The 70651-nt window shown below is 47.0% G+C and overlaps 2 protein-coding genes across 7 annotated transcripts; one reads left to right on the forward strand and one right to left on the reverse strand.

The window, feature by feature from the left end:
- Nucleotides 1–13549: 13549 nt before the first annotated feature.
- Nucleotides 13550–46589, reverse strand: NEK8 (NIMA related kinase 8). 6 transcript variants are annotated; one of them, XM_070735498.1, is made up of 15 exons: nucleotides 46481–46589; nucleotides 45394–45599; nucleotides 32923–33155; nucleotides 30386–30517; nucleotides 28949–29157; nucleotides 26588–26667; nucleotides 26279–26460; nucleotides 24928–25078; nucleotides 23679–23755; nucleotides 21858–21975; nucleotides 21584–21734; nucleotides 20922–21091; nucleotides 17707–17865; nucleotides 17446–17604; nucleotides 13550–15187 (listed from the first exon to the last, which is right to left on the reverse strand). In XM_070735498.1, the coding sequence occupies exons 1-15, from the start codon at nucleotides 46525–46527 to the stop codon at nucleotides 15156–15158; spliced, it is 2106 nt and encodes a 701-aa protein (XP_070591599.1). In that variant the 5' UTR covers nucleotides 46528–46589; the 3' UTR covers nucleotides 13550–15155. The 6 variants fall into 6 exon arrangements, with proteins under 6 accessions (XP_070591599.1, XP_070591602.1, XP_070591603.1 ...); XM_070735501.1 differs by having other exon boundaries at nucleotides 30369–30517; nucleotides 32923–33075; nucleotides 46481–46578; XM_070735499.1 differs by having other exon boundaries at nucleotides 13715–14751.
- A 6391-nt stretch (nucleotides 46590–52980) lies between these two features.
- On the forward strand, nucleotides 52981–61279 carry TLCD1 (TLC domain containing 1). The gene is made up of 4 exons (XM_070735508.1): nucleotides 52981–53209; nucleotides 54034–54116; nucleotides 59140–59222; nucleotides 60557–61279. The coding sequence occupies exons 1-4, from the start codon at nucleotides 53019–53021 to the stop codon at nucleotides 60941–60943; spliced, it is 744 nt and encodes a 247-aa protein (XP_070591609.1). The 5' UTR covers nucleotides 52981–53018; the 3' UTR covers nucleotides 60944–61279.
- Nucleotides 61280–70651: the final 9372 nt, after the last annotated feature.

A 70651-nucleotide genomic window follows, 5' to 3' on the forward strand; every position in this document is an offset into this window, starting at 1 on the left:
TTCTTGGACCCTGCCAGGAAAGCGACTGTCCACCCACATCCGGGGCCTCTGATTCACTTCGGCTTGAAGGAAGATTTCTCTAAGCCAGAGATGCTCCCCCCACCCGCACCCCCCCAAAAGACAACTGGTATTATTATTATTATTATTTATTAGATTTGTATGCCCCCCCTCTCCGAGGACTCGGAGCGGCTCTTGTTATTTTTTTTCCCTTGAAAACGTTTCCACCATGAGAAGCGAAACCTTTTTGAGGGGGGAAAACGAAGAAAGTCCAGTTGTCCTTTCACCCCCCCGCCCCCCCCAGTTTTTAACTTTTCTCCAACTTGAAAACATACACGCATAACCACACATACAGCATCAATGCCTAACAATATGTTTATAAACATATTTATAGATAGATTTAAATAAAATATAAATCTTATTTATAGTAAGATTTAGAAATCAAGATTTAAAAATAGATTATTAGATTTATATATAGAAATCTATTAATTAGATTTATATAGAAAATTGGCATAGAAATGTTTATAGAAACCAAATAAATAAATAATAAACAAACAAATAAACAAACAAAAATATTTTATATGAAATTATATATCTTATTATAAATTATATTTCAATTCATCCCTAATTTTTCCATCTGTCTAAAACAAAGGAAAAAACCCTAAAAAGATTTTTGTATAAAAAAGCTGAAATATAATTTCTATAACTAATTTTAATCTAAAAAAGCGACAGACTAAACAATTTTTCTTCAGTCAACTTATTACTTTTTCCTTGCAAATGTTTCGCTTCTCTTCCATGATGAGAAGTGAAAACTTTTCAAGGGAAGTAAAAATTAAGAAAGTCCAGAAAATTGATCTTTTGGGACAACGGTGAAACCTGGATGGCTGAGAATCTCCACAACCGTACAACTCTAATAAATTGAATTGAATTTTCCTAACTTTTGATCACACTCTCCTATCCCCGTTTTCTCTTCAGAAGTCTCAGGGGTCGCCGTTTCTACTTTCTGGCTCGCGTGGGTCTTATTTTCTGGGAATCTGCAACTGTCATAAGTACACGCCAGTTTCCAAGCGTCTGATTTATGATCACGTGATCGTTGGAGATGCTGTAATGGGTGTAAGTGTGAGAAACGGTCATATGTCACTTTTTTCAATTCCTTTGTGCTTCAAACAGCCGCTGAACAAATGGTCATAAATCGAGGACTACCTGAATTCAAAGTGGCCACTGACGGAGGCAGAATAAACCAGGACTGTTATTTTTGTGTGTGATTTGGTTCACGTATCCTAAAGATCCATCTGCCTTTTTTTCAGAAGTGCCTGGCTGAGAATTTTTTTAAAAAAATTATTTGCTTTGTCAAGTACGTATTGGTGGTATACAAAGATATAATAATATTTATATACATGATACTAGTAAAAGGGAAACATTTGGACAGGGAACGGAAGGCACTCTGGGGCACTTTGATTTATTCACATGTTTGTTTTGTCAAGTACATATTGGTGATATACAAAGCTATAATAATATTTATATACATGATACTAGTGAAAAACATTAGTAAAGGGGATGGAAGGCACACTGGTGCACTTATGCACGCCCCTTACTGACCTCTTAGGAATCGGGAGAGGTCAACAGTGGACAGTCTAAGGGTCAAGTTTTGGGGGTTAGATGATCATACTACAGAGTGTGGTAGTAAGTTCCATACATCAACTACTCAGTTACTAAAGTCGTATTTCCTGCAGTGGAGTTTGGAGCAGTTTTTTAAAGTTTGTATCTGCTGTGTGTTGTTGTGGTTGAAACTGAAGGGCTCGTTGACAAGAAGGACGTTGTAGCAGATGGTTTTATGGGCTATGCAAGGGCTCTTCTAGTAAACTATCTCTACACATGTTCTAGACTCTAGAGCAGTGTTTCCCAACCTTGGCAGCTTAAGGGGTGTACATAAGTGCACTGATGTGCCTTTCGTCCCCTGTCCAATTGTCTTTCCTTTCTCTCACTTGTCATATATATTCTCTTTCTTTTATATATCCTCTCCTCTAAGTTCACTTTACCCTTATACTGTATATATTACTACATGTCTATTTTTCTTCCTATGTATTTGTGTATTGGACAAATAAATAAAAATAAAAATAAAATAAAGATATCTAGACTTCAACATTCAGCATTCGCTGGCTGGGGAATTCTGGGAGTTGAAGTCCAGATATCTTCAAGTTGCCAGGGTTGGGAAACACTGTTCTAAAGTGTTTATGTCCGAAATGCGGTGTGGGTTCCAGACGGCCGTTTGTACCCGGGGATTATTACGAAGCCCCAATTGATTCAAAACCTTTCTTCTGTTTCATTCTGTTATTTTGAGCCTGTTTTTCTAGACTAACCTGATTCTGAATTGTATTTCTCGGTCCTGAGATTTCATTCTGCACAATTTGGGGTCTTCTGCTTCACCCAAGCTGTCAACAATAACATTTGGGAGGAAATGCTAGACGTGAAACCCGCAGAAGCTCTTGTTACCAACGGAACGATCAGGAAGGACGCCTTAATTAAGATCCCCAAGCCAGTTATGAATCCAATTAGCGGCTAGGCCATCCAGCAGAGATTTAACTAAATTGCTGATCGGAACATTAGGTGACATTTTGTCAATTAGCTTCCTGAAATCTCCTGTCACGGGCCTGCAATTTGCCAAGCCTGCAAAAGGTTTGCACTGAATTTAAAATAACCCAGATTTGCACCAAATTAATTAATTAATTCAGTGCAAATCTGGTTTTTAAATTAATTTTAAAATTTTTAAATCAATAAATTTTAATTAGTTAATTAATCCGAGCAAGGCAGAGTCACTGGTGCTCTTGAAGCTTGCTGGGTTTCTTGCAGACATTCCATTACTCAAACTGGGTAACATCATCAGTGCTATAGTATGTTCACAGCGTTCACACCTCCCTCCCAGTGCTGATGATGTTAGCTAGTTTGGCAACGAAACGTCTGCAAGAAGTCTTCGGAGAGGGGCGGCATACAAATCTAAGTAATAAATAAATAAATAAATAAATAAATAAAGAAAACCACCAAGCTCAGAGAGCACCAAGGTTTCAACAACCCTGAGATACAAATATTCTCCTTTATTGTTACAACAGTCACTGGCCGTCTTTGGGGTTCTGTGCCTGCCACCGAAGTGTTACTACCAATTTGTATGGCACAGGTAAGGCCAAACCTGGAATCCTGCATCTAGTTTTGGTCACCAAGATAGAAAACAGATGTGGATGCTCTAGAAAGAGTGCAGAGAAGAGCAGCAAAGAGGATTAGGGGATAAATGGAGGCTAAAACTTATGAAGAACGGTTGGAGGAACTGGCTAGTTTAAGGAAGAGAAGGACCAGGGGAGACAGGATAGCAGCCTTCCAATATCTCAGGGGTTGCCACAAAGAAGGAGGAGTCAGGCTATTCTCCAAAGCACCTGGGGGTAGAACAAGAAGCAATGGGTGGAAAGTAAACAAGGAGAGAAGCAACTTAGAACTAAGGAGGAATTTACTGACAGTTAGAACCAGTGGAACAGCCTGCCTCCAGAAGTTGTGAATGCTCCAACACTAGAAGTTTTAAAGAAAATGTTGGATAACCATCTGTCTGAAGTACTGTAGTGTAGGGTTTCCTGCCTAAGCAGGGGGTTGGACTAGAAGACCTCCAAGGTGGCTTCCGTTGTTGTTGTTGTTGTTATGAAACAACTGTTGGAAACTAACCAAAGACAGAAGCAATCTGGAAAAACCCCAAGTGAAACCTTTTCAATGGGGGAAAAAATCCGTGATCTCAAACCTTCCCTATCTGTCGGTCCAGATGGTCTTTGTGCATACTTCCTAAGAAAACTCTCATCTGCCATAGCTGAACCTCTAAGCATTATCTTCCAAAATTCCTTCATGACCAGCACTCTCCCCAAACTGTGGTCAAAAGCAGTAGTCATCCCCATCTTCAAAAAAGGAGACCCATCACTAGTTGACAACTACAGACCCATATCACTATGCTGTGTACCTTGTAAAATCATGGAATCAATTATAAATCGTTCAATCACTCTCTACTTAGAATCTAACAACCTACTATCAAAAAAACAATTTGGATTCCGTAAGAAACTATCCTGCAACCTACAACTACTCCACTGCAAAAACATCTGGACTACCCACCTTGATCAAGGAAAATTCATCGATGCAATTTATATCGACTTCTGCAAAGCCTTTGACTCAGTGGTTCACGACAAACTTCTCCTAAAACTCAAATCCTACGGCATCTCAGGACTCCTCCACAACTGGATTACCGCATTCTTGTCAAACAGACAACAAGTTGTCAAAATCGGAAGTGCCATTTCCTCCCCTGTCCCTGTCAAAAGCGGCGTTCCCCAAGGCAGCGTACTAGGTCCTACTCTTTTCATCCTATACATCAATGACCTCTGCGATAATATCGTAAGCAACTGTGTACTTTTTGCCGACGATGTGAAACTCTTCAACACCACCGACAACACACTCACTCTTCAAAAAGACCTTGACTTCATTTCAGATTGGTCCAACACCTGGCAACTTCAAATATCAACCAACAAATGCTCTACCCTCCACATCAGCAAAAAGAATCCAAACCACTTATATGAACTGAATAAACAAATCCTCACTACCAACCAACACTCAGTAAAAGACCTCGGAATACTCATTTCAAATGACCTAAGTGCTAAAGCCCACTGCAACAATATCGCCAAAAAAGCCTCCAGAGTTGTTAACCTGATCCTACGCAGCTTCTGCTCCGGCAATCTCACACTACTCACAAGAGCCTACAAAACCTATGCCAGACCCATTCTCGAATACAGCTCATCTGCCTGGAACCCATACCACATCTCAGACATCAACACTCTCGAAAACGTCCAAAGATACTTCACCAGAAGAGCCCTCCACTCCTCCACTCGAAACAGAACACCCTACGAAAATAGACTAACAATCCTGGGCCTTGAAAGCCTAGAACTAAGGCGTCTAAAACACGATCTAAGTATTGCCCAAAGATCATACGCTGCAACGTCCTTCCGGTCAACGACTACTTCAGCTTCAACAGCAACAACACAAGAGCACACAACAGATTCAAACTTAATATCAATCGCTCCAAACTTGACTGCAAAAAATACGACTTTAACAATCGAGTTGTCGAAGCGTGGAACTCATTACCGGACTCAATAGTGTCAACCCCCAATCCCCTACACTTCTCCATTAAACTCTCCACGATTGACCTCTCCCGATTCCTCAGAGGCCAGTAAGGGGCGTATATAAGTGCACTGATGTGCCTATCGTCCCCTGTCCAATTCTCTTTTCTTACCTCTTTTATCTTATATATCCTCTCCTCTATATATATTCTCTTCCTATCCACTTCCCTTCTTTTTACTTCCTATTTTTATATATATATTCATAATGTATATTCTCTCTCATATGTATTGTATATTGGACAAAGAATAAATAAATAAATAAAAAAATAAAAAAAGAAAGTCCAGTTGTCCCCACCCCTCATTTTTAATTTTTCTCAAACTTGAAAACATACACGCGTAACCACACACATAGCATCAATGCCTAACAATATATTTATTATGAATTAGATTTGTACCCCGCCCCTCTCCGAAGACTCGGGGCAGCTCACTCAATTAACCGGTGGAAGAGAAGTTGCCTTCGGAGGAGGAGGGTTTTTTCATCCCTCTGAACTTTTTCCAAAGTCTCTCTGTAGTTTTCTCTCTAATGTGGTGACCACCAAACCTATTTTGGGTCATTGCAGCCGCCTCTGTGCTGGGATTTAGTTTTTCTCACCGTCAACAGTTCAATAACTTTGAATCTGCTGCCAAGATGCCTCGGCTCACAACCACAACTTAGGACTTAAATTCCCAGTTGAAGTTCAAAGTTTTATTGTGAGAGTACAACGTGTGTAATATGAGACTGGCTGAGCCTCCCTTCATGCACACACACCCAACACAACACAACTCACTGTGAAAGACACACTCACACAGAAATCCCTAGCCCAGTGAATCCTACTAACAAACACCCAATCCTGTTGCACCATGTGAATGTCTTTAATAACAACAACAACAGAGTTGGGAGGGACCTTGGAGGTCTTCTAGTCCAGCCCCCTGCTCAGGCAAGAAACCCAACACCACTTCAGACAGATGGTCATCCAACAGCTGCTTAAAAACTTCCAGTGTTGGAGCATTCACAACTTCTGGAGGCAACTTCTGTTCCACTGATCAACCGTTCTGACTGCCAGGAAATTCCTGCTTAGTTCTAAGTTGCTTCTCTCCTTGTTTAGTTTCCCCCCATTGCTTCTTGTTCTACCCCCAGGTGCATTTCCATTCAGGAGCCTTGAGAGCCCCCGATAAAAACTGTTCTTCAGCCTCTTTATGCAGCTGGCCAATGCTTCCATGAAGGGCTGACCAGGGTGTGAGTCGTCCCTGCGGGTTTTCCTCACTCTTCGAAGGCAGTGAGCCCTAGTGGTGTCAGAGGAGAGCCCACAATACTCTGAGCGATGCTCATCACTCTCTGCAATGTCTTTCTATCCGCACCTTCCTGCAATGCGTGAGGATGCTCTCGATTGTGGACTCTAAAAGGAGCGCATCGGTTGTGGTTCCATTTTGGGTTTTTTGCAAGACTCTGAGGAAGTGAGCTGCCCACACAGTTCTAGGCTGCATCAAAAGAGGGAGAGAATCAAGATCACGTGGTTGATACCACTTTATAAGGCCTTGGGAAGGCCACACTTGGAATCTGGCATTCAGCATTGGTTGCCATGATGTAAAAAAGATGTGGAGACTCTAGAAGGAGCGAAGAGCAACAAAGAGGATTAGGAGACTGGAGGCTGAAACATAGGAAGAACGCTTGCAGGAACTGGGCCTGGCTAGTTTGATGAAAAGAAGGACCAGGGGGATCAGGATAGCAATCTTCCAATATCTCAGGGGTTGCCACAAAGAAGAGGGAGTCAACCTATTCTCCAAAGCACCTGAGGGTAGAACAAGAAGCAATGGGTGGAAACTAAACAAGGAGAGAAGCAACTTAGAACTAAGGAGAAAATTCCTGACAGTGAGAACAATTAATCACAATTCAAAGTGTTGGTTATGATCTATAAAGATCTACATGGCATTGGACCAGAATACCTCCGGGACCGCCTTCTGCTGCACCAATCCCAGCGGCTGATAAGGTCCCACAGAGTTGGCCTTCTCTGGGTCTCATCAACTAAACAATGTCATCTGGTGGGACCCAGGGGAAGAGCCTTCTCTGTGGTGGCCCCGACCCTCTGGAATCAACTCCCCTCAGAGATCAGAACTGCCCCTACCCTCCTTGCCTTTCGTAAATTGCTTAAGACCCACCTATATCACCAGGCATGGGGGAATTGAGACATCTCCCCAGGCTTATATATATGGTACGCCTGTGTTGTATGGTTTTAATGATGGGTTTTAAATGCTTTTAAGTATTAGGTTTGTTATATTGTTATTATTGTTGCTGTGAGCTGCCCCGAGGCTACAGAGAGGGGCGGCATACAAATCTAATAAATTATTATTATTATTAATTATTAATCAGTGGAACAGCTTGCCACCAGAGGTTGTGAGTGCTCCAACACTGGAGGTAGTACTCACGCAATCAAAATCCAGACCCTTGGCAACTGACTCACACATATGACGGTCGCGGAGCCCCGGGGTCACATGATCCCCTTTTGTAACCAGCAAAGCCAACGCGGAATCCAGATTCACTTCACAACCGGGTGATGAATTTATCCACTGCTATGAGTCACTTAACAACCGAGGCAAGACAAAAATCACTTTCAACCCATGTCTCACTTAACAACAAAAGTTGGGGGCTCTGTTTCCCGGGGCCTCTCCTGCCCCCCCCTTCCGCCCAGAGAACCCGGCACCCATCTCAGGCCATTTGGTCAAACTGGGGTTTGTGTGTTTGCTTCCTGGCTTGTTCAGTTAGAACCTTTTTCCTGGAAGTCCAAGCCAGCACCCCACATCCTGCCACAAAGCAGGGCCCTCCCGGATCTCCCCTGCCCCCTTCCAGCTGCTTGATAAGCCCCCCCTCCCCATCCCACCCCACATCCTTCCTCCAGGCAGGCAGCGGCTTCAATCGCCCGGCACCATCTTGCCTTTCGGGTACCCCTCCCCAATCCTCCCGCTCGGGACCCCTCCCAGTTGCATCCAAGGCCTTTGGGAGAAAAACCAGCCCTCTTGCTTTGCCAATTGGCTCATTTGAAGGAAGGAGGGGTTTACACCCCCCCCCCCCAAGACAAAGTTATACATTTTAAGCTTTCATCTGGACCAGGGGTCTCCAACCTGAGCAACTTAATTGATGATGTAGTGATGATGATGATGATGATGATGATGATGATGATGATAATAATAATAATAATAATAATAATAATAATAATAATTTATTAGATTTGTATGCCGCCCCTCTCCGAGGACTCGGAGTGGCTCACAACAGCAAAACACAATGGACAAATCTAATGTTAAAAGCAATTAAAAACCCTTCTTATAAAAAACAATCACAATAACAACAATTTGGAGACACCCTCCACCTTGAATTGGTCAAACCAATCAGTCAGAATAGAGTTGGAAGGGACCTTGGAGGTCTTCTAGTCCAACCCCCTGCTTAGGCAGGAAACCCTCCATTACTTCAGACAGATGGTTTTCCAACATCTTCTTAAAAGCTTCCAGTGTTGGCGCATTCACAACTTCTGGAGGCAACTTCTGTTCCACTGATCAACACTGGTAGTTTTTAAGCAGATGTTGGATAACCACCTGTCTGAAGTAGTGTAGGGTTTCCTGCCTAAGCAGGGGGTTGGACTAGAAGACCTCTAAGGTCCCTTCCAATTCTGTTGTTGTTGTTGTTGTTGTTGTTGTTACATCATCAGTTAAGTTGCCCAGGTTGGAGACCCTGGTCCAGCTGAAAGGTTAAAATGTTTAACTTTGTCTTGGGGGGGGGCTGGATAAATCCCTCCTTCCTTCAAACGTTAAACTATTCAATACCACCGACAATGCTGCTACCCTTCAAAAGGACTTTGACCATGTAGCAAAATGGTCAAACAACTGGCAACATCAAATCTCAAACAACAAATGCTCCATCTTACATATTGGCAAAAAGAATCAGAATACAAACTTGTAGGTGACCCTCACTCTGTCAAAGACCTTGGAATACTCATATCCAATGACCTCAGTGCTAGAGCCCGTTGTAACAACATTGCCAAAAAAGCACTAAGAGTTGTTGATCTAACCTAATGCTGCTTCTTCTCTGGCAATATTACACTGCTAACCAGAGCTTACAAAACTTTTGTTAGACCAATTCTGGAATACAGCTTACCCATCTGGAATCCGCACTGTATATCAGACATTAATACAATTGAGAGTCCAGAAATATCTCACAACAAAATACCTTATTCCACCAGACTTGAAATACTGAAATTAGACAATTTACAACTACGTCGCCTCTGATCTGATCTAAAGGTAATTCATAAATTCAATTCAATTCAATTTATTAGATTTATATGCCGCCCTTCTCTGAAGACTTGGGGCAGCTAATCATACACCAAAATGCCCTTCCTGTTAGTGACTACTTCATCTTCAACTGCAGCAATACATGAGCACGTAATAGATTCAAACTCAATGTAAACTCCACTGCAGAAAATATGACTTCAGCAACAGAGGGATCAATGCCTGGAACTCACTACCTGACTCTGTTGTTTCTTCCCCTAACCCCAAAATCCTCAACCTTAAATTATCTACTGTTGACCTCTCCCCTTTTCTGAGAGGTCTGTAAGGGGCGTGCATAAGCGCACTATTCTGCCTGCTGTCCCTGTCCTACTATCTTTTTTTATCCTTACTTTTTACTTAGGGTTATACAAATTACTACAATCCTATACATATTTGACAAGTTAAAGGAAGGAAGGAGGGAGGGAGGGAGGGAGGGAAGGAAGGAAGGAAGGAAGGAAGGAAAGGAAGGAAGGAAGGAAGGAAGAAAGAAAGAAAGAAAGAAAGAAAGAAAGAAAGAAAGAAAGAAAGAAAGAAAGAAAGAAAGAAAGAAAGAAAGAAAGAAAGAAAGAAAGAAAGAAAGAAAGACTTAAAAGTTGCCAAAGTTTGGAGAGTCATAATCTGGACAAATTCCTGCAATGAAATCTTGCAATGACCAGATTGTGTTCAAGATGCTTTACAAAAAGCCAGTTTCTTCACGAGCTGCTCTGGGAATCTTTGATGGCTTCCAATTTCCCACATATTTTTTCTCTCTGTCCCGTCCAATTTGTCCTCCTCCTCCTCCTCCAGTGTTCTGGCGCTCTGCCAGCTTTCCAGGGTTTTCCAACAGGAGACCGGAGGGTTCAGCCAGAGTCTGACAGCTTCCTTTTCTTTCCTGTCCGAGGATGCAGTTCATCTGGAGTCTGTTGCTCCTTCGAAGCAAAAAGGAAAACATTGCTCGAAGACGACATTTCAATCTTTCATCCCGTCTTCAACGTTCCTTTATGGCTTTCCATGAACCGGAAGAGAGCTGGAGGGGCCCTGGGAGGTCATCTAGGCCAGTGTTTCCCAACCTTGGCCACTTGAAGATATCTGGACTTCAACTCCCAGAATTCCCCAGTCAGCGAATGCCCAGCGAATGCTGGCTGGGGAATTCTGGGAGTTGAAGTCCAAATATCTTCAAGTTGCCAAGGTTGGGAAACACTCTTCTAGTCTAACCCAGGGCCTCAATTATTTCCTGTTGCGCCCCCTCTAGGAAGAAGTAAATATTTCACACACCCCAACTCTCCGTCGGGACAATTGTTTGCAATATTCAGCACATTTTCGCTGAAAAAACTCAAGCGGCTTATCAGCATGGTTGGGGTGTAATGTGTTTAAGTGATGCCTTAATTTATTTGGATTCATGCTTCATTTTTAGACACATTAAACCTACCGGTCTTTCCTCGTCTCCCACCATAGTCACCGTGACGAGGAAGCGTACACCGCTTCCTCGTCATATTTCCTCATCTTCGCTTTCGGGAGACTTACGTTTGTCTCATGAGCTCCGTCTCTCTCCTCCTCTCTTTTCATCCCTGTTCAATATTTTTCCATGTTGTCTCTTAAGGGTTTGTTGTGTGCACTCCATATCTCCTACTCTGTGCTATGTATTGTTATTCGGTGCAAAAAAAACCCTACTCCCTGCAGCAAAACAAAGCACATTCTCCAGGGTTATGTGCCCCCCCCTGGCAATCACTCCACACACCCCCAGGGCCCCCGACCCCACTATTTGAGAAACACTGGACTCTAACCCAAGCAGAAGTTCTTAAACTATTTCAGACAAGTGATCATCCAGTTCTTTCATAAAAACCTGCAGGGATGGAGCATCCACGACTTCTGGTGGCAAGCTGTTCCACTGGTTAATTGTTCTGTTTGGAAGTTCCTCCCTAATCCCAGATTGCTGTCTTTCAGGTGTAGCCTTACTCAGGATTTATAGACTATAGAACAGTGTTTCCCAACCTTGGCAATTTGAAGATATTTGGACTTCAACTCTCAGAGTTCCCCAGCCAGTGAATGCCCAGCGAATGCTGGCTGGCGAATTCTGGGAGTTGAAGTCCAAATATCCTCAAATTGCTAAGGTTGGGAAACACTGCTATAGAAGGACCAAGTTGGAAGGGACCTTGGAGGTCTTCTAGTCCAACCTCCTGCTGTCAGGCCCAAGCCATCGTTTTGAGTTGGAGACAGTTTGTGACCCACATGACGGTCAATAAATTGGAACTTGGAAGAAGGACAAGGGTTGGACTCTGATTTATTTCTTGGATGTTATTTGGAGCGCTGACCTTTGACACCTGCTCAGGCAGGAAACACTAAACCTGTGAGCGTGAACTTGTGGCACGTGAGCCATTGCCCTAGGTCACCTCCACTGCTCTTGCGCCTCCCGTTAGCCAGCTGGTCATTGGGTCTGCCACATACGTGGGTGGTAGGGGGCATGCACACATGCGGGAGAGGCACATGCACACTGCATTCTGGGGGTCCAGGCACACTTTCGCTCTGGAAAAGGTTAGCCATCAGTGCCCATTTCGGACAACGGGTTGTCTGGTCTCTTAAAAACTCCCAGTGTTGGTGCATTTACAATTTCTGGAGGCAAGTAGTTCCACGGATTGTCGTATGAATTTCAGCGACTGGTTAGGACCCACAGAGTTGGCCTTCATCAACCAGACAATGTCGCTTGGCAGGGGCCGGGGGGGAGAGCCTTTTCTGTGGCGGCCCCGGCCCTCTGGAATCAGCCCCCCCCCAGAGATTTGCACTGCCCCCACCCTGCTCGCCTTCTGCAAGAGTCTTAAGACTCATGCCACCAGACATGGGACAACTGATGTATCCCCTTGCTAGTAAGATTTATGTATAGTATGATTGGGTTCTATGGCTATTTTAATGATAAGGGTTTTTAGACAGAGTTTTTTTTATTATTGGATTTCTTATATATTGTTCACTGTTGTTGTGAGCCACGGCATACAAATCTAATAAATATTATTATTATTAATAATAATATTATTATTATTATTAATATTATTATTAGTATGTTGCCAGGCTTGGAGTGATTAGATCTTAGGTCTCCTGGCCGATGAAGGTTATGGATGGCTGAGGTCTGAATGTGTATGATTTATTTTTTTAAATATTGGGGAGTTTAGGTTAGATATTTAGCTAATTAATTGGATTTACCATTGTATCTTATTGTTTTTTATTATATGTTGTAAACCACCCTGAGTCTCTGGAGATGGGCAGCATAGAAATCTCTTTCTTTCCCCCCTTCCTTCTTAAATTTATTTATTTATTGGATTTATTTATTGGATTTATATGCCGCCCCCCCTCTCCACGGACTCCACTGGACTTCCTTTTCCATTCATAGAAACCTAGAAGACTGACGGCAGAAAGAGACCTCATGGTCCATCTCGTCTACCTTGATGCTATTTCCTGTATTTTATCTTAGGATGGATCTATGTTTATCCCAGGCATGTTTCAATTCAGTTCCTGTGGATTGACCAACCACGTCTGATGGAAGTTTGTTCCAAGCATCTACTACTCTTTCAGTCAAATAATATTTTCTCAGTTTCTGATCTTTCCAACTAACTTCAGATTGTGTCCCCTTCTTCTTGTGTCCACTTTCCTATTAAAGACACTTCCCTCCTGAACCTTATTTAACCCTTTAACATATTTAGATGTTTCGATCATGTCCCCCCTTTTCCTTCTGTCCTCCAGACTCTACAGATTGAGTCCATGAAGTCTTTCCTGATACGTTTTATGCTTAAGACCTTCCACCATTCTTGTAGCCCGTCTTTGGACCCCTTCAATTTTGTCAATATCTTTTTGTAGGTGAGGTCTCCAGAACTGAACACAGTATTATTCCAAATGTGGTCTCACCAGCGCTCTATATAAGGGGATCACAATCTCCCTCTTCCTGCTTGTTATACCTCTAGCTATGCAGCCAAGCATCCTACTTGCTTAAATAAATGGTGGCTTGTATTGTAGACTCAGCAATTACAAATGTCCTTCTTTAAATAATATTAATTTCATTAATAATAATAATAATAATAATAATAATAATAATAATAATAATAATAATAATAATTTCTTTTATTTAAAAACTGGATACAAGCTGCCCACGTGCTCACAGGGGCTTCCAAGCAATAAAAAATAGAATAGAAAATGTAGAATGTTTTTTTAAAAAATATAGAAAATAAAGACTAAAAACCCCATAAACCCCACCCACCCACCCACCTTCAAATGAGCCCTCTGATGGGCCTCCTCCTACTTGCACACCCCACCCCACCCCTGGCCAAAGGGCGTCTTCAGGGCCTGAGGAAAGGGGGGGGCAGGGTCAGTTGTGTGTGTCTGAATGCAGAAGGTGCGTTTGCCAGAGTTGGAGCAGGAGTGACCAGGACGAGAGATGCTCAGCGGCAGCCAAGATGGAGGATCCAGGTGGAAGCCGGGCCCTCCACCTCCCTCCCCTTGGCGGGGGGGGGGAGATCAGTAGAGAAAGCCCCCCCCCCAGGACTAGAGGGGCTCTGGTTGGGGAAGGGGAGTCAGCAGACTGAGAATTGGGGGCTCTCTTCAGTTTGGGGGAGGCCACAGGACTGGACCCCAAAACTACAGGCAGCCCTTGACTTATAAGGCTTCATTCAGTGGCCGGCACTGAAAAAAAGGGTGGCAGGGTCCCAGAGGGTGTCACGTGATCCCCTTGGGTGACCTTCTGGCCGGCAGAGTCAACAGGGAGAGCCACATTCACTTAGTGACCGTGTGACTAACTTAACAACGGCAGGGATTCGCGTAAGGTCTGCAGCAGGTAGAAAAGGGGCAAAAATCCGCTTAATGTCCATCTTGTTCAAGTGCCGCCTCTCTGTTGGTGGAGGCAGGCAGGGTTCCCTTGGGTCCCATTTGTTGGGGGTCAAGGGAAAGGGAGGGTCTTGCCTTCTCTTTCTGCTCAAGGTCCCCATGGACAATTGTGGGGCCACTGTGGGACACAGAACGCTGGACTCCATGGGCTTTGGCCGGATTCAGCAGGGCTCCTCTTAGATTCTTATGTTTAAGCAATGAAAAGTTTGGGGCTCCGTTGTAGTTGTAAGTTGAGGACTACCTGTAACGGTTCCAGAATTCTCAATCACTGGTGGGGGGCTTGGTGGCGCAGTGGTTAGAGTGCAGCCCTGCAGGCTCCTTCAGCTGATTGCTAGCTGTAGTTCAGCAGTTCAAATCTCCCCACCGGCTCCAGGTGGACTCAGCCTTCTGTCCTTCCCAGTGGGTCAAATGGGGACCCAGATAGCTGGGGGGCAAAAGAGGCGGACTCTCTGCAAACCGCTTAGAGGGGGCTGGAAAAGCACCGTGAAGCCGTAGATAAGTGTAAGTGCTATTGCTATTGTCCCAGGGTCCTTGGTGGGTTCAGATCTCCACATCCCACAGCCACCTGGGGCAGATCCCGAGAAAGAAGACAGGGGGGAGGGGGGTGAATCACCCCCCCACGGAGGAGATCTTACGTAGCTTCTGAGTCATGGCAGGAAGGAGAGTCCGTCACGGCTTCCCTGCCCCACCACTTGCCCTCTTGCCCAAGCAGCCCTTCTCACCCAGGCAGCTTCAGAGGAGGCGGGGTGGGTGGGTGGGCTCAGCTCCAGCCCCCCAGGCGAGGTGGGGAGGGGGTGAGGCTTCTGTGCAAGGGGCTCCTCTCTCCGCTCACTGGGGGCTGGGCTCTTCCGCCACCAGGGCTGAAAGACAGGAAAGACAGAATTCATCCAGTTTCCCCCCCCCTTCCCCCTCCCCACCACATGCGGGGTGGGGGGAGGATAAAGAGGGTGGAGGAGCTGGACAAAGCCCAGAGGAGCCCTTCTCTCTCTCCTTTCTCTCTCTCTCTTTCTTTTTCTCTCTCTTTCTTTTTCTCTCCCTTTCTTTTTCTCTCTCTCTTTTTCTCTCCCTTTCTTTTTCTCTCTCTCTCTTTCTCTCTCTCTTTCTCTCTCTCTCTTTCTTTTTCTCTCTCTTTCTCTCTCTCTCTCTTTCTTTCTCTCTCTCTCTCTCTTTCTTTTTCTCTCTTTCTCTTTCTCTCTCTCCTTTCTCTCTCTCTCTTTCTTTTTCTCTCCCTTTCTTTTTCTCTCTCTCTTTCTCTCTCTCTTTCTTTTTCTCTTTCTCTCTCTCTTTTTCTCTCTTTCTCTTTCTTTTTCTCCATTTCCTTTTCTCTCTCTCTCTCTCTCTCTCCCTTTCTTTCTCTCTCTTCTTTTTCTCCCTTTCTCTCTCTCTTTCTCTCTCTTTCTTTCTCTCTCTCTCTTTCTCTTTCTCTCTCTCTTTTTCTCTCTCTCTTTCTTTTTCTACCTTTCTCTCTCTCTTTCTCTCTCTTTCTCTCTCTCTCTTCTTTTTCTCCCTTTCTCTCTCTCTTTCTCTCTTTCTTTCTCTCTCTCTCTTTCTCTTTCTCTCTCTCTTTTTCTCTCTCTCTTTCTTTTTCTACCTTTCTCTCTCTCTTTCTCTCTCTCTTTCTCCCTTTCTTTCTCTCTCTTTCTCTCTTTCTTTTTCTACCTTTCTCTCTCTCTTTCTCTCTCTTTCTCTCTTTCTCTCTCTCTCTTCTTTTTCTCCCTTTCTCTCTCTCTTTCTTTCTCTCTTTCTTTCTCTCTCTCTCTTTCTCTTTCTCTCTCTCTTTTTCTCTCTCTTATTTTTCTCCCTTTCTCTCTTTCTTTCTCTCTCTCTCTCTTTCTCTCTCTCTTTTTCTTTTTCTCCCTTTCTCTCTCTCTTTTTTTCTCCATTTCCTTTTCTCTCTCTCTCTTTCTCTCTCTCTCTCTTTCTCTCTCTCTTTCTTTCTTTCCTTCCTTCTTTCTCTCCCTCTCGCTTTCTCTCGCACAGAGGCACTTTGTCTGTGGGCTGAACCCACAACCCCCTCCCTCTTGCCTTTCATCTTCAGAGGCTCCCATTCATCGCCTGCAGCCCCCCCCCTTGCGCCCCCCCCCCCCAGGTTCTGGCAGGCGGCCCGGCTGATTCACCCTTTTTCCTGGGGCTGGGATGAGCGAGAGAGAGAGAGAGAGAGAGAGAGAGAGAGAGAGAGAAGCTGTTTCTGGATTTCCTGCCCCAGGAGAGGAGTTCCGGAAACTTCTGGCCTCTCGGTGCCCAGATGTGCTTTGCATCGGACTGGGGGGGAGGCTATTCTGGGACCCCTCCTCTCCTCTCTGCCACACGTGGCCTTGAGGCTTTGGGGGGGGGGGAGCTCCAGCAGCTACGGAGCCCCAACAGGACCGGCTAAACCTTGGCCACTTTCAAGGATGCTGGACTTCAACTCCCAGAATTCCTCAGCCAGCTCAGCAGCTCTGAGATAGAGGCAGCCCCCCCCCCCAACTGAGACAGACAAAGGCAGGAGAGAGGCCTCAGGGACCCTCCCCCAAAGCCTCCTCACAAGCCTCAGCACTGATGGTCTTCCCTAGTTGGGCCATGGGAGGTCTGCAAGAAAACTACCAAGCTCAGAGTGGACCAAGGACCCCAAAGACCTCTTTCCTTCCTTCCTTCCTTCCTTTTCCTTCCTCCCTCCCTTCTTTCCTCCTCTTTCTCTTCACTCCCCTCTAACGCGGACGAGGGTCCCTACTTGGGTCAAGAGAGGCGACCAAAGGCCCAGGATCCTCCTCCTCCTCATTCTCCCCCCTCCCGCTTCTCAAACTGATGAGCTCCCCCAGAATGTCTTCAGGAGAAAACACCCCCCCCCCCAGTGTGGAGACCCCAAAATACAACCCTGAGCAGCACAAAGATTCTCTGCCCTGTTGTTGACCCACCGCGTGTGAGAGCAAACACCTCCCCTTCCCCTGCTGGGAGGGGGGGCTTTGTGGAGGGACCCCAGCCCCCCCTCGCGAATCATCGTGGCCCCAATCCCTTCCCAGCCATCCAGGGAGGGGAGGGGCACCGACGGACGCGGCTTCTCACCAGGCCTGCCAGCTGATGCCCAGGAGGCCCGTCCCCCCCCCCCTTTGGCAGCTGTGCCCACTGCCCGCTTACTCACGCTTGGCTGTCAGCAGGGTGGTGCCATGGCAACAGGAGACCGAGACGACCAGGCTGGGGGGGCCGTCAGCCAGCTGCACCGGACGGGGGCTCCTCGACTCCTCCTCCTTCCTGCCCAGGCGGCCACGGGCGCTCTTCCCCCAGGTGTAGACCTCGCCCTCTGGGGAGGGGGCACAGGGGGTGGGGGGGCAGGGTAAGCCGGCTGCCCCCAAAGGCTGGGAGGGAGCTCAGAACCCAGCCCCCCCACCATGCAATGACTCACCTGCCCCCACTGCCAAGGTGAAGGCGTCCCCACAGCCCACCATGGTCACTCGTGTGGCCTGCAGCCCCTCCACCAGATACGGGGCCCGGCTGGCCCGGCAGGAGATGGGGCCCAGCTGCCCGTGCTGGTTGCTGCCGATGGTGTAGCACTGACCGGAGGCTGCCGGTGGGAAAAGCCAAGAAGGAGGCTGGCAAAGACCTTTAAGACCCACCCCGCCCCACACCTGCCCCCTTGCACCCTATGTGGCAGCCACCGAAGGCAACAAGTAAAACCTTAGAACTACGTCACCTAAAACACGATCTAAGTATTGCCCACAAGATCATATGCTACAACATCCTGCCTGTCAATGACTACTTCAGCTTCAACCGCAACAACACAGGAGCACGCCACAGATTCAAGGTTAATATTAACCCCTCCAAACTAGACTGCAAAAAATATGACTTCAGCAATCGGGTTGTCGAACTCATTACTGGACTCTGTAGTGTCATCCCCAAACGCCCAACATTTCTCCCTTAGACTGTCCATGGTTGACCTCTCCAGGTTCCTAAGAGGTCAGTAAGGGTCGTGCATAAGTGCACTGGTCTGCCTTCCGTCCCCTGTCCAATTGTCTCTCCTTTATCTCCTTTATCTGTTCTTCCTTTCGTATATCTTCTCCTCTATTTTTATCTTTTCTTCTATCCTTTTCTTTATATATATATTACTACATGTCTATTCTCTTCAATACGTATTGTGTATTGGACAAAATAAGTAAATAAATAATAAAAAATTTGGAGCCCAGCTGTTCTCCAAAGCACCCGAGGGCAGGACGAGAAGCAATGGGTGGGAACTAAGCAAGGAGAGAAGCAACTCAGAACTCAGGAGGAATTTCCTGGTAGTTGAACTCAGTCAGTAGAGTCTGGAGGACAGAAGGGAAAGTGGGGACATGATTAAAACATTTAAATATGTGAAAGGGTTAAATAAGGTCCAGGAGGGAAGTGTTTTTAATAGGAAAGTGAACCCAAGAACAAGGGGACACAATCTGAGGTCAATTGGGGGAAAGATCAGGAGCAACATGAGAAAATATTATTTGACGGAAAGAGGAGTAGATGCTTGGAACAAACTTCCAGCAGGCGTGGTCAGTCAATCCACAGGAACTGAATTTAAACATGTCTGGGATAAACATCTATCCATGCTAAGATAAAACACAGTATATGGTATAAGGGCAAACTAGATGGACCAGGAGGTCTTTTTCTGCTGTCAATCTTCTGGGTTTGTATGACAATCAGTCCATGGGACACCTTGCCACCAGAAGTAGTGAATACCCAACGCTGGAAGTTTTTAAGGAGATGTTGGACAACCATCTATCTGAAGTGATGAAAGGCTTCCGGCCTAAGCAGGAGGTTGGACTAGAACAGTGTCTCCCAACCTTGGCAACTTGAAGAGATCTGGACTTCAACTTCAATGCAAATGCTGGCTGGGGAATTCTGGGAGTTGAAGTCCAGATATTTCAAATTGCCAAGGTTGGGAAACAGTGGACTAGAAGACCCCCAAGATCCCTTGTTGTTATTTTATTCACACAAACAAGTGATACACAACAAACAAGATTGATATGCTGGATTTCGTATCACAATGTCAGAAGTCGAACACTTCCCAAGCGCCTAGGACTATGTGATGCATGTAGATCCGAGCACGGTGGCCTTTTGCCTCTGACCTATCGTGATGTTGTCAAGGTTTATTATTTTCAAATGTGGCTGAGGTCTTTTGGCACAGCACCCAACGTGCCTATTACCACTGGGACCCCATGGACTGGTTTATGCCAGAGTCGTTGCCGTTCGATTTTAAGATCCTGATATCGGCTATTGTTATTATTACTGGTCAGATGTCCAAACGTGGAATGGAGAAGATATTGAAACAAAGTACTGATTTAAAACTTGAAATATTTCTATTAGGCCTATGGCCAGAAAAATTCAATAAAGAAGAAATATATTTAATTGTTCACACAGTGACTGCTGCCAGAACTGTGTGGGCACAAAATTGGCAGCTGAATAGAAAACTGACTGAAACTAAGGAAGATGATGGACTGACTTACAATGGAAATTAAGGATGAAGAAAAAGAGTTTTATAAAATTGGGGGGAAATTCTATGAGTGCATTGAAAACAGTACAGAAAGCAGTGCAGCTCCCCCGAGTCTTTGGAGAAGGACGGCATATAAGTCTCATAAATAAATAAATGAATGAACGAACGAACGAACAAACAAACAAACAAACAAACAAATAAAATGGATAAAATAGCGTAAATTTAATGTAGAAGAGATAAAGAAATGAGAAATATCATTGAGAGAACCCGGTTGATAAAAAGAGATAAGGAGGCAGCATTAGATAAATATGTGATACATATTTAAAATTAAACTAGAATTGGTTTGAAAAGGAATTTAAGATTTAAGAATACGATTATTAGAATTGAAAACAAAGAAATTTGTTTAGTCTCACTTTTAAAAAAAAATTAAAATTGCCTCTGGTTTCTTTTTTCTTAGACAAGACTCATTAATTTGTGACTTGAAATGGGATTTCGGATACATCATCATTTTTTCTATAAGAGATTTCATAAAGATATTGTTATTTATGGAAGATAGATGTGCTGGCAGGTATGTTTTTAACGTGCAGAAAAAAATAAAAAAATGTACATGGAAAAGCCAGGAGTGCTTCACTCTGTGGGGTTTGCCCCTTTCTTCGGGGGGGGGGGGAGGGAGGGGGGGGGCTGGTGTCACAGACCCTGGTGGGCTCAACAAGGACCCAGCCTGCTAGCCATGGCCAGTCAAGGAAGGTGCCGGACTACAAAACCCAGCATCCTGGGCTTCTCTCAGAAGGCATGCTGTTAGAGGGCAGGGGGAAAGGTTGGGAACTTTCAGGGCAATGATGACGTAACCTAGTGGGGTCATGAAACGTCTGCCCTGTTTTGTGACCTTTCCTGACTACGGTTCTTAAGCGAACCCAGCTTCTTCGCCACGGACGCCAAAGAGGACCATGTGGCTCTTCACACTTACGACCTGTGGCAGCATCCCCCCAGTCACAAGTGTGAAAAATGGGTGTTAGCTCCCTTTCTTCTGGAACTAAGGGACATGAAAATGAACCGTTGTATGTCGAGCACTGCCCGAGCTCCGAATTTACGTGTCCGGAGAGGCTTCCTGGATTGTTGACCGGAACAGCTGCACAGGGCTCCCCCCTTGGGGCTCTCACCGGTGATGGCCGCAGAGTGGGCAGTTCCGATGTCTGCGCCCACAATGACCTCTTGGCTCAGGGGGGCTGAGTTGGCAGGGCTGAAGGTCAGCACTTCCTCCACCTGGTCAGCTGTTGGGAGGGGGGGCTCCCCTTCCACCACCAGCCTGTCCTGGCAAAGCTTGTTGTACCTGGAAGGGAGGAGGGGAGGGGGGGAAGCGTCAGTGTCCGGCTGCCACTTCTCTCACCTTGAGGACCCGGCCGGACTGTTGGGGTTTGCAACAGGCTGATTCTGTAAACCGCTGAGAGGGGCTGTAAAAGCACTGGACATTCAGCTGCCAGTTCAGCCCCTGGTCCCCCAACCCAGATAAAGGGGGGCAGTTATAGCACTTAGACTTATATACTGCTTCCCAGCCCCCTCTAAGCGGTTTACAGAATCGGCATATTCGCCCCCAACAATCTGGGTCCTCATTTGACCATCCTGGGAAGGACAGAAGGCTGAGTCCACCTGGAGCTGGTGGGGAGATTTGATCTGCTGAACTACAGCTGGCAGTTACCTGAAGGAGCCTGCACTGTGCCACCCCAGCTCTTATCTAGCCCCGGGGGGGGGGATCTGAGTCCCAGGGTGACCAGGAGCCCCTCCCAGACAGGGCCGCCCTGGGACCCCCCCTCCCTGGCCCTACCTGTTGCTGCCACAGGCCAGGATCTGGTGGCTGGAGGTGAGGATCATGGAGGCGTCGATGCCGCACAGCACCTTCTGGGCTTCGTAGCCAGTGGGGAGGGGCACCTGCTGTGGGGAGTTGTGGGGCTCCTGGTTGCCCAGCCCCAGGCGCCCTGGGGAGAGGGAAGGGAGGGGGCTGCTGCTAGAGGGGGGGGGCTCTCCACAGCTCCCCCCACCACACACACCAGGGTCTCTGAGCAGGGAGGAGGAGGCTGAGGGGAGGGGGGGCTCCTCACCATTGTCGCCCCTGCCCCAGGCGAAGGCCTCCCCTTCACTGGAGAGGGCCAGGACGTGGGAGGCGCCACTGGCCACTTGGCTGATCTCGTAGCCCAGCAGGGCCTCCACGATCTTGGGCTGCCGAGAGAAGGTCAGAAGAGCTGGTGCCAAGGCCATTCTGCCCCCCCCCCCTCTATTCTCCCCCCACCCCATCTGCCCCCACCTGAGAAGGGCAGGGGAGGCTGGTCTCTCTCGAGGCAGGAGAAGAAATATGGAAGGGGGCCACTGCATGGAGGGTTTCCACCCCCCAGCCCTGACTAGACACAAGGACAGTTTTTTCCTGAACGCCCTCACTCTGCTAAACAAATAATTCCCTCCACACTGTCAAACTATTCACTAAGTCTGCACTACTGTTACTACTAGTTTTTTCCCATCCTTCCTATCCCCCATTTCCTCCCACTTAGGACTGTCACGTGTTGCTTGTATCCTTAAGATTTATATTAATATTGATTGTTTCCTCATTGCTTATTTGACCCCTATAATCATTAAGTGTTTTCTTTTATGTCCCCTGAGAGCCTCTGCCCCAAAGACAAACTCCTTGTGTGTCCACTCACACTTGGCCAATAAAGAGATTCTGTTCTATTCTGTTCTATGCTATCCCATCCCATCCCATTTCTATTCTATTTCAAATTCTACTCTACTCTATTCTATTCAATATTCTATTCTATTCCATTCCATTTCCAATTCCTATTCTATTCTATTCAAACATATCTTTTCTTTTATGTACACTGAGACCCGCACCAACGACAAATTCTTTGAGTGTCCAGAATAGAATAAGGAACAAAATAAGGAATATAATGGAATAAGAGAATATAGAATTCTAAACATATAGTGATAACTCGTCATACAAACTTTTCGAGATACGAATCCGGGGTTTAAGATTTTTTTGCCTCTTCTTCCGAACTATTTTCACCTTACGAACCTGCCGCGGCCACTGGGATGCCCACCTCCGGACTTCCGTTGCCAGCAGAAGCTCCCATTTTTGTGCTGCTGGGATTCCCCTGAGGCTCCCCTCCATGGGAAACACCACCCCTGGATTTTGCGATGCTGCAGGGGAATCCCACCAGCGCGAAAACGGGCGCTTTGGCTGGCAACGGAAGTCCGGAGGCGGGGCATCCCAGTGGTGGTGGTGGGTTCGTAAGGTGAATATAGTTCGGAAGAAGAGGCAAAAAAATCTTAAATCCTGGGTTCTAAACGTTTGTATGACGAGGGGAGCCTCAGGGGAATCCCAGCAGCGCAAAAACGGGCACTTTGACTGGCAAAAGGGGTGAGTTTTGGGCTTGCACACATTCATCGCTTTTCCATTGATTCCTATGGGGAACTGTTTCATCTTACAAACTTTTCACCTTACGAACCTCGTCTCGGAACCAATTAAGTTCGTAAGACGAGGTATCACTGTATATCCACCCTAAGATAAAACACAGGAAATAGTATAAGGGCAGACGAGATGGACCATGAGGTCTTTTTCTGCTGTCAACCTTCTATGTTTCTATGTTTCTAGAATGGAATGGAAAATATTAAAGAAGAATGGGACTGAGCATCTTTATTGGCCAAGTGTGATTGGACACACAAGGAATCGGTTTCTGGTGCGCGAGCTCTCAATGTACATACAGCAAACAGTGATGAGCCCCCCACTTGTAGTCGTGCGAAGAGGAGCAGCGAGGGAAGAGGGACGGTGAGAATATTGAGGGCAAGGCGGCCTCTTTAGCCAGCTGGACAAAGTGGTGGGCCATCCCAGCAGCCCTCCCCCTCCCCAGGCCCACCCAGAGGCTCGAACCAACCTGGCTGACGTCCACGAAGGCTCCGTGTCCCAAGCAGCCACTGCTGCCACTGCCGAAGGTCAGGACGATCCCTCGGTCTGTCGGGACGAAAAGGTTCAGTATATTGCTGGGACCCACTGACAAAGCCCCCCCCCCAACTCTGGGCTTGCAACCGGCCGAGTCTCAGGCCACAGCAGCTAGGAACAAAGCCAACAGGCCAGCCTGGGTGCGTGTGTGAGAGAGAGATGGGTGTGGTTTGCTGGACATCAAAGGTCAGGGAAAGCGTCAAGCCGGTGTTGTGAGTGGTCCTCAGCTGGTCACAGATTTCGAGGACCAGGAGGCGGAGGGGTCCGGGCATCACAGGCCACCGTTCTTGCCATCTGAGTGAAGGGGAATTGGAGACTGGGGAACCACCAGAGACTGTAGCACCCCCAGTCATGGGACTTAGTGAGTCAGGGGATGAGGAGACCCCCGTTAGATGCCAGAGTCAGGAGAACGTGGTCCAGACAGGAATATCTGAAGAGGAAGGGATCTTGGCGTTCATAGATCTATGGGACACTTGGCCACACCTTGCCAGTATATAAGGGATTTCCTAAGGGAAGGTGGGCGTGGCGAACAACCTTCCTCATCATGGATGCCGGAGAATCGAGGCTGAGAGGACTTTCTGAGTCCCAGTCCTTTCCCTTCCTGCCTGTGTCATGCATTGCACCCTTTTTTGCTCAACTGTGAGTGTGTTCAAGCTGCCAGAAACACTTTCCGGCACTAAGATTTGCAGCCTGGGAGTTCGTATCTCCAGCTCATTAGAGAGAAAGCGGTCAGCAGGAAATCCCTTAGAAATTAACCAGCGGATTGCATAAATTTTGCCTAGGATCAGCATTTGACCAGCTTGTGTGGTTCTTTACTTCTCACCGTGCGGGGCCCAGACAGACGGCCCAGGACAGAGAGGAAGCTGGACAACCAGGGAGAAGACCAACCAGGACCATGTTCAAAAGGAGCTCAGACAAACCACTGGGATTAGATCTGTATTATGTTATGTTTATTTTAAAGCCCAGGGAGGCCTCCTCCCAGCGTGGCCCCTTTAAGACCTGTGGGCTTCAACCCCCAGAATTCCCCAGCCAGCAAAGCTGGAAGTCCAGAGGTCTTAAAGGGGCCATGCTGGGAAGAGGCCCTGCCCTGATGGCACCAGGCTCACCCAGCCAGAGAAGCCCAGGGGGAGAGAACAGCTGCACCCCACCAAGGGTCCCCTCCCCCCCTTGGCCCCTCCCACTACCTGTCAAGCAGACGGTGAAGAGATCCCCGCAGGCCACCTGCTTGATGGTCACTCCGGACTGGCCTTCCAGGAAGCGGCACACAAACTGGGGCTGCAGCTGCTCCGTGGCCCCTGGGAGCGAGGGACCCCCGGCTGTGCCAAAGGGCGGGGGCTGCAGAGGGGGGGGAGACCAGATCAGGCAGGGAGGGTCAGCTTCAAAATCTTCCTCCCCACCCTCCTCCTCTTCTAGCACTGATGACGTTACCTAGCTGGGTCTATAAGGGCTATTGCTATTGGATCGATATATCTATGGAATCATCTGTCTGTCTGTTATCTATCTACTGATCTATCTTTATCTACCCTAACTATCATCTGTCTGTCTATCTGCCTATGACTATCTACCCATCCATCCATCTATTAATCTATCCATTCATCCACCTATCAATCCACCTAGCCGTCCGTCTGTCTGTCTATCTACCTACCTACCTACCTACCTACCTACCCACCCCACCCACCCACCCACCCACCCATCCATCCATCCATCCATCCATCCGATATATAGGTTGGAGTGCAGCACTGTGAGCTGCTTCTGCTAACTGCCAGCTGTAGTTCAGCGGTTCAAATCTCACCACCGGCTCCAGGTTGACTCAGCCTTCCCTCCTTCCGGGGGGGTGTCAAATGAGGACCCAGATTGTTAGGAGCAAAATGATTCTGTAAACTGCTTAGAGAGGGATATAAAAACACTAGGGAGTGGTATATGTCTAAATGCTATTTCTATTTCTTTCTTTCTCTTTCTTTCTTTCTTTCTTTCACCTTCCTTCCTTCCTTCCTTCTACCCTCCCTCCTTCTCATTCCTATCTCCTTCCTTCCTTCCTTCCTTCCTCCCTCCCTCCATTCCTTCTTTCCTTCCTTTGACTCAGCCTTCCGTCCTTCCCAGGTGGGTCAAATGAGGACCCAGATTGTTGGGGGAAAGAGGCTGACTGTGGAAACCTCTTAGAGGGGGCTGGGAAAGCACCAGGAAGTGGGATATAAATCTCAATGCCATTGCTGACCGGGCAGGGGAGGGGGGGGGCATCTCTTCCCCCTTGGACCTGCCTCTCCGACCTCTGCTTGCCACTTGGAGCTGCCAACGGTCTCCCCACAGGGGCTCTGGGTGTCCGATTTGTATGCCGCTCCGAGTCTTCAGAGAGGGGGGGCATACAAATCTAATAAATAATAATTATTATTATTTCCAATAAAGCCAGGGGGCAAGACTGGCTTACGTAGCAGTGTGAGGCGGGGTGTGGGTGTTAGCCTGCACCTCCCTCCCTGCCCCCCCATCACAGCTGAGGGAGCGAATCTGGGGGTGGGTACTGCCCCCCAGTCCTCTCACCTCCCACATCACCAGCCGCCCGGACTTGGTCACTCCGGCCTTCTGTGTGCGACCCGTGGAGACTTGCACCACCTCCGTGTTGAGCCTGGGCAGGCGGAGGGGAGCGCTGATGCCGGAGCCCCAGGTGTAGATGGAGGAGAAGGTGGGGGGCAGGCTGGGCCTGGGGGCCCCCGAGCGACCACCTGCGAGACCCCCGGAGGAGGAGCTCAGAGGGAGGACGGCCTTTGCTCCCTCCCAATCAGAGGCCCCACCAGCCTGGCCCCCCTCCCTCGGGGCAGGATCCCAGGCAGCCCCCCCACCCGCTCTTACCCCTCATTCTGGCCGCCATGTTCACCCCACCGGCTCTGCTCTGGGCCGCGGGAGTCACCGCCGTCCACGACTTCTCCGGCCTGCCAAGAGCAACAGAGTGAGTACAGGGAGTCCTCCACTTACGACCACAATGTATTTTGTTATTTGAATGTATGGGCCGCCCTTCTCCAATGGCCTCCGGTTGGGCCCAAAAATCCCCCCAATGAGCCTCGCCCCGTTTTATGGCCTCTCTCGCCACCGCTGTTAAGCGAATCACCGCCATTGGTAAGATTCTTTGTTTAAGGAACGTGGCTTCCCCCTTGATTTCATTTATTATTTATTTATTGGATCAGATTTCTATGCCGACCTTCTCCTGGGACTCAGGGCGGCCCCCAACGAAGGATACAAGACGTGGAGAAATCTAGTATTTAAATATACTGCTCAAAAAAAAATAAAGGTAACACTCAAATAGCCCATCCTAGCTAGAAAACATAGAAACACAGAAGACTGACGGCGGAAAAAGCCCTCCTGGTCCATCTCGTCTGCCCTTCTTCTATTTCCTGTATTTTATCTTAGGATGGATCGATGTTTATCCCAGGCATGTTTACATTCAGTTCCTGTGGATTCTTCCTTCCTTCCTTCTTACTCTTCCTTTCTTCTCTTTCTTTTTTCTTTCTTTCCTTCCTCCCTTCCTTCCTGCTTTCTCTTTCTTTCCTTCCTTCTCTTTCTTTCCTTCCTTCTTTCCTTCCTTCTTTCCTTCCTTCCTTCTCTTTAGTTCCTTCCTTTCTTCCCTCTTTCTTTCCTTCCTTCTCTTTCTTTCCTTTCTTCCCTCTTTCTTTCCTTCCTTCCCTCTCTTTCTTTCCTTCCTTCCCTCTCTTTCTTTCCTTCCTTCCTTCTCTTTCTTTCCTTCTTTCCTTCCCTTTTTCCTTCCTTCTCTTTCTTTCCTTCCTTCCTTCTTTCCTTCCTTCTCTTTCTTTCCTTCCTTCTTTCCTTCCTCATTCATAGAAACATAGATGATTGGCGGCAGAAAAAGACCTCCTGGTCCATCTAGTCTGCCCTTCTATTTCCTGTATTTTATCTTAGGATGGATCTATGTTTATCCCAGGCAGGTTTCAATTCAGTTCCTGTGGATTCTTCCTTCCTTCCTTCTTACTCTTCCTTCCTTCTCTTTTTTCTTTCTTTCTTTCCTCCCTTCCTTCCTGCTTTCTCTTTCTTTCCTTCCTACTCTTTCTTTCTTTCCTTCCTTCCTTCTTTTTCTTTCCTTCCTTCTCTTTCTTTCCTTTCTTCCCTCTTTCTTTCCTTCCTTCTCTTTCTTTCCTTTCTTCCCTCTCTTTCTTTCCTTCCTACTCTTTCTTTCCTTCCTTTTTTCCTTCCTTCTCTTTCTTTCCTTCCTTCCTTCTTTCCTTCCTTCTCTTTCTTTCCTTCCTTCTCTTTCTTTCCTTTATTCCCTCTTTCTTTCCTTCCTTCTCTTTCTTTCTTTCTTCCCTTTCTTTCCTTCCTTCCTACTCTTTCTTTCCTTCTTTCCTTCCTTCTTTCCTTCTTTCTTTCCTTCCTTCTCTTTCTTTCCTTCCTTCTTTCCTTCCTCATTCATAGAAACATAGATGATTGGCGGCAGAAAAAGACCTCCTGGTCCATGTAGTCTGCCCTTATACTATTTCCTGTATTTTATCTTAGGGTGGATCGATGTTTATCCCAGGCAGGTTTCAATTCAGTTCCTGTGGATTCACCAACCATGTCTGCTGGAAGTTTGTTCCAAGCATCTACTACTGAATGATCTGAATGAATGAAATATCCTCATTGAATCCTTTGTTCTGTCCAAAGTTGAATGTGCACAACAGCAGGTGAAATGGATTGTCAACCAGTGCCGCTTCCAAAGAAGTTTGATTGACTTGGAGTTTTATTGTGTCGTTTAAGGGTTTCCTTTATTTTATTATATAACTCTAAGGCATAGAAGTCCAACTAATAAATAATAAATACATTTTTTTGAGCAGTGTATTTAAATGTACTAAAAATCTCCCTAGTAAAAACATAAACATCTGATTTAAGTTAGTTCTGAAAAGCCCCACACATTTAAGAAACCGACATCCACATTCATCCTAGTTGTTCTTTCTTTGCCGGTCGGAAGGTCGCCAGAGGGACCCTGGGGCGTTGTGACCGTCATAAATACAAGTCAATCATCCAACATTTTGACCGTTTAGACTGTCAAGATGCCACAACAGTCGTAAGTATGAAAAAAAAGGTCCTAAATCCCTTTCCCCCAGTGCCGTTGTAACATCGAACCGTCACTAAATGGACTGTCACTAAGTCAAGGACTCCCTGTATTGGTTAGTGGAGGGGGCAGGAGCTGGGGGCCAGAGGAGCCCCCCCCCCACACACACTTGCCTCCTCATCCGGACGCTGCCCACGTCGGTGTAGAGGTTGAGCAGGGGCCGGACGCACAGGGCCTCGGCCAGGATCTCCTCCAGCTGCGGCCGCTTGGAAGGCTCCAGGTTGAGAAGGCTGAGGATCAACTGGCGCAGCTCCGGGCTGTAGCGGTCCGAGATGGGCGCGAAGGTGCCACTCATGATCTTCAGAACCAAAGCAGGCAGGTTCTGCCGGGGGGGGAGGGGAGGGGGAGCCCCCAGGAGGGCGGGGGAGGGGGGACAACAACAACAACAACACCCCTGTGAGGTGGGCTGGGCTGAGGATGAGGGTCTGGGCCCAGAGACACCCAGCTAAGGCTGAACCGGAACTCCACATCTCCTGGTGATTGGCCTGAAGTCGCCCAGCCAGCTTTCACGGCTAAAATGGGACTAGAACTCCCCGTCTCCCACTGGTACCTTCCCCTCTCTGCCTGCTCTGTGCGGCCCCCCACCGAGGAAGCCCCTCCCTATAACACGGGTCCTTTGCTGTGGGCGAGGGGCCCTCCCACCTCTTCCCGCCTAGGGGCCACAGGAGGGCTGGCCACGGACTGAGCTGCACCCAATGGGACATGCTGCAGTGAGCCGGGATGGCGCAGTGCTTAGAGTGCAACCCTGTAGGCCGCTTCAGCTAACTGTAGTTCAGCGGTTCAAATCTCACACCAGCTCCAGGTGGACTCAGCCTTCCGTCATTCCAAGGTGGGTCAAATGGGGACCCATATTGTTGAGGACAAGAGGCTGACTCTGTAAATCGCTTAGAGGGGCTGTAAAAGCCCTAGGAAGAGGCCTACAAGTCTAATAAACTCTAACTATACAAGTGCTATTTATTTATTAGATTTGTATGCCACCCCTCTCCGTAGACTCAGGGTGGCATACAAATATTGCTATTGTCCTTCCTTCCTTCCTGTCTCTTTCTTTCTTTCTTCCCTCCTGTCTTTTTCTTTCTTTCTTTCTTTCTTTTTCTTTCTTCCTTCCTGTCTCTTCCTTCCTTCCTTCCTGTCTCTTTCTTTTTCTTTTCTTTCTTTCTTTCCTTCTTTCTTTCTTTTTCTTTCTTCCTTCCTTCTTTCCTTCCTTCCCTCCTGTCTCTTTCTTTCCTTTTTTCTTTCTTCCTTCCTTCCTTCTTTCCTTCCCTCCTGTCTCTTTCTTTCTTTCCTTCTTTCTTTCTTTTTCTTTCTTCCTTCCTGTCTCTTCCTTCCTTCTTTCCCAGGTGGGTCAAATGAGGACCCGGATTGTGGGGGGCAAGAGGCTGATTCTGCAAACTGCTTAGAGGGGGCTGGGAAAGCCCTAGGAAGCAGTATATAAGTCTAAATGCTATGGCTATTGGGAGCTGAGTGCAGGGGCTGGGTGGTCTGGGTGGGTTCAGGCAACCCAGGGTCCCCAGGGCAGCAGTTCCCCCCCCCCACCTGTTGCAGGGTCTTACGGCTGCCTCGAAGGCCCTCTTCAGGCTGGCCAGTTCGTAGAGGACGCACCCCAGGGCCCAGATGTCGCTCTTCTGGTTGTAGGGCTTCCCTTCGCACAGCTCTGGGGAGATGTAGCAAGGGGTGCCCACCACCTGAGGAGAGAGATTCCCCCCACCCACCCCCAAGGAATGCCTGTCAGCAAATCTGGACTCCCTCGTGCCCCCCCCCCACCCAGGAAGTCCTCAGCCAATGACTGTTTTGCCTGGTGCAACTGCTGAGTAGAAATTAAGGTCAAAATCACACACAAGGTTTCCGAAAGACCAACACATATTGCCTTACACATCGGTTACGAGGGTCGAAGAGTGTCTCTTTATTGCCCAAGGGTCTGGGTTGTCTTCCAGGCCAGTAACGAATGTCTCAACCCCCAAAGATTGTAAAGAACTGTCTCCAAACTGGGCTGAAGCAAAGGTGCCCACTCCTTTTGGCAAGAGCTAAAGTCTCTCAGAACACAATTGTCCAGAGGTCTCTTTCTTTTTCTCTGTTAAACAGGGGGTCTTTCCCCCTGACCAACCAGTGTTTTAGTGTGTTCTATTAGAACATTTAGGGTTTTTAAATTATATGAATTGGATTTAGATGTACTGTTATGTTTTCTTAGATGTGTTGTGAGCCGCCCCGAGTTCCCCAGAGAGGGGCGGCATACAAATCCAATGAATAAAATAATAAAATAATAAACCACAAACGATAACTCCTGCAAAGAACACTCCCGCAGAACCTGTGATCAAGATCTCCTCCTGCGTCTGTGCAGCTGCTCCTGTCTCCCCCCAATCCTTCTCACACACACATTGAGGTTGGGATCATTCATCACCCCCTCCTCATCTGACCCAGAAGAGGCCCTAGCTGGGGGTTCCACAGGCATTGCAGGGGCCTCCCCCTCTATCTCTCCAGCACCTTCAGCTTCCATCTCTCCTTCTGGGCCACTGTCTGAATCCTCCGATAGCCACATGGGTCTCCGATGCTCAGACGGACACGGCTCATCCGATTCAAAATCTGTTACCAGAGGAGCTGGCCGTGAGGCAACCACAACAACCACCACCACAGAGCCCCCCAATTTCCATGGAGTCTTACCCCGGTGGTCTTTCTTGCCACGGTTATTAAGTCGGGGATGTGGTCATTAAAAGAATCGGGCTTCCCAATTGGATTTTGCTCCTCAGAAGGACACAAAAGGGGAAACACAGGACCCTGGGGGACACAGCAACCGTCATAAGTATGAGTCACTTGACAGTGTCAGAACGTTGATCGTGCAATTACGGGGGTTCTGCCACGGATGTCATAAGCGTGAAAAACAGTCCTCAGTCAGTTTTTCCAGAGTTGTCGTAACTTTGAACTTTGGCCACTAAAAGAGTTGTAAGTCAAGGACTCCTTGTGGAACAAACTGCCTGTTTGTGAGCCAGGGAGCTCAGCACAGTAGGGGGGGGGAGAAGTTGCCCGAGACCCCTCCCCAAAGAGGCAAGGACCAGGACAGGCCCTGCCCCCTTCCTGCCCCTCTCCTGCCACAGCCAGATCCTGGCCCACCCCATTTTCTCCACGGAAAATGACTGTAACCATATGTGCATAATATCCCCACTCGCCACAGTTCCTCCAGCCACTGTTCCAAGTTACAATGGCTCTGAAGGAAGGGACTCGGGGCCGTTTTTCACACTTACGACAGGTTGCAGCCTCCCCCACAGTCGCTTGGTCAAATTCCGATGTTTGGCAAAACCCACTCGTATTTATGACAGTTGTTGCAATGTCTCCGGGGTCACGTGGACCCCCTGTTACGACCTTCGGACAAGTCGCGTGACCAAAGGGAAGCCAGATTTCACATAACCACGGGGTTGTGGATGAAAGAACTGCCGTGACTCGCTTAAACACTGCGGCAAGAAAAGTAACCAAATGGGTTAAAACTCACTTACCAATGGAAACGCAGGGCTGAAGTTTTGGTCATAAGTCAAGGACTACCTGTACTATTACAAGAGGGTCTGGGGGGTAGGGCCAGAAAGAGCCAGGGTGGCGCAGTGAGTAGAGTGCAGTGCTACAGGCCACTGAAGCTGACTGTAGATCTGAAGGTCAGCGGTTCAAATCTCATCACCGGCTCCAGGTTGACTCAGCCTTCCATCCTTCCGAGGGGGGTCAAAGGAGGACCCAGATTGTGGGGGGGGAATAGCCTGGCTCTGTTCAAAAGTGCTATTGCTAACAGGTTGCTATGCCCTTTGTTAAAAGGGCCTTATAAATAAAGGTTTAAAAAAAGAAAAAGAGGGGAAGGAGGGAAGGAGGGAAGGAAGGAAGGAAGGGAAAAAGGAAGAATATAACAAGAGGGAGGGTCTGAGAGAAGTCCTATTGTAGCACTTGGGCCCCCCGGGTGCCCCCCCCCCATGAGTGATGTCAAGTTTCCTGCCCCCCCCCCCGCCCGACCCCTTGCTGACTCTGCCCACCTGAGAGCCGGCTCTCACCCCCCCTTCACCCAGAAACTGCCAGGGGAGACCCCCCGCCCCCTCCCCCTGCCCCAAGGCCGGCTCACGGTGTAGGCTTTGCTCTTGCTGCTGAGGATCTTGGAGATGCCGAAGTCTCCAATCTTGACCGTGGTGTGGTGCTTGTCCAGGAGGATGTTCTGGGTCTTGAGGTCCCGGTGGAGGATCTGCTTGGCGTGGACGTGGTGGAGGGCCAGCAGGATCTGGGCAAAGAAGTGCAGGATGGTCTCCTCGTCCAGGAGGGAGTTGCCCCGTTTGCGGATGAATTCGGCCAAGGTCCCACCTGGGGCAGGAGAGGAGGGGAGGGGGGAGGCACCCTCAGACCGGGAGGGTTTGCTGCGCCCCACTGCAAACCCCCCCTGTCCACCTGCAGGGCCTCTCTCATTGTCGGCCGTTTTCAGACTTGTGGCCTTTGAACTCCCAAAATTCTGCTGGCTGGGGAATTCTGGGAGTTGACGTCCGCAAGCCTGAAAGCGGCCAAAGTTGGACATCTCCACTTTTTAAAAAAAGTTTTTCATTATTTTTTTGTCTTTAAACATCATATTATTTCAGTATAGATCTACACCCAAATGTCACACGTCATTATTATATATCTATTTACAGTATTTTGTATGTTTTCATTATCCCACATCTTGGTCTTCTTCTCACATTGTCCCACGGCCTTTCCTTTTGAAAAAAATATCCAGTTGTCCCATTTGGTCCACACATCATAACAGTCCGAATTATCTTGTCCTTTTAGTTCTATTGTCAACATGTCCACTTCAGCACACCTGGATGTTTCATCTATCAACACATTTTCCGACACAACTTTGTCGTCTTTCCACTAATATTTTTTTTTTTTTAAATGTTTAGTGTTTAGTGCAATTAAAAAAAAAAATTTCTGTAGACCACCAAAATTATCTCTTGGACCCCCAGTGGTGACCACTGGCCTAAGGTCTCTGCCACAGGGGGCTGGACTAGAAGACCTCTAAGGTCCTTCCCAACTCTTTGGGGCGACCTTGGAAGAATGTTGGGAAACTTCAGATCGTGCAGAATTTATTTATTTATTTATTTATTTATTATTTGGATTTGTATGCCGCCCCTCTCCGAAGACTCGGGGCGGCTCACAACAAGTGAAAAACAATCCAATACAATCCAATTAATTAAAATATTATAAGTTTAAGAAAATCCCCTATACTAACATACACACATACAGGCATACCATATATAACTTCAACGTGCCCAGGGGGAGATGTTTAGTTTCCCCATGCCTGACGGCAAAGGTGGGTTTTGAGGAGTTTACGGAAGGCAGGAAGAGTAGGGGCAGTTCTGATCTCCGGGGGGAGTTGGTTCCAGAGGGCCGGTGCTGCCACAGAGAAGGCTCTACCCCTGGGGCCCGCCAACCGGCATTGTTTAGTTGAATGCGGCCGCGAGAGCAGTCATGGGCTTCCCCAGATGTGCCCATGTCTCATCAATACTCCCTGGCCTGCACTGGCTGCTGATCAGTTTCCGGTCACAATTCAAAGTGTTGGTTATGACCCATAAAGCCCTTCATGGCATCGGACCAGAATATCTCCGGGACCGCCTTTTGCCGCACGAATCCCAGCGACCAGTTAGGTCCCACAGAGTTGGCCTTCTCTGGGTCCTGTCGACTAAACAATTCCATCTGGCGGGACCCGGGGGGAGAGCCTTCTCTGTGGTGGCCCCGGCCCTCCGGAGATTCAAACTGCCCCCACCCTCCTTGCCTTCCGCAAAATGCTGAAGACTCACCCCTGTTGCCAGGCATGGGGGGATTAATGCCCCCCCATTTTCTGACTTCTGTATTATGACTAGTTGGACTGAGTGTGTAAGACTGTGTAATGGATGATTTTTATGATAATATATTTTAAATTAGTTTTTTAATTTTTTAACACTAGATTTGTATATTGTATTGCCGTTAATGTTGTGAGCCGCCCCGAGTCTTCGGAGAGGGGCAGCATACAAATCTAATAAATTATTATTACTAAATTAATTATTATTCTTGTCCTTCTGCATTCTGAGACCTAGGGCCGGTTGTTCCCCCCTCTGGGGGAGAAGGGCTGGGTGTGGGGAGATGGCAAGGGGCGCACATTCCAGGCTTCTCAAATCAGAACCATGTGCTGGGCTGCAGAGACCAAGAACCTCATCCAGAAAACCCAACCCTTGGAATTCCAGGCCCCTGGGCCAAGAGGGGAGGGGAATGGCTGCAAAGAGCAACCCCACCCACCCCCCAGGGCCTGGGAATCATCAGAAACACACACACACACACACAGAGAGCGAGAGCCGGGAGCCCTTTGGCCAAAAGGAAGATAGCACCAGCAACAGCATCTACACTTATCAACTGCCTCCCAGGGCTTTTGCAGCCCCCTGTAAGCGGTCTACAGAGTCAGCATCTCTGGCCCCCAACAATGTGGGTCTTCATTTGACCCAACTCAGAAAAAGGGAAGGCCGAATGGACCCACTGAGAAGAAGACCCACCAAGGGTTAAGGCAGCCTCTCAGCCCTCCAGAAAAATAAGAAAGCTGCGCCCCCCCCCCCCCCCACTCCCCACTTCTCCAAGGGCAGAACCGGCCCAGCCTGTTTGGCAGCTCTGCCAGGGGGCTCCGGTGTAAGCAGGCACACAAAACAGGCCTTTGTTGTAGGGAGGGCCTCCCTTCCTCACCCCCCCCTGCCCCCCCCCCCAGGCTCTGAAATCTGACCCACACCACACGTACACACTCACTCACACACACTTGCTTCCGCAACAAGGGTAGGAGGGCTTGCCTGGGCCCAGAAGCCCTGGTGTTAGCAGGAAGCAGCCCATGGGTTGTGTTTGTTTATTTTATGTATTTTTAGAGTTGGAAGGGGCCTTGCAGGTCATCTAGTCCAACCCCCTGTTGATGCAGGAGGCCCTACATGAAGCTAGTCCAGGGGTAGGCAAAGTTGGCACTTCTATGACATGTGGACTTCATCTATAAATGTCTGACTGAGTAATATACAGGGTTTTTAGTTGTACTTTTTAAATATATTAGATTTGTCCTGCACACTTTGTTTTTTATATTTATTCTGTGAGTTGCCCCGAGTTTTCGGAGGAGGGCGGCATACAAATCTAATAAAAATAATAATAACAACAACTACTACCACTACTACTACTACTACTCCCAGAATTCCTGAGCTAGCATGATTGGCTCAAGGATTCTGGGAGCTGAAGTCCACAAGTCATAGAAGAGCCAACTTTGCCTACCCCTGCACTACTTCAGCTTCAACCGCAACAACACAAGAGCACGCAACAAATTCAAACTTAATATTAATCGCTCCAAGCTTGACTGTAAAAAATATGACTTTAACAATCGAGTTGTTGAAGCGTGGAACTCATTACCTGACTCAGTAGTGTCAACCCCTAACCCCCAACATTTCTCCCTTAGACTATCCACGATTGACCTCTCCAGGTTCCTAAGAGGTCAGTAAGGGGCGTGCATAAGTGCACCAGAGTGCCTTTCGTCCCCTGTCCAATTGTCTCTCCTTATCTCATATATCATATATCTTTTCTTCCTTTCATATATCTTCTCTACTTTTATATCTTTTCTTTATATATAATACTTCATGTCTATCCTCTTCAATATATATTGTGTATTGGACAAAATAAATAAATAAAATAAAATAAATAAATAAAATACCCCTGCACTAGTCCAATAGCAGTCCAGTCTTTTATTTTATTTATTGATTTTGTCCAATACACAATGAGGGTTTTAGTGGGTATACACATAGTAAAATACATGATGAAGGTTATAGGGGAGATACTCATAGTAAAATATATCTAAGAAAGAATAGAAGAGACGTTATAGGAATAGAACGTATCAATGAAAGAATAGAAGAAGAGATAGAGGAATGGAAGAAAGGGATAGAAGGCAACTTCTGTTCACTGGTTGATCGCTCTCACCGTCAGAAAGTTCCTCCTTATTTCCAGGTTGAATCTCTCCTTGGACAGCTTCCAACCGTGGCTCCTTGTCTGGCCTTCTGGTGCTTTGGAAAATAATGTCACCCCCTCTCCCCGTGGCAGCCTCTCAAGTATTTGTAGACTGCTATCATGTCCCCCCCGGACGTCCTCTTTGCTAGACTTCTTCAGCACTGGTAGAGCATTTGAAGCAAGAAGGAACATGGCATATTGGGGTTAACTAACATGGCAGATGAGGGATACCGTGTCCGAACCCTGTTTACAAACTGGGCTCCTTCAAGGGTAGAGATCTGTTTATCGCTCACTTTCAACTGGATCTATTTCCTGAGCTTGGTGGCTTTCTTGCTGATGTTTCATTATTCAAACAAGGTAACATCTTGCAGCCACCGCGAGAGCCATTGTGGGGTTACCTGGGTTCGCCCACGTCTCTCCAACACTCCGCAGTCTGCATTGGCTGCCAATCAGTTTCCGGTTACAATTCAAAGTGTTGGTAATGACCTAAAAAGCCCTACATGGCATCGGAACAGAATATCTCCGGGACCGCCTTCTGCCACACGAATCCCAGCGGCCGGTCAGGTCCCACAGAGTTGGCCTTCTCCGGGTCCTGTCGACTAAACAATGTCATCTGGTGGGCCCCAGGCGAAGAGCCTTCTCTATGGTGGCCCCAGCCCTCTGGAATCAACTCACCCCAGAGATCAGAACTGCCCCCACTCTCCTTGCCTTTCGTAAATTGCTTAAGACCCACCTATATCGCCAGGCATCTTAAGCAATTTAAGCAATTTACGAAAGCAATCATACTACAGAGTCTGGTAGTGAGTTCCAGGCATCAACTACTTGGTTACTAAAGTCGTATTTTCTGCAGTCGAGTTTGGAGCGGTTTACTTTGAGTTTGCATCTGTTGTGTGCTCGCGTGTTGTTGTGGTTGAAGCTAAACATTGTAGCAGATGATTTTATGGCTATGCTCAGGTTGTGTTTAAGGTGACGTAGTTCTAAGATTTCTAAACCCAGGATTGTAAATCTAGTTGTGTAGGGGATTCCGTTGCGCGTGGAGGAGTGGAGGGCTCTTCTAAATAAAGTATCTCTGCACGTTTTCTAGGGTGTTTATGTCCGAAATGCATTGCGGTTTCCAGGCTGATGAGCTGTATTCGAGGATTGGTCTGGCCAAAGTTTTGTATGCTCTGGTTAATAGTGTGAGATTACCGGAGCAGAAGCTACGTAGGATTATTAGGTTAACAACTCTTGAAACCTTTCTGGCGATGTTGTTGCAGTGAGGTTTGGCACTCTGGTCATTTGATGTGAGTATCCCAAGGTCTTTTACGGGGTGAGGGTTGTCTGCAAGGTCTTCTCCTTGATTAGATCTGTTTTCTCACTTTTATAGGAAGTCCTCGACTTGCAACCTTTAACTGATTGAAATTACAACGGCAGTGGAAAATGGGACTCACACAAAGAACCACTGCAGGATCCCTATGCTCGTGCCATCAAAATCTGCAGGTTTGGCAACCGGCTTCAATTTATGACAGCTGCAGTGTCCAGGGGTCACCACGTGTGACCTGCCAAACCAGCTTCTGACAGGCAAAGTCAATGGGGAAACTGGATTTGCTGTTTAACGGCTGCATTCTTTGGTTAACAGCCGTGGCAAAAATAAAACCCTCATAAGATCTGCCTTTGCTTGGCCACAGGAATTCCCAAGGACTCCCTTGTACAGAGTTCCTCATGCTTGTGGTCAAGCCTACAATTCTGGCCAATAAATTCAGGCCACTGAACCTGAATAGGGCTGTTGAATAAGCGGTAAGAAATGCTGGATATTTAGCCATCTGCTTGAAATAACAGCTCCATTGTCTTCCTCGTTCCATTCCACACCAATAAAGTTCAGACGGAGCGGAGCAGAACTCCCAGGGACCGGGAGTGTGGCCTCCCAATACGGAGGGCTCTTTTCTCAGCCCTGGAGCCGGGTTCGCCACTGCCTTCCCTGAAGTACTTTTGACCCAGTTTGCTTATTTAATGTGTTTATTAATGCAAAACATTTATACAGCCACCTGTTTTATAACCCAGCCTCAGGCAAGGTTCCCATTGCAAAGTAAAAGCCCATAAAAACTGCAATAAAAGCATAAAACGAAGAGCATTATAAAAGTTTGATTTAATTTGATTTGATTTATTAGATTTCCATTGTTAATGTTGTTAGTTGCAAAGTCATGTCCGACCAGGACCCCCTGGACCATGCTCCCCCAGGCCTTCCTGTCCACTACCATCCTCTGGGGTCCCTCTAAGCTCACGCCGGCTGCTTCAGTGGCTCCCTCCGGCCACCTCGTGGTTCACCGTCCCCTTCTTCTTTCGCCCCCCATCTTTCCCAGCAGTGGTCTCTTCTCTGGAAACATCCAGCACGCCCATGCAGGGGAACCTTTACCTTTTATTATAAATAATATTAATCACACAAAAGCCTGGCACCAGGCCAGACTTCTCCTGTTCAGTTTATCCAGCCTGGTCTCAGCAGTGGCTAGAGGGCCGCACTGGGGGCCACTTCAGCTCACTGCTAGCTGTAGGTCAGCAGTTCAAATCCCCCCACCAGCTCCAGGTTGACTCAGCCTTCCCTCCTTCCCAGGTGGGACAAATGAGGGCCCAGATTGTTGGGGGCAAAAGAGTCTGAGTCTGTAAACCGCTTAGAGAGGGCTGTGAAAGCACTAGGAAGCGGTATATAAGTCTAAGTGCTATTGCTAGAAAGAAAGAAAGAAAGAAAGAAAGAAAGAAAGAAAGAAAGAAAGAAAGAAAGAAAGAAAGAAAGAGCGGGAAGGAAGGAAGGAAACATAGAAGATTGACGGCAGAAAAAGACCTCATGGTCCATCTAGTCTGCCCTTATACTATTTCCTGTATTTTATCTTAGGATGGGTCTATGTTTATCCCAGGCAGGTTTCAATTGAGTTACTGTGGATTGACCAACCACGTCTGCTGGAAGTTTGTTCCAAGGATCTACTACTCTTTCAGTCAAATAATATTTTCTCACGTTGCTTCTGATCTTTCCCCCAACTCACCTCAGATTGTGTCCCCTTGTTCTTGTGTTCACTTTCCTATTAAAAACACTTCCCTCCTGGACCTTATTTAACCCTTTAACATATTTAAATGTTTCGATCATGTGGTTAGAGTGCAGCACGATGCTTTGATGGGTGCCCAAGATGGTTACTGAAGTGCACAGAATCGATAGAGTCGGTGCCGTCCAAGAATTTCTCGACCATTTCGAGATTGAAGGAAAAGCTTTTCTAACTGTATAGTGACAGGAGAGGAAACAGGGGCTTATCCCCATACTCTAGAGATCTCCTTCAGCCAGAAAGTTCAAAACTCAGCAATCGGTGGGAAAAATCTTGGGCACCCGTCACAGCAGGGTTCGTGCCCTTAGACTTCAGGTAGCCGAATTTCGCCAGACCCATTCTCGAATACAGCTCATCTGTTTGGAACCCCTACCGCATCTCGGACATTAACACCCTCGAAACTGTCCAGAGATACTTCATCAAAAGAGCCCTTCACTCCTCCACTCGAAACAGAAGACCTTACAAAACTAGACTTACAATCCTAGGTTTAGAAAGCTTCGAACTACGATGCCTCAAACATCACCTAAGCATAGCCCACAAGATCATTTGCTACAACGTCCTCCCTGTCAAAGAGTACTTCAGCTTCAACCACAACAACACAAGAGCACACAACAGATTCAAATTTAATATTTACCGCTCCAAACTTGACTGTAAAAAATACAACTTTAGTAATAGAGTTGTTGAAGCATGGAACTCATTACTGGACTCTGTAGTATCATCCCCTAACCCCCAACACTTTACCCTCAGACTGTCCACGGTTGACCTCTCCAGATTCCTAACAGGTCACTAAGGGGCGTGCATAGATGCACCAGTGTGCCTTCCGTCCCCTGTCCTATTGTCTCTCCTATATCTCCTATATCTTTTCTTCTATTCCTATATCCTTTCTCTATTCTTTCATTGATATATTTTTATTCCTATATTTTATTCCTATATCTCTTCTATTCTTTCTTTGATATATTTTACTACGAGTGTATCCTCTATAACCTTCATTGTGTATTGGACAAAATGAATAAATGAATGAATCAATGAATGAATGAATGAATGAATGAATGAATGAATAAATAAATAAATAAATAAATAAATAAATAAATAAAATAAAATAAAATAAAATAAAATAAAATAAAATAAAATAAAATAAAATAAAATAAAATAAAATAAAATAAAATAAAATAAAATAAAATAAAATAAAATAAAATAAATAAATAAATAAATAAATAAAATTTCAGGGAAGGGCCTTCCATGGGGCTAAGGCTGCCAGGGAAGAGGCAAAATCCCTAGCTCCCATCAGATGGCAACATTCAATCAATCGATCAGAACAGAGCTGGAAGGGACCTTGGAGGTCTTCTAGTCCAGCCCCCCACTCAAGCAGGAGACCCTCCCCTGCCTCAGACAAGTGGCTGTCCAATCTCTTCTTAAAAACCTCCCGTGAAGCCCCCACAACCTCTGAAGCTGTGGGGTCCAGGGGAAGAGGCTAGGAGTGTGCCCACTTATCTGACCTCGCAGGACTGACAAGTGCCAACCTTGGAACGTTGGGGATTCCAACTCCCAGACCTTCAACTCCCCTTGGTCTCCCATCCCAATGCGATCTGGCTCTGCTTGGGCTGAGCTGATCAGAGGGGCTGCCCAGGGCTGCCACTTTCAAACTCTGAGTAAGTGTGAAATGTTTCTCTCTCCCTCGCACCCAAACCTTTGGCGCACAAAGCTTCCCCCCCTCCCCCAGGATAGCCCATTGGCACCTGCTATTTATTTATTATATTTATATGCCGCTCACTCCAAAGGGACTCAGAGCGGCTAACAGCAATCATAAATACAACAGCAGTAGAAAGCAATAAAAGTTATAACAGTAACATCAACAATGCAATAAAAATCAATATCATAAAAACCCCACACAAACTGCAATCAATCCTAATTCCAGGCCCGCCGGAAAAGCCAGTTCTTAACAGCTTTCCCGAAGATGGTAGGGTGGAGATAGTACGGATCTCTGGGGGCAGTTGATTGCACAGGACGGAGCCGCCACAGAGAAGGCCCTTCCCCGAGGTCCTGACAACTGACATTGTTTGGCGGACGGGACCTGGAGAACGTCAAATCTGTGGGCCTTTACTGGACGCAGCAAGGTATGAAGGAGGCAGAGGTCCTGTAAATAGTCATTTAGGGCTTTAAAGATGATAACCAACACCTTGAATTGCGTTCGGAGACCGACTGGCAACCAATGCAGCTCGCTATGATGGGCGAAGCTTTTTTCAGCCAGCAGTACCTGAACACTCTTGGAAGTGGATCACAAGTTTGCTAACAGACAGGAAGCAGCAGGTGAAGCTAGGAAAAATCACATCAGATACCTGTACAATTAGCACACACACACACACACCCCGAAAGACTGTGCACTCTCTCCACTTCTCTTCTCTCTATACACCAATGGCTGCATCTCAAACAATCCATCTGTTAAACTACTGAAGTTTGCAGACAATACAAGGAGTGACCGGACTCATTTGAGACAATGATAAATCTGCATACAGACGGGAGGTTGAACAACTAGCCTCGTCGTGCGACCAGAACAATCTAGAACTGAACACACTCAAAACCATAGAAATGGTGATAGACTTTAGGAGAAACCCTCCCATCCTTCCACCTCTCACAATACTAGACAACACAGCATCAACAATTGAGACTTCAAATTTCTAGGTTCTATCATATCTCAAGATCTAAAATGGTCACCTAACATCAAAAATGTCATCAAAAAAGCACCACAAAGAATGTTCTTTCTGCGCCAACTCAACTGGACCAGCAGCTCCTTGGGCAGTTTGAGCTTCCTGAGTTGGCGCAGAAAGAACATTCTTTGTGGTGCTTGCATCCTGGACACGAACTGTTTCAGCTCCAACCCTCAAAACGTTGCTACAGAACCCTGCACACCAAGACAACTAGACACAAGAACAGTTTCCTGAACGCCCTCACTCTGCTAAACAAATAATTCCCTCAACACTGTCAAACTATTTACTAAGCCGGCACTACTATTACTACTAGTTTTTGCTCATTGTTCCTATCCCCCATCTCCTCCCACTTAGGACTGTATGACTATAACTTGGTGCCCGTATCTTTATGATTTATATTAATATTGATTGTTTCCTGATTGCTTATTTGAACCTATGGCAATCATTAACTGTTATGCCTAATATTTCTTGACAAATGTATATTTTCTTTTATGGACACTAAGAGCATCTGCACCAAAGACAAATTCCTTGTGTGTCCAATCACACGGCCAATAAAGAATTCCATTCTATTCTATTTTCAAGACCAGGCAGTGCCCAGTGCTGCTCATTGGCACTGCCCATTAGGACCTGTTCTTTCTGGGCTTAGTATTGATGAATAAAAAGCCACACACAACAAGATCTCAAACTTTAAGATCTATATTATGTACAAAAAGTCCCATTCTAAAACGCTATATGCATTTTTTAGTCCATTCTGACAGGGTTTCTGAGATAATTGCCTCGCAGCTGGAGCCAAGCTGCATTCCGTAGCCTCAATTAATTCCCCTTTGAAGTGTTCTCTGATCTTCAAACGGGGCTTACTTTGCTGAGATGCCTTACATGGGTTCAGAGTTGATTTTAAAGTAGTAGTAGTAGTACTCATTCTTCTCCAGATCTCACCCAGCCATAATGAACGTTGCCTACCACATCCCCTTACCCTAAAGCAGTCCCTTATATACTGGAAAGGCGTGGCCAAGTGTCCCATAGATCTATTAACACCAAGAACCTCTTCTTTTCAGTTACTCATGCCTGGACCTAGTTCTCCTGACTCTTGCATCTAATATAGGTCCCGCTCCTCTGATGCCCCATCGTCCTCTGACTTACTCAATCTCATAACTGGGGGTGCTACAGACTCCGGTGGGTCCTCAGTCCCTAACTCCCCTTCACTCTCACTCTTGGACTCAGATGGCAAGAAAAGTGGCCTACTGTGCCAGTACTCCTCTATCTCCTGGTCTTTGAAATCCGTGATCAGCTGAGCCGGAAATGAACCACTCATAGAAACATAGAAGACTGACGGCAGAAAAAGACCTCATGGTCCATCTAGTCTGCCCTTATACTGTACTATTTCCTGTATTTTATCTTACAATGGATATATGTTTATCCCAGGCATGTTTAAATTCAGTTACTGTGGATTTACCAACCACGTCTGCTGGAAGTTTGTTCCAAGGATCTACTACTCTTTCAGTGAAATAATATTTTCACACGTTGCTTTTGATCTTTCCCCCAACTAACTTCAGATTGTGTCCCCTTGTTCTTGTGTTCACTTTCCTACTAAAAACACTTCCCTCCTGAACCTTATTTAACCCTTTAACATATTTAAATGTTTCGATCATGTCCCCCCTTTTCCTTCTGTCCTCCAGACTATACAGATTGAGTTCATTAAGTCTTTCTTGATACGTTTTATGCTTAAGACCTTCCACCATTCTGGTAGCCCGTCTTTGGACCCGTTCAATTTTGTCAATATCTTTTTGTAGGTGAGGTCTCCAGAACTGAACACAGTATTATTCCAAATGTGGTCTCACCAGCACTCTATATAGCGGGATCATAATCTCCCTCTTCCTGCTTGTTATACCTCTAGTTATGCAGCCAAGCATCCTACTTGCTTTTCCTACTGCACGACCACACTGTTCTCCCATTTTGAGACTGTCAGAAATCACTACCCCTCAATCCTTCTCTTCTGAAGTTTTTGCTAACCCAGAACTGCCAGTGCAATACTCAGATTGAGGATACAGAACCAAGGTTCAACTCTTTGGTGGGCAAAAGTCCCTTTCCCTTTCAAGGTCAGGAGGTACCCAGGCCCGCCTCTTGGCACCAGTGTTTCCTCTAATTTTTTGGGGGGGTGGGTGGAAAAGTATAGTGTCTGAGCGGCAGTCCCTTCGGGATTGGGCGGCACAGAAATATTAAATAAATAAACAAACAAACAAAAAACCCACCCTGTTTTGCCTCAGAGAATTTCAAAATAAAATACTGTCCTGTGTGTCTATAACAGTGAGCTCATAATAGGGCAACTCCATCAATATCAAAATGCCACTTAAATAGTTGAGCTAGTTTCAAACTAGATTTTGATTTTCTTTCTCTCTTCCTTACTCCCATTCGTTTTCTTTCTCTCTTCCTTCCTCTCTTTTTTCTATCTGTTTCTCTCTCTTCCTCTCTTCCTCTCTCTCTCCTTCCCTCTCCCTCTTTCCCTCTCGGCTTCTGGGCAGGTGTGGAAAACTCTGAGTTGATGATGATTTTTAAGTGAGCGATTGCTCACTGCTCAGCTTAGAGGGAACTATGCTTGGCACTGCCCATTGAGCCCAGGGTTCAACCCTTTGGTGGACAAAGCTCCTTCGAGGCCCGGAAACTTCTGAGATAGACCCTGGCACCTGCCCATTAGACCTATAGCAGACAAAGCTAGCCTTCCATTTGGAGGCCAGGAGTTGCCCTGTGCCAGCCATCTGACCAAGGGGTTTGTTGACCCTTTGATGGGCAGAGCTCCCCTACCCTTACCTGGGGCATACTCCATGGCGATCATCAGGGCCTTGTCCTCCAGGAAGTTCTCGTAGTATTCAATGATGTGCGGGTGGTGCAGCAGTTTCAGCACCTGGCACTCGTTTTGGGCTGCCAGGCGCTCATCCTTGCTCATCTGCTCCACCGGGATCTGCTTCAGGATGACCAGTTTCTGGTCCAGTCGGCGTAGGCACAAGTGGACGATCCTGCGGGGCAGCCGGGGTGGGTCAAGGGGCAAGAGATGGGCAAAGTGTGGGTGTGTTTTTCTCACACCTAAGCCCCTGCTCACTCCCTGAGCCCCCTTTTGTGGGGCAGCCGGACTTGTCAAGGTGGGCGGGGTGGGCATGGAGAGGATTCTCTCCCACGCCGAGCCCCCTTTTGTAGGGCTGCTGCATGTGTCAAAAGGTGGGGGGCAATGGGGTACATGGGGGGCTTCCCCCTCACTGGGGGCGCAGCTGACACCCCCCCCCCCACTCCCTGAGACCCCTTTTGGGAAGCAGCTGGGCATGCCAAGAGTGCAGGGGGAATAGGGAGGGGGCTTCTCTTTCATGGGGGGACCAGCTGGCTCCCCTCCCACTCCTTGAGCCCCCTTTTACAGTTGGAATATCAAGGGGGTGATGCAGGTTATGGGGGGGGTTTCTTCCATATGGGGAGAGGGGTCATCTTGGGATGGGACCCTCCTTGGGGAGCCCAGCCAGCCCGAGTAATGGCGCCCTGTCTGTGCCTCAGTTTCCCACGTGGGTACAGAGGGTGCAAAGGGGAGGAAGGACCGGGGGGGGAGAGGGGGCTTCCTCTGGGGTCTCAACTTGGGGTTTACGTCAGCAGAGCTGAATGCTGATGGCGGCGCACGATCCACACAGGGGGATCTTGGGAGGGCCCATCTTGGGAGGGCCTTTCTCTTAGAAGGGAGCGGGGAAAAGGGGAGGAGCGGGGGATTAAAAGGCTTGCCGGCTGTGGACGATGGGGCGTGGTAGTCCCACACCTCCACTTTGACGTCGACGCCCCCCCCCAATCATTATTAAGAACCGATTTTGGAGCCGGAGGGCGCTAGAAGGAGGGGGGAGGTCCCGGCCCCTCCCGTGCTCACCCGAACGCCCCCCGCCCGACCACCCGGATCCGCTCGTATTTCTCCATCGGCCGAGGTAGGAGTAGTAGGCCGCAGCCGGCGGACCTCGCGTTGCCATGGCAACCCTGCCAGACACTGCTGCCTACGGGGCCCGGCGAGGGTCAAGCCGCGCCGTTCTCGCGCCGCAAGGCCAGAATAGATGGTAAAATAACAAAATAAAAGAATGGGAAGGGACCTTGGAGGTCATCTATCTACTCCAAGCCCCTCAACTCAAGCAGGAGACCCTATGCCAGGAGTGTCCAACTTTGGGAGTTGAAGCCCACCAATCGTAAAGTTAATAATAACAACAACAGCAGAGTTGGAAGGGACCTTGGAGGTCTTCTAGTCCAACCCCCTGCTTGGGCAAGAGACCCTACACTACTTAAGGCAGATGGTTATCCAACATCTGATTAAAAACGTCCATTGTTGGGGCATTCACAACTTCTGGTGGCAAGCTGTTCCATGGATTAATTGTTCTCACTGTCAGAAATTTTCTCCTTAGTTCTAAGTTGCTTCTCTCCTTGTTTAGTTTCCACCCATTGCTTCTTGTTCTGCCCTCAGGTGCTTTGGAGAATAGCTTGACTCCCTCTTCTTTGGGGCAACCCCTGAGATGTTGGAAGGCTGCAATCATGTCTCCCCTGGTCCTTCTTTTCATTAAACTAGCCATGCCCGGTTCCTGCAACCGTTCTTCATATGTCTTAGCCTCCATTTATCCCCTAATCCTCTTTGTTGCTCTTCTCTGCACTCTTTCTAGAGCCAAAACATCCTTTTTGCATCGTGGTGACCAAAACTGAATGCCGGATTCCAAGTGTGGCCTTCCCAAGGCCTTCTAAAGTGGTATTAACCCTTCACGTGATCCTGATTCTCTCCCTCTGTTGATGCAGCCTAGAACTGTGTTGGCTTTTTTGGCAGCTGGTCCACACGGCTGGCTCCTATTTCAATGGTCCTCCTCTAGGACTCCAAGTTGCCAAGGTTGGAGGCCATTAACCTATCCTATACTATTCTGGTCAAATGGGTGTCCAGTCTCTTAAAACCTCCAGGAATGGAGTATCTACAATCAGTACAAATGGAGGACTACAATAACAACATGCACTGTCTGAGTCTTCCCCACGGGACCCATTGCATCAGCAGACAGGAGCAGTGAACGGCTGAGGCCTTCCCTAATCCATTTGGCAAGGGATGATGGGATCTGAGATCAGACCAGGCTTGTCTCCCCTCCGTTTTTCCAGCAGGGTGGGTGCAAAAATAGTTAAGGTCTCCTGTGGCTCAGGACTTCAGGTCCTATCATCCCCAGCCAATAAGCCCAAATGTCTGTGGGGTGCCCAGGGCTGTTTTCAAGGGAGGCCCCCCTCTGCAGAAGACGAGGGTGGAAGATGGTATTTGCAGTTCTTTCTCCGTTGGCGAGGAGGATTCAGTGTTGGTGGCTGAGTGTCTGGCTCCCCTGTCAGTTTTAGAAACATAGAAACATAGAAGATTGACAGCTTAAAAAGACCTCCTGGTCCATCTAGTCTGCCCTTATAGTTTATCCCAGGCAGGTTTAAATTCAGTCACTGTGGATTTACCAACCACGTCTGCTGGAAGTTCGTTCCAAGCATCTACTACTCTTTCAGTCAAATGGCATTTTCTCATGTTGCTTTTGATCTTTCCCCCAACTAACTTCAGATTGTGTCCCCTTGTTCTTGTGTTCACTTTCCTATTAAAAACACTTCCCTCCTGGACCTTATTTAACCCTTTAACACGTTTAAAGAGGATCTTTCACCCTCCTTCCCACTCGTCACCCCCCAACCATTGCCCCCCTCCTCATCTATGGTGGGGCAAGTGCAAAGAAGGCCCAGGCTAGCGGGAAAATTCTGGGAGTTCAAATCCACAAGTGCTAAAGTTCCAAAGTTGAGCAGGGAATCAGACTAGAGGGAATTGTTTACTCTGTATTCTGCAGACAAAAGGAACTTCTGTATCTGGACCCATGTTGCACAGGCTTTGAGGCTCCATGTGGCTTTCCCTGGACCCTCCCTGGGGAGGGAAAGAGCAAGGGAGGGTCCTCCTGCCGCCTTTGATAAGAGGCTCCTAGCTAAACCAAGAAGGGCAAAGCAGGCCCCACCTCAACTGTTTTAGAAACCGCCCAGATTTGCTTTTTTTTAATTACTTTTGACTATATAAACCTATAAGAGCTTTTTGTGTTTTTGCTTATGAGTAAATTTTAAAATGATAAGAATTTTTGGGAAAACTAGAAGTGACACTTTTTCTTTTTTTTAAAAAAAAAGGGAACATAGAGCATCAGTTATGGAATGGCAGATACTCAGGGAAAAGTAAAAGAAGGTGGAAGAGGAAGTAAAGAGAGAGGAAGAGAAGGAGAAAGGTAGAGTTAAAGGAGCAGGTAGAGAAGGAGTGAAGGGAAAGTAGGTAGGAGGTAGAGATAAGAGAAAGAAGAAGGGGAGTGTGAGAAAAATAAAGAAGAGGGATAAACTGATGCTGGTTATGAAAAAGTGGAAATAAGATATGAAACTTTAAATAATGAAGAAAAAAATGTAACTATGTATGTGGTTTGTAATATTGGAAGGTATATGCATAGAGCCCCCCACTCCTCCACTCGCAACAGAAGCCCCTACGCAATTAGACTTACAATCCTGGGTTTAGAAAGCTTAGAGCTACGTCACCTTAAACACAACCTAAGCACAGCCCATAAAATCATCTGCTACAACGTCCTTCCTTCCAAGGACCACTTCAGCTCCAACCACAACAGCACACAAGCACACAACAAAGTGAACCGCTCCAAACTCGACTGCAGGAAATATGACTTTAGTAACCGGTTTAGTTGATGCCTGGAACTCGCTACCTGACTCAGTTGTGTCAACCCCTAACCCCCATCACTTCTCCCTTAGACTCTCCACGATTGACCTCTCCAGGTTCCTAAGAGGCCAGTAAGGGGCGTACATAAGTGCACTGGTGTGCCTTTCGTCCCCTGTCCAATTGTCTCTCCTTTCTTCCAACATAGAAACATAGAAGACTGACAGCAGAAAAAGACCTCATGGTCCATCTAGTCTGCCCTTATACTATTTCCTGTATTTTATCTTACAATGGATATATGTTTATCCCAGGCATGTTTAAATTCAGTTACTGTGGATTTATCTACCACGTCTGCTGGAAGTTTGTTCCAAGGATCTACTACTCTTTCAGTAAAATAATATTTTCTCATGTTGCTTTTGATCTTTCCCCCAACAAACTTCAGATTGTGCCCCCTTGTTCTTGGGTTCACTTTCCTATTAAAAACACTTCCCTCCTGAACCTTATTTAACCCTTTAACATATTTAAATGTTTCGATCATGTCCCCCCTTTTCCTTCTGTCCTCCAGACTCTACAGATTGAGTTCATTCAGTCTTTCCTGATACGTTTTATGCTTAAGACCTTCCACCATTCTTGTAGCCCGTCTTTGGACCCGTTCAATTTTGTCAATATCTTTTTGTAGGTGAGGTCTCCAGAACTGAACACAGTATTCCAAATGTGGTCTCACCAGCGCTCTATATAAGGGGATCACAATCTCCCTCTTCCTGCTTGTTATACCTCTAGCTATGCAGCCAAGCATCCTACTTGCTTTTCCTACTGCCCGACCATACTGCTCACCCATTTTGAGACTGTCAGAAATCACGACCCCTAATTCCTTCTCTTCTGAACTATCCTATATATTCTCTTCCTTTCATATATCCTCTCCTCTAAGTTCACTTTCACCCTCTTTTATATTATCACATGTCTATCTTTCATCCTATGTATTTGTGTATTGGACAAATGAATAAATGAATAAATAAATAAATAAAATCTTCACCTAACCCCAAAAACGTGACCCTTAGACTCTCCACTGTTGACCTCTCCCGATTCCTAAGAGGTTAGTGATGGGCGTGCATAAGTGCACCAGCGTGCCTTCCGTCCCCTGTCCTAATGTTTCTCTTTTACTAGTATCATGTATATAAATATTATTATATCTTTGTTTTTTATTTTGATTATAGTACAAACAAACAAGCAAACAAAACAAAACATATAAACATACCTATATATACAAATTAAATATTATTATGTCTTTGTATACCACCAATATGTAGTTGATAAAACAAACAAACATGTAAATTTGTTTGGGAGAAAGTGGAAGAAAATAAAAACAATCCTTTTTTGTATTGCTTGACTGAGTTGGGCGGCTCTACAAATTGCAGAAATAAATTCAATTTGCTGGAGAGCCGGAAGCTGGGAAAGGCTGCAGGAGAGAAGGAGGGGGTTAAAAAAAAAGACCTCAGAAAGAAGGAAAGAAAACGGTTACTTGACGTGGCACCTTCCCGTGCGCCCACAGCTGGTAGCAGGAGGAGCTGGAGGGAGTCTGGGTGGGCAGAAGGGACAGGAAGCTGGGTTTTAATTGACACCCTGCCTGCAGCCTCCCCGGGCCTGGCCCCCTTCCGAGGCAGCTGCCAGCGCGGGTCTAAATTCCCTAAACACAGAACTCAGGGCAGCTTCTTCTAGCCTCCCCCCTGAAATGATTGTGTGAAACTCAGACTGTGGGTTTGGGGCAGGACTCCTGGCAAGCAGGAATGAATGGAATGGAATAGGGAAGGGAATGGAATAAATAGAATGGAATAGAATAGAAATTAGAATAGAATAGAAATTGGAATAGACTAGACTAGAGTAGAATAGAATAGAATAGAAAAGAATTCTTTATTGGCGAAGTGTGATTGGACACACAAGGAATCTGTCTTTGGTGCAGATGCTCTCAGTGCACATAAAAGAAAAGAGACATTCATTGAGAATCATAAGGTACAACACTTAATGATAGTCATAAGGTACGTAAGCAAGCAATAGAATTCTTTATTGACCGTGTGATTAGATATACAGTACAAGGAATTTTGTTTCCAGTTCATAAGCTCTCAGTGTATATACAACATGGTCATAGTCAACATAAAAATTAGATACAATACTTATTTATTTATTTATTTATTTATTATTTATTTATTTATTTATTTGCTTGCTTACTTACTTACTTACTTACTTACTTACTTACTTATTGTATTTATGTGCCGCTCAATCCAAAGGAGACTCAGAGCAGCTATATCACTTAGTGATATGGATACTAAATAAGCAATCAACATAAATCATACTAGGATACTAATTAAACAATTTAACTCATAAGATACAAGCAACAAAGTTATAGTCATAAGAATACAAAGTGCTTAGATCAAACATACACATTGCATCTTTTATAGAAGCATCTTTATTATTATTATTATTATTATTATTATTATTATTATTATTATTATTATTTAGATTTGTATGCCGCCCCTCTCTGAAGACTCGGAGGTGCATACCTCTTTTCATTTCTCACTTTTTATTGTTGTAAGACACCTAGAGCACATCCCTCCACCCATTTGACAGACATCCAACAAATTTAAAAAACAAAGAAACAATCGCATTTATTTCCTTGGCACACAGACAAAAGTGCCAGGGTTTATTATGGTCAAAACATCCAAATTCTCCATGGGAACTACAGCTGGGCTTCTGACTACAACTGAGCTCAAAACCTTTTCACCTAACATCTGTTTGCCTATAACTCAAGAATGCAGTGATTCACTTAACAACTGCATCACGAAAGGTCATATAATGGAGTAAAAGAAAAGTGACTCACAATCATTTTCCATCCTTATGACAGTTGTAGCATCCTGATGGACACATAATCCAAAATGTGGACGCTTAGCAACTGACTCATATCTATGATGGTTGCAGGGTCTGGGGGTCACGTGATCCCCTTTGGTGATCTTCCGACTACTACTAACTACTACAGGATTCCCGTAACAACTGTGGCAAGAAAAGATGTATGATGGGGGAGGGGGGAACTCAACTCCTTTCTCACTTGGAAAACTCAACGAACAATTTTCTTGCTTGGCCACAAACTTTTAGGATTTGAAGGAAGTTGGATCTATCTATCTATCTATCTATCTATCTATCTATCTATCTATCTATCCATCCATCCATCCATCCATCCCTCTACCTATCTATCTATCTATCTATCTATCCATCCATCCATCTATCCATCTATTATCTATTCATCTCTCTCTCTCTCTCTATCCATCTATCTATATCTATCCATTTATTATGTATTTATCTGCCTGTCTTTCTTTCTCTCTCTCTCTTTCTTTCTCCTATCTATATCTATCTCTCTACCTACCTATCTCTATCTATCGGTCTGTCTGTTGGGTTTATTTGCCAGTGGGTTTTAAACGTCCCCCTGCCATTCCTCGGGGCAAAAGCCAGTCAGCTTTTCGCGCAGTTCCCCCCGTCCCTCGCTGGATCCCGCGCACCTCGACCGTCCAAGGAACCGTCGGGGGGGAAAACGCCCGGCACTCCGACGGCTGCAACGGCCGCCTCGCGCACCCGCGCTGCCCCCGGGCACGTGCCAGCTGCGCGCGGGCCCCGCCCACCCCACTGGGGCGTGGGCAGCCCCCCCCGTCGTCCCTGGGCGTGTCCGGGGCGGGGCGGGGCGGGGCTGGCGATGGCCCCGTGGCTGCGCTCGGCCGGGCTGGTGGGGGGCTCGTGGCTGGCCTTCGGGGCCCTCCGGTGGGCGCTCAGCCGCTGCCCGCTGCCCGCCCACGTCCGCCGCGACGCTACGCGCACCTGGCGCTGGAGGAACCTGCTCGTCTCCTTCGCCCACTCGGTGGTGGCCGGGCTCTGGGCCGTCGTCGGGTGAGACGCCCCCTCGCAGCGCCCACCCAGCGCCGCGAAGCCCAACGCCCGCCGGGGAACGCGGCCCAGCAACCACCCGCCCACCGGCCTTCGCAGCGGGACGCCCGGCGGGGGCTGCTCGGGGGGGGGGCGGGGGGGCCGGCTCGCGGGGCCAGCGGAGGCCGGCGCAACTCGGCCACCGCACCTGGGCAGGGAGCGAAAGCGCGCGCGGCCGAAACACGGGGCGCACCTGCCTGTCCACGCGTGACTTCGCTACCTGCCCAGGTGCGGTAGCAGGTTTGAGCTGCAGCCCGCAGTTATTGCGCCGAAACACAGGCGCCCCTGTGTCTTTGCGTGGGATTTCGCTACCTGCCCAGGTGCGGTAGCAGAATTGCACCAGATTCCTCAGTTACACAGGGCGCACCTGCATGTCCACGCATGATTTCGCTCCCTCCCCAGGTGTAGTAGCAGAATTGCGCTGGACTCCACTAGCCCTCAGAGCCAGGGGGGGGGGCGAGCACACGTCACCATTCCACCTTCACAGTCCTCTCTGCCCATGGCCCCTTCATATGAGATGGGGGTGGCTGGGATCTGCTGACTGGACGGTTGGCCAGGACACCCCCCCCACCTCAAGGGTCGGGGTGGTGGCAAATGTAGCTCATCTTCCCAGCTGGACTCACTTTCTCAAGTTGGGGAAGGCCGGACTCTGCCCACCTGTTGCCAGGTTGGGAAAACCGGCTGAGCCCAGGAAGAGATGGGGGGTCGTGGTTCATTTCCCCACTCCCCCCTAAAATGGAGGGGCATATTCCTTTCTGCTGACAATCTGGTGATTCTCCCCCACCCAGGATGTGGCGGCTGCCGGGGGCCCTGGATGACCTGGTGGGGGCCACCTCCCCTTCGGCTCACCTGTTGCTGTGCTTTTCCACAGGTAAGGAGAAACTTTGCCCTCTGTCTCCAAGGGGGGGGGGCTTTCCTGGGAACTCTTCCTTTTCACCAGTGAACACAAGACAACTGTTGCTTTTTGCAGATTTTAGTACTTAAAGTACTAAAAACTTTACTTTAAATCATTTATATCATTACATAGAAACATAGAAACAGAAGACTGAGGGCAGAAAAAGACCCCCTGGTCCATCTAGTCTGCCCTTCTGCTATTTCCTGTATTTTATCTTAGGATGGATATGTGTTTATCCCAGGCATGTTTAAATTCAGTTACTGTGGATTGACCAACCACGTCTGCTGGAAGTTTGTTCCAAGGATCTACTACTCTTTCAGTGAAATAATATTTTCTCACGTTGCTTTTGATCTTTCCCCCAACTGACCTCAGATTGTGTCCCCTTGTTCTTGTGTTCACTTTCCTATTAAAAACACTTCCCTCCTGAACCTTATTGAACCCTTTCACATATTTAAATGTTTTGATCATGTCCCCCCTTTTCCTTCTGTCCTCCAGACTCTACAGATTGAGTTCATGAAGTCTTTCATTACTTTTCTAATGTTTTTTTAATACAATTTACCATCCTGGTGAAAAGTTTGTAAGGCGAAACAATGTTCCCCATAGGAATCAATGGAAAAGCGATTAATGCATGCAAGCCCAAGACTCACCCCTTTTGCCAGCTGAAGCGCCCATTTTTGCACTGCTGGATTCCCCCTGCAGCATTGCAAAAACACGGAAGTCCGGAGGTGGGGTTTCCCATGGAGAGGAGCCTCAGGGGCATCCCAGCAGCGCAAAAACGGGCGCTTTGCTGGCAACGGAAGTCCAGAGGTGGGGCAGCTTGGGTTTGTAAGGTGAAAATAGTTTGGAAGAAGAGGCAAAAAATTCTTAAACCCCGGGTTGTATCTCGAAAAATTTGTATGACAAGGGGTTTGTAAGACGAGGTATTACTGTATATATAATTATATATATATATAAAATTATAATAATAACAACAACAAAAAGAAATCCTCCTGGGCTTAAATTATGTGTTGTGTTCCTTTCTTGCATTCTCCCCGGTTATGAAAGCTGATAGTAGTAGTAGTAGTAGTAATAAATAGTAGTAGTAGTAGTAGTAGTATGTGGAGACGGGCGGCATACAAATCCAATAAATAAATTAAATAAATAAATAAATAAATAAATAAATAAATAAATAACAGGTCTTCTAATCCAACCCCCTACACTAGATAATATAATTTGTGTATATAATAGTACTGTATTTGTATATACAGTATATTCAATTTATTCAACTTCTGTGCCACCCAATCCCATAGGATTCAGGGAGGCTTACAACAATAAAAAGCAACACAATAGCACAATCATAAAAAGAAGTCGAACATCAACAGTAAATTAAAAGCACCATTATAACCCTAACAACCCATTATAAAAAACCCCAAAGCCTAATCTAACCAACATATGTACATACGGTAATTCAGGCATGTCTAACGTTTGAGTTCACAGCCCCCGGGCCTGTTGACAGAGTCGACATTTGTGTATACACATAAATAAGTATTTATTTATTATTTATTTATTTATGTATGGGAAGGGAGGGGCTGCAAAGATTCCCCCACCCTGCCCATCTCCTGTAGCTGGGGGGGGGGGATTCTGGGGGGGGGTTTGGCTGCCAAAGGCCCATGTTAGGTCTTCTGCTCTGGGCACCAAATGTTGTGTTAGCTTTTGCAGTGGTTGCTGTGCAGGAGAACACAATAGGGGCATTAAAAGTTTCGGCTTCAGTTGCGTCATTGCTCCCACGCCCCTCCAGAGAGCTGCCCTCCACCCACCAAGCCCCCACCCTCACTTTTTTAACAATGGCCATGTGGATTCCTTGGTATTTGGAGGCCCCTCCCCTGGGGGGGGTGTTTTTAGAACAGCTGGGAGGTCAGGCTGGACCCACGTCTGTGCCAGAGGGAGGGGCAGGGGAGGGGACTTTCTGGTCCTCCCCCAACTGGTGCAGCGGAGTGAAACATGAGGGTGTCCGGCTGGGGGGAGCAACTCATGACCTCTAGCTAGATAGTAGGTGCAGGGACCCCCAGCTTGGCAACTTTAGGACTTGTGGACTTCAGCTCTCAGAACCAAGTTGTTGAAGCGTGGAACTCATTACCGGACTCCATAGTGTCCTCCCCAAACCCCCAACACTTTACCCTTAGATTATCTACGGTTGACCTATCCAGATTCCTAAGAGGTCAGTAAGGGGCGAGTACAAGTGCACTAGAGTGCCTTCCGTCCCCTGTCCTATTGCTCTCCTATATCTCCTATATCTTCTCTTCTATCCCTATATCTCTTCTTCTATTCTTTCTTAGATATTTTATTCCTATATCTTCTCTTCTATTCTTTCTTAGATATATCTTTCTATGAGTATATCCTCTATAACCTTCATTATATATTTACTACATGTATACCTACTGTAACCCTCATTGTGTAATGGACAAAATCAATCAATCAATCAATTCACCAGCCAGCTATACTTCTGGGAGTTGAATTTTGGGAGTGAGTTAGTGAGTTAATTTTTGCGATTTATAAGCTACCCAATTCCTTCTGGGCTCTGGGTGTAAATCCAATTGAAGTCCAGAAGTCTTAAAAGTTGGCTGGGGAATTCTGGGAACTGAAGTCCACAAGTTTTAAAGTTGGCTGGAGAATTCGGGGAATTAAAGCCCACGTCTGAAAGTTGCCGACCTCTGAAGTAGAAGACCCAAGTTCAAGTCCTGCCATGGGGACCGAGCCTGGTGGTGATTTAGGACCCCCTGCCTCTTGCACAACCCAGGAAGAAGGGAACAGTAAATCGTTTCTGAAAAACAGAGAGTCAAGAATACTTCATGCTGTTAAGTAGTAGTAGTCATAGTAGTAGTAGTAGTTATTATTATTATTATTATTATTATTATTATTATTATTATTAACAATACAACACAGCAAACGAAATCACTATGCTGGATTTCGTATTTCATCCCCAGTCGGGCGCTTCCCAAGCACCTAGGACTGCGTGATGTAGCGGCGAATTATGTTTGCCGATCCCAGTAAAGGGGCCTTTTGCAATTGACAGGTGGAGATTTTATCAATTCCAATGGTTTTCAAATGTCCACTGAGATCCTTTGGCCCTGCGTCCAGCGTGCCAAGTACCACTGGGACCACTTTCACTGGCTTATGCCAGAGTCGTTGCAGCTCGATTTTTAGATCTTCGTATTTCACTAATTTCTCTAGCTGCTTCTCCTCAATTCTGCTGTCTCCTGGGATTGCGATGTCGATGATCCATACTTTCTTTTTCTCCACGTTCAGGATGTCTGGTGTGTTATGCTTCAGAATTCGGTCAGTCGGAACTCGGAAGTCGGAAGTCCCACAGTAGTTTTGCTTGCTCATTTTCGAGCTTATGATCCCACAAGTTCTTTGCGGGTATATAGTAGTTTCACTGGTAGAGGGTAGTTTGTTGTTGGTTTTGTTATTATTATTATTGTTCTTGTTGTTGTTGTTATTATTATTATTATTATTATTATTATTATTATTATTATTATTATTATTATTATATTGGTCAGAGGTCCAAACATGGATTGAGAAGCTATTGAAACAAAATATTGAGTTTAACCTGAAATATTGCCTTCTGCAATTGACAGATGGAGATTTTGTCAACTTCGATGGTTTTCAAATGTCCAAATTATTTTCATGTTGTTGTTGTTGTTGTTGTTGTTATTATTATTATTATTATTATTATTATTATTATTATTATTATTATTCTGAAAAAGAGTCAAGAAGATTTCATGGGCTCCTTATCCAGGCGCTGGGCCCGAGTTCAGATTGTGACATAGAGGGAGAGAGGCAGGATGACCCCAGGGGAAGGCGAGGCAACAGGATCTGGCTTGATGGCTGACTGACAGGAGATTTGGGGGTGGAAGGTTGGGCCCCAGCAGGTTCTACTGCTTCTGTGCAGATAGCTGTGCTATTTCTTAAACCAGTTTATACACAGGTAGCCCTCAACTTAACAACCACAATTGAGCCTGGAATTTCCATTCCAAGCATTTTACGTAGGTCCAGGAGGGAAGTGTTTTTAATAGGAAAGTAAACCCAAGAACAAGGGGCCACAATCTGAGGTGAGTTGAGAAAATATAAGAAGCAACATGAGAAAATATTATTTGACTGAAAGAGTCGTAGATGCTTGGAACAAACTTCCAGCAGACGTGGTTGGTGAATCCACAGTCACTGAATTGAAACATGCCTGGGATAAACATAGATGCATCCTAAGATAAAACACAGGAAATAGTAGATGCACCGTGAGGTCTTTTTCTGCCCTCAATCTTCTATTTTTCTAAGTAGAGCAATGGGGAAAAAACCTGCAAAGACTTAGGGCTTGGAAACCATTCTTGGGAAAGAGTAACAATGAAAGAGCCTGCAAGTGTGTAAGAGCTGGGAACATGGTTAGCACCTGGTTAGGGCTGGAAAGAAACTTATTGGGAGCAAGTTAGAGCAATAAAAAAAAACCTGCAAAGACTTAGGGCTTGGAAACTATTCTTTGCAGAGAGAAACAGTGAAAGAGCCTGCAAGGGTCAGAGCTGGGAAGAGGGTTAGCAGCTAATTAGGGTTGGGTGAAAAAGCTACATTCAGAGTATGAGACACACCCAAATCATCAGCCTCTTTTAGGGAGGACAAAGGTGTGTCTTACACTCCAAAAAACACAGTAAAACTTTTGGCACGGTTGTGGTGGTAATGTAAGGACGGCCCATAGCCCGTTCTCCCCATAAGCCAGAATTTGGATGAGGTCCAAGAGCAACTGACCAAGACTTATTTGGAAAAAGCCAATGTAACCTTAGAAATAAATGAATGGAATGTGGAACCTCCGTGTTCAGGAGCAATCTATCAGCCCCTAACAAACTTTGCTGCTTTTTAAAAATTTTGGCTGCCTGTCCTGTGTTCCTCTTTAGCAAAAGGGGACAGTGTCCACCAGTTCCCCCCCCCCCTATTCAAATATGAATGTGGGGTTACCCCTTTGTTTCCTTTCCAGGGTATTTCATCCATGATTCTGTGGACATCATCGTGTGCCGCCAGTCCAGGGCCTCCTGGGAGTATCTGATGCACCACGCCGTGGCAAGTACAGGGGGGGGACCTCTGGGGCGAGGGGAGGGGCTGACCACCTTCCATGCCAGGGAGTCCTCGAGTTACAACCGTCATTGAGGTCAAAAGGCATGATGACCATGCCCGTTTTTTTGCGGGGACCTTTCTTAAGTGAAGGATCCTGTTCATAGTGGGGTGTTTTTATTTTATTATTTTATGTTTTGCAAAAAAAACCTTCCAGGAAATAAAGACCAGTCAATAGCACAAGTTTCATAAATCTGGATCATGTGACTACACACCGAGCCATAAGTGCAGGTGGGCTGCGGAGTGGCCAAAATAAAGTCACGTGACCAGGGGTTAGGGGTCAGTCGTCAGAACTTCAGATCTGGGTCATAAGTCTCCCTTTTTTCTTTTAGTATTATTGTTGTTGTTGTTGTTGTTATTATTATTATTATTATTATTATTATTATTATTATTTAGATTTGTATGCCGCCCTTCTCCAAAGACTTGGGGCGGTTCACAGAATACAAAAAAACCCAGCACGACAACAAATATAATAATTAAAATTAATACTAAAATTCCCATATATATTAAAACCAATCAGCCAATTCATTCCCAACCACACGTTACATTTCATAAGCAGGGGAAGGGGCTTGATCTAACTGTCCTAGACCTGGTGACATAAATGACGAGGAGGGTGGGGGCAGTGTGGATCTTTGGGGGGAGTTGATTCCAGAGGGCTGGGGCCCTCACAGAGAAGGCTTTTCCCATCAGCCCCGCCAGGGGACATTGTCTGGCCGACCTGACCCGGAGAAGGCTGATTCTGTGGGACCTCAATGGTCGCTGGGATTCATGCGGCAGAAGGTGGTCTCAGAGGTCATCTGGTCTGGTGCCATGTATGGCTTTTATGTCCATCATAAGTTCGGACAGTTGCTAAATCAATGGTTGTAATTTGACCACATGTGGGCTGAGTATAGATAAAATTCTATTCTATTCTTTATTCTGTTCTGTTCTTATTCTTGTCCTTATTCCTTTTTAAACAATGCCATCTGGCGGGACCCAGGGGAAGAGCCTTCTCTGTGGTGGCCCCGACCCTCTGGAATCAGCTCCCCCCAGAGATTAGCACTGCCCCCACCCTCCTTGTCTTTCGCAAACTCCTGAAGATCCACCTATGTCACCAGGAATAAATTGGAATCACTCTACAATAAATTAATTTTAATTTATAATAAATTAGAGTAAACTTTGCAATGTTCTTAGTTGAAAAGGTTATAAATGAGGTGGCCCCTCGTTTTGGTGGAGGGGCCTGAATGCTTGTTGGGTGGTGGGGGTACGGGGCGCTGACCCCCAACCTCGGTCTCTCCTTCCAGGCCTCGACCGGTTTGCTGTCCGGGATCTTCCTGAACCGCTTTGTGGCGGCCGGAGTCCTCTCCATGTTCGTGGAGGTCAGCAACATTTTCCTGACCATGCGCATGATGGTGCGTCTGGGCCGGCTGCCCCTCCAGGCCTTCTACGAGGTGAACAAGTACCTCAACCTGGCCGCCTACGTCGCCTTCCGCCTGGCGCCCCAGGCCTACCTGACCTGGTTCTTCGTGCGCCACGTGGAGATGCGCGGCCAGGGGGCCTTCCTGATGGTCAACCTCGTCCTGCTGGACGCCATGATCCTCATGTACTTCTCCCGCCTGCTGCGCTCCGACTTCTCTCTGGGCGGCCGCAAGCTGGACCCGGAGGACGAGAAGAAGTACCTGATCGACTGAAGTGCCTTCCGCCGCCGTGGTGGAGAAGACAGGACGTGGTTGGTCCTCTGTCCGTCTGCGTTGCTGCTTGTGTGCCTTAACCTGCTGAGGACTAGTGACTTAGGTCGGGTGCCCCTTCGAGGATGACCAGGAGACCAGACCCACAGCTGGGTCTGGGTCTCCGCTTAGCCTGGTTCCAAGGGAAGGGTCAAGAGCCCAGCCTGGCCCACCCACCCCTGAGCCGGGCAGGAGATGACCACAAGAAACAGGAAGGGGGAGAGGCCTCCTCTGGATGTTGGATCTGGGGCTTTGGTGAGGGTTTATTTCATGCATTAAATAATCTATTTGTAATCTGAACCCATCTGGTTTTATTTTTTTTAAATTTTCTTATTGAATATTTCTTATTAAAAAGGACCGTGCGGGGCCTCAGAATCTCACAGGGGACACGCGGCTACGTGAGATTTGGGCCATTTCTTCTGCATGGAAGCAAAAATCCCCCCAAAACCTGCCAAAACCTCACATGCGCAGTATCCTCTGGTGAGATTTCCTGCGCATGGCCAGAAGCCAAATCTCGCTCGGACGCCCACCCCCACCCTCTGGTCAGCCGGAGCCGTGCGCGCAGCTCCATTTTTGCTACGGGGTTACTGCCCAGGACCCTGCAACCGTCAGAAGTACACGCCAGTTGCCAAGCGTCTGAATTTTGATCACATGACCGGAGAGATACCACAATGGTCACAAGTGTGAACAATGGTCATACACATCAGTTTTTCAGCGCCATTCTGATGTCCAACACTAAACAAGGGCTTTAAGTCAGAAATAACCAGTCATGCAAATAATTCCCCACAAGTAGGAGGAGGTCTACAGTGTGTGTGTGTGTGTGTGTGTGTGTGAGTGTGTGTTGAAAGTCAACTGAAGGATATAGGAGATAAAATACCGAAACTCTTCAGTCACAGTATCGATGGCTGACGTAAGATCAACACAATGCGTCCAGGAGGCCAGATGAGTCATGATTTTGGGGAGGCATCTGGATTCGAACTCTTCACCCAAGGGGGGGAGTGGAGGGGGCTTTTGTGCCACTCTCTGACCTACAGCAAGCTTCTCTCTCTGTGGGGCAGCCGGTGGGCCCCGAAAGGAAACGTGGAGTTCTTGTTAAAAATGTATTATAGGGTTAAAATACAAATGGATACAAAAACTAAGCCAGGAAAAGGGAGAAAGAAAAGGAAGGAAGGAAGGAAAGGTATATAGGATGGCAGGAATAAGAACGGGAAGGAAGGAAGAAGGAAGGGAAGGAAAGAGGGAGAAAGAAGGAGGGAGAAAAGGAGAAAAGGAAGGAAGGACGGAGAGAGGAAGGGAGGGAAGGAGAGAAAATGGAGGGAGGGAAGAAGGAAGAAGAAAAGGAAGAACAGAGACAAGGGGGGAAGGAAGGAGGAAGGGAATGAAGGAAGGAGAGAAACAGAAGGAGGGAAGAAGGAAGGAAGGAAAGGTACATAGAATGGCAGGAATAAAAAAGGGAAGGAAGGAAGAAGGGAGGGAGGGAAGGAGGGAGAGAAGAAGAGAGGAAGGGAGGGAGGGAAGGAGAGAGAATGAAGCAAGGAGAGGAGGGAGGGAGAGAAAATGGAGGGAGGGGAGGAGGAAGGGAAGGTGGGAGGGACAGAGAGGAGGGAGGGAAGAAGGAAGAAGAAAAGGAAGGAAGAACAGAGACAAGGGGGGAAGGAAGGTGGAAGGGAAGGAAGGAGGGAGGCAGGGAAGGAGGGAGAAAGAAGGAGAGAAAGAAGGAGAAAAGGAAGGAAGGAGGGAGAGAGGAAGGGAGGGAGGGGAGGAGGAAAGGAAGGTGGGAGGGAGAGGAGGGAGGGAAGAAGGAAGAAGAAAAGGAAGGAAGGAGGTAGAGAGGGAGGGAGGGAGGGGAGGAGGAAAGGAAGGAAGGGGGGAGAGAGGGAAGGAGGAAGGGAAGACAAGGACACAGGGAAAGCCAAGAGGGCAGCCAGGAGCCTCCCTTCAGTTGCAGCCCCCCCCCCCTTGGAGGCTTCTGCTTCCCCCCTTGTGGGGACCCTGCCTCGGGAGAGACCCCCCCATGTGCCCCCCCTCTTTGAAAAAGGCCCAAAGACCTTTTTAGGCCCAAATGCTTCTCCTTCCTTTGTCCTCCTTGGCACGGAGGGGAGGCGGCTGGGACTGGCAGTGGGGCCCCGGGGGGGCAGATCCTCTGGAGGGGCCCCTGCCCAGCCTTGGCATCCCCAAGCCCCCCCACCCACTGGCACTGGGCACCCAGCCCTGGAGGCTGAATGGGAGGGCCAAAGAAGCCCCACGCCAAGCCCCACAGCAGGGGGGGGGGCTCTGGCTCTCTTAGGTGGGGGTCTTGGCAGTAGACAAATAGGCTGAGTGCTGGCAGCCAATTCTGTCCCCCCCCCCAGGAGAATGTGGGCTCCAGCAGGAGGGAGGGACTCTCTTTCCTTTCTTCCTTCCTTTCTCTGTGCATGTCTGTTTTTTTATTTCCATCTGTCTTTCTTTCTCTTTCTTTTTTTTTCTTCCTTCAAAATCAACTTTCTTTTTCCTCTTTCTCCTTCCTTCACCTCCCTCCTCTCTTCCTTCCTTCCTTTCTCTCTCTCTCTCTCCGTCCGTCTTTTTTTCTTTCTTTCCATCTGTCTCTTTTTTCTCCTTCCTTCAAAATCAACTTTTTTTCTTTCTTTCTTTCTCCTTCCTTCCTTTCTCTCTCTCCCTCCCCCCTCCTTTCTTCTCTTTCTGCTTCCTTCAAAACTGTCTTTCTTTCTCTTTTCTTCCTTCCTTTTCTTCTTTCTCTCCTTTCTCTATATCGCTATGCAATTTTTAACTGTGTAAGAAAACTCTATTAAAAATTGTAGCCCAGCTGCTGCCTCCCCTTAACATGAGACAGAAATCGCTTTGATTTGTTTTACGGTAATTTGCCCCCCACCCAAAGTCCCTTGTCGAGACCGGCAGAAACATATGGACGAAAGAGCGGCTGAAGGGAACAGTGTGGCTCTTCACGGAGTTCTTCAATGGAACCATTCACGGAATCAATGCTCCAGTCTATGTGGCACCACGTCCACCAGTCCCGACAGGTTCCTTGGAGAGGAGGTGGCCGAGGGGAGCCAGCCCAGAAGGGAGATGAGGGGGGGGGGCCTCGGCCCTTGGAGGCAGGTTCAGGCAGCTGCTTTGGGAAGGGAAGGGAGGGGGGGTTGCTGGCAATCTGCTGCCCCCAGGCTGACTCCATCCGCTTGCAAGGGAAATAATATTCAGGTGAGACGGCGCATCCTAAGCTGCATCAACAGGGGAATACACTCCAAGACCAGGGAAGTCTTAATACCACTCTACTACGCCCTGGTCAGACCACACCTGGAGTACTGTATTCAGTTCTGGTCACCACACTTCAAAAGAGACATTGAAACTCTGGAGAAGGTGCAGAAAAGAGCAACCAAGATGATTAAGGGGTTGGAAACCAAGACGTGCGAAGAGAGACTGCGGGAACTGGGCATGGATAGCACTCTGGACATTTTTAACAGAAGATTGAACTGCCACTTGACTGGTGTACTATAGGGTTCCTGCTTGGGCAGGGGGTTGAACTCAATGGCCTTCATGGTCCCTTTCAACTCTAACAAACAAACAAACAAAGAAACAAACAAACAAACAAACAAACAAACAATAAATCCCCTGGAAGACTGCTTGGAAGGGTTTCCTGGCCACCCCCAAGTGCCCCCACCCCCGGCCCTCTGCACTGCTCAGCTGGGAACATAATTTACGGGGGAGCCCGGGATTTGACCGTCTCAGTCTGAACTCAGAAGCGAGGGGAAAATGCGTCTAAATCTTCCGTCTCTCTTTCTCTCCCTCTGAAAGCTGCCCAGGTATCCAGAATGTAGCATAACATGACTTGGAAGGGACCCAATGAGCACTGAAAGATGTTCAAAGAAAAGGCATAAGCCCCGCCCACAGAGTGGTAGTGAAAATTCTGCCTTGGGGGCCTTCTAGTCCAGTGTTTCCCAACCTTGGCAACTTGAAGATATCTGGATTTCAACTCCCAGAATTCCCCAGCCAGAGTTGAAGTCCAGATATCTTCAAGTTGCCAAGGGTGAGAAACAATGTTCTAGTCCAACCCCACTTGAACAGAAAGCCAGGGGTGTCCAACAATGGAACTTTTTAAAGACTTCTGGACTTTAACAATTAAAAGTCCACAAGTCTTACAATCCCTAAAGTTGGTCATCCTTACCCTTACAGTGATGGTGGACCTTTTTGACACCAGGTGTATTATTATTATTATTATTATTATTATTATTATTATTATTATTATTATTATGTCAGTACAACACAGCAAACGAGATCACTATGCTGGATTTCGTATTTCATCCCCAGTCGGGCGCTTCCCAAGCACCTAGGGCTGCGTGATGTAGCGGCGAATTATCTTTGCCAATCCCAGTAAAGCGGCCTTTTGCAATTGACAGATGGAGATTTTTTAAAAATTATTATTATTATTATTATTGTTGTTGTTGTTGTTGTTGTTGTTGTTATTATTATTATTATTATTATTATTATTATTATTATTATTATTTAGATTTGTATGCCGCCCCTCTCTGGAGACTCAGAGCGGCTTACAACAACAATACATAGTACAAATCTAATGGTTAAAAAAGGACAATTTAAAACCCTTATTATAAAAACAGTCCTGCATCCCAAACAAACCATACATATAATGAAACGGCCCGGGGGAATCAATTTCCCCCATGCCTGATGGCAGAGATGTGTTTTTAGGAGTTTGCGAGATGCAAGGAGGGTGGAGGCAGTTCTGATCTCCGGGGGAGTTGGTTCCAGAGGATCGGGGCCGCCACAGAGAAGGCTCTTCCCCTGGGACCCGCCAACCGACATTGTTTAATCGACGGGACCCAGAGAAGGCCAACTCTGTGGGACCTAACTGGTCGCTGGGTTTCGTGCGGCAGAACGCGGTCCCAGAGATATTCTGGTCCGGTGCCATGAAGGGCTTTATAGGTGATGACCAACACTTTGAATTGTGACCGGAAACTGATCGGCAACCACTGCAGACTGCGGAGTGTTGGTGTAACATGGGCATATTTGGGGAAGCCCACGATTGCTCTCGCAGCTGCATTCTGCACGATCTGAAGTTTCCGACCACTCTTCAAAGGCCGCCCCATGTAGAGAGCATTACAGTAGTCGAACCTCGAGGTGATGAGAGCGTGAGTGACTGTGAGCAGTGACTCCCGGTCCAGGTAGGGCCGCAACTGGTGCACCAGGCGGACCTGGGCAAAAAGTTAGTAAGCACGGTCATTAAGTGAATCCAGATTCCCTGGGCTTGTTGGAAGATCGTAAAGGGGGATCACGTGACCCCTTGCAACCATCATAAGTACGAGTCGTTTGCCAAATGTTTTTAATTTTATTGTGTGACTCCGGGGAAATCAGAAATGGTCGCTAAGTGTGAAAGTGAAGCCACTGAGAGGTCGAGAAGAGATGTATGCATGTCCATGTGCCAGAATGCCAGAAACCCCAAACAAGCTGGCCAGTTCCATGCATGGCTATTTTTTAGGCATTTTGGGCTGGTTTAGGAATAATTTCCAGGCAGTTTTAGGTCATTTGTGTCCCATTTTCAGGTTGGTTTTAGCCCCAGGAATGGCCTAAAATGACCAGAACATGGCCCAGAAAACAGCCTATTTCTCAGGCTGTTTTCAGACTGGCTTTGGCCTGAAAAATGGCCTGCAAACAGCTGCAAAATGGTCTGAAAATGCCCCATAAAAGGCCTTTTTCTGGCCATTTTCAACTGCAGTGAAGACCAGCTGGTGACAGTTCAGGTGCCCACAGAGAGGACTCACAGGTGCCATAGCTTCCCCATCACAGCCTTAGGCCCTTCCCAACAAAGGCTGCCCAGTGATGTTCCCACCCTGCCCTGATACTATTTCCTGTGTTTTATCTGAGGATGGATCTATGTTTATCCCAGGCATGTTTAAATTCAGTTACTGTGGATTGACCAACCACGTCTGATGGAAGTTTGTTCCAAGCATCTACTCCTCTTTCAGTCAAAAAATATTTCCTCACGTTCCTTTTGATCTTTCCCCCAACTAACTTCAGATTGTGTCCCCTTGTTCTTGTGTCCACTTTCCTATGAAAAACACTTCCCTCCTGGACCTTATTTAACCCTTTAACATATTTAAATGTTTTGATCATGTCCCCCCTTTTCCTTCTGTCCTCCAGACTCTACAGATTGAGTCCATGAAGTCTTTCCTGATACGTTTTATGCTTAAGACCTTCTACCATTCTTGTAGCCCGTCTTTGGACCCCTTCAATTTTGTCAATATCTTTTTGTAGGTGAGGTCTCCAGAACTGAACACAGTATTCCAAATGGGGTCTCACCAGCACTCTATATAGCGGGATCATAATCTCCCTCTTCCTGCTTGTTATACCTCTAGCTATGCAGCCAAGCATCCTACTTGCTTTCCCTACCACCTGACCACACTGCTCACCCATTTTGAGACTGTCAGATTGACTGTCAGGTTGATTGCTCTCACTGTATAAGTGAGGATAGAGACTACAGAGTAATAGTTTGAAGGGACCTTAGAGGTCTTCTAGTCCAACCACTGCCCAAGCAGGAGTCCTTATAACATCCTGAACAAAGTCTGTCCAATCTCTTATTTAAAAACCTCCAGCGATGAAGCCCCTGCAATGTCTTGTGACAAGCAGTTCCACTGGTTAATTGTCCCCCGCTGTCAGGAAGTCTCTTTTCCATTCCAGGTGGCTTCTCTCCTGGATGCATTTCCATCGTTTCTCATTCTGCCTTCAGGGACAAAAGAGGAGTGGGGGGAGAGAGAGAAAGGAAGGAAGGAGAAAGAGAAAAAGAAAGTTGATTTTGAAGGAGGAGGAAAAAAAGAAAGAGAAAGAGAGATAGAAAGAAAGAAATGGGTAGAAAAAAGGAAACAGAATAAAGCTGTATAAAGGGATATTATGTTAAAAGTTACAAAAATCTAAGATGGCTAATGTAGAAATTAGGAATAACAATACAAAAGGGGGGGGGGGGTCTCACTGGAAGCCAGGTGAAAACTGTTGCTACCCAGCACCGTAAAATAACACCAGTGATAAATTGATGAGCTGTCAAGATAGACAGCAAGTGGGGGGAGGGGTGTTTTTAGGTGTTTTTCATTTTCTCTTTGTTTCCCTCTTTTCTCCTTTTGTGTTAGGTGTTTAAGACAAATGTACAATACAAATTAGTTTATAGAAATATGAAATGGACACTGCAGATTATTTACTGTCTTTTGAAATTGTATATTAATTCAATTAAACTTTTTTTCTAAAAAAGAAAGAAGACAGACAGAGAATGAAAGGAAAGGAAAGGAAGGAAGGGAGAGAGAGAGACAGAGAGAGAGAAAGAAAGAAATAAAGAAAGAAAGGAGAGAGCTTTGGAGAACAGGTTGCCCCCTCCCCTTCTATTCAGCAGCCCCTCAAATATTGGGAGATGCTCTCGTGTCTTTTCCATTGAGCCAGACGTGCCCAATAATTCCTGCACATCCATTCTGCCCCACGAGGTTTTTCTTTCTTTCTGGAGCTGCTTGAAAATCCGTTTCCTTGGCCGCCGTCTTGTCCCCAGGAACAGCTTCCAACCTGCCCAGCTGCTGGGCACAGAGCCCAAATCTCCACTGGGCCCCTCTGCAAAGACCAATCAGGGCCCCCTGGCATTTTGCCCTCCTCCTCTCGGAGGCTTTGTTTGCCATCTTTTATCTCTTTGCTCCGCACTTCTGACCTCTGCTCAAAACAAGGCCAGAATTCCCAGGTGGGCATCAGGAGCAAAACAGCAGCCGGGAGCCCTGGCAACCCAGGAGCCCCTGCCCCGCTTCGCCAGTGGGGAGCGTGCAAATGCCAGGCAGCCCTGCGATTGGAGCGCTCCGAACCCCCCCTGGAGAAATAACGGCTCAATTGGGCTTAATTGGAAGTGCCAGGCTTGGTTTGGAGTGACGTCATCTTGGTGCAATAGGGGTGTTTACCCACAAGAGGGCAGCAGCTGCTTCAGTCATTTGCTGAGACTTCCAATTCCCATAAAGCCGTTTGCCTGACTATCGGGCAGGGGCTTATGGGAAGCCCAATACCAAGGGAGGAGGGGAAAACTGGCTCCAATGTAGGCAAGGCCTCAGCTTAATTGTGTTCTAGGCTGCCTCAACAGAGGGAGAGAATCAAGATCACGTGAAGGGCTAATGCCACTTTATGAGGCCTTGGTCAGTGTTCCCTCTAATTTTTTTGGGTGGTGGGCGGAAAAGTATAGTGTCTGAGCGGTAGCCCCTTCGGGACTGGGCGGCACAGAAATAATAAACAAACAAACAAACAAACAAATAAACAACCCTGTTTTGCCTCAGAGAATTTCAAAATAAAACACTGTCCTGTGTGTCTATAACAGTGAGCTCATAATAGGGCAACTCTATCAATATCAAAATGCCACTTAAATAGTTGAGCTAGTTTCAAAGTAGATTTTGATTTTCTTTCTCTCTTCCTTACTCCCATTCTTTTTCTTTCTCTTTTCCTTCCTCTCTTTTTTCTATCTGTTTCTCTCTCTTCCTCTCTTCCTCTCTCTCTCCTTCCCTCTCACTCTTTCCCTCTCGGCTTCTGGGCAGGTGTGGAAAACTCTGAGTTGATGATGATTTTTAAGTGAGCGATTGCTCACTGCTCAGCTTAGAGGGAACTATGGCCTTGGTAAAGCCACACTTGGAATGTGGGATCCAGTTTTGGTCACCATGAAGCAAAAAGGATATTGAGACTCTGGAAAGAGGGCAGAGAAGAGCGACAAAGAGGATTTGGGGGGACTGGAGGCTGAAACATATGAAGAACAGTTGCAGGAACTGGGCATGGATAGTTTAATGAAGAGAAGGACCAGGGGAGACATGATAGCAGTCTTCCAATATCTCAGGGGTTGCCACAAAGAAGATTTGGGAGTCCACCTATTCTCCAAAGCCCCTGAGGGCAGAACAAGAAGCAATGGGTGGAAACTAAATAAGGAGAGAAGCAACTTAGAACTAAAGAGAAAATTCCTGACAGTGAGAACAATTAATCCGTGGAACAGTTTGCCTCCAGAAGTGGTGAATGCCCCAACACTGGAAGTTTTAAAGGTGTTGGATAATCCTGTCTGAAGTGGTGCGGGGTCTCCTGCCTGAGCAGGGGGTTGGACTAGAGGACCTCCAAGGTCTGTTGTTGTTGTTATTTGAGCCAAAGATGGTTGAGTTTTGCCCCATTTTACAACTTCCTTGCCAAAGTGAAGTGAATCACTGCAGTTATGAAGTTAGTAAGCACGGTCGCTAAGTGAATCCAGATTCCCTGGGCTTGTTGAAAGATCGTAAAGGGGGATCACGTGACCCCTTGCAACCATCGTAAGTACGAGTCGTTTGCCAAATGTTTTTAATTTTATTGCGTGACCCCGGGGAAATCAGAAATGGTCGCTACGGGTGAAAGTGGTCCTAAATCCAGTGCCCTTGTAACTTTCATCACTACATTTTTTCTTTTATGTCCACTGAGAGCATCTGCACCAAAGACAAATTCCTTGTGGGTCCAATCACAGTTGGCCAATAAAGAATTCTATTCTATTCTAAATGAACCGTTGTAAGTCGAGGAGCAAATCCTCAGCTCAAGTATTTGTTTATTTATTTATTTGATTTTTATGCTGCCCTTCTCCTTAGACTCGGGGTGACTAACAACCTGTTAGCAATAGCACTTTTTAAACAGAGCCCCCAGCCTCTTGCCCCC

The sequence above is a fragment of the Erythrolamprus reginae genome, chromosome 1, assembly GCF_031021105.1.
Source record: "Erythrolamprus reginae isolate rEryReg1 chromosome 1, rEryReg1.hap1, whole genome shotgun sequence".
In the NCBI taxonomy this organism is placed as follows: Eukaryota; Metazoa; Chordata; class Lepidosauria; order Squamata; family Dipsadidae; genus Erythrolamprus; species Erythrolamprus reginae.

Bases quoted from the DNA above. Each gene is read 5' to 3' on its own strand.
- NEK8 (XM_070735498.1), bottom strand. From the start codon at position 46,527: ATGGAGAAATACGAGCGGATCCGGGTGGTCGGGCGGGGGGCGTTCGG. The intron at 45,600-46,480 runs GTGAGCACGGGA...GCTGCCCCGCAG, and splicing joins GTCGGGCGGGGGGCGTTCGG to GATCGTCCACTTGTGCCTAC. The intron at 25,079-26,278 runs GTGAGAGGACTG...CCCCCTCTGCAG, and splicing joins GGCGGCTGGTGATGTGGGAG to CCCCCGCCCTTTGGCACAGC.
- TLCD1 (XM_070735508.1), top strand. From the start codon at position 53,019: ATGGCCCCGTGGCTGCGCTCGGCCGGGCTGGTGGGGGGCTCGTGGCTG. The intron at 54,117-59,139 runs GTAAGGAGAAAC...TTTCCTTTCCAG, and splicing joins GTTGCTGTGCTTTTCCACAG to GGTATTTCATCCATGATTCT. The intron at 59,223-60,556 runs GCAAGTACAGGG...CTCTCCTTCCAG, and splicing joins ATCTGATGCACCACGCCGTG to GCCTCGACCGGTTTGCTGTC.